The sequence below is a fragment of the Caloenas nicobarica genome, chromosome 5 (assembly GCF_036013445.1).
Source record: "Caloenas nicobarica isolate bCalNic1 chromosome 5, bCalNic1.hap1, whole genome shotgun sequence".
Classification (NCBI taxonomy): domain Eukaryota; kingdom Metazoa; phylum Chordata; class Aves; order Columbiformes; family Columbidae; genus Caloenas; species Caloenas nicobarica.
Window position 1 is genome coordinate 3,827,394 of NC_088249.1, and position 72,089 is coordinate 3,899,482.

Sequence of the window (72,089 nt, forward strand, 5' to 3'; positions counted from 1 at the left end):
CCTGCGGTCCACCCAGTAAACGAAAATGTTCCTTCAAGTGGGAAGTTGCAGGGATGTGTCTGGGTGAAGCCTCCCGGGGACGTCTGGCCCTGAGCTCGGTGGGAACGGACGCCCAGTCACTCGGAGCAGACTTTTTTGTGTGTCAGTTGCTGAAAAGCGCCTGGTATCTGCCTGCGCTGTTTCAAATGTAAGTCATTCAAAACATTCCCTGTGTTTTTTAGCTCATAAAACTGCTGAAGTACATCCTGTACGGTGAACAAATTACTCAGCTTTAAGCAGATATTTATGCTAATTATCCATGGGAAGCTGTTTCTGCCATTGTAGTTTTTCATCTGCTGGCATAATATTCGAAAGGTTTTATGTGGCGTTAACTATCAGCAGTAAAATCCCCTGAAAGTAACATGAGAAGGAAGAATCTGCTCTGCATACATTTATTTTCTTTAAATGTTCTTGATTTGCTGTCTATGAAATGAAAGTGTGTACACTTAGCACTCCCTCCCCATCACTACAGCAGCGTTCTCTCCCTGCCTGCTCTTCCTTCAGTTTATTTACCAAGGAATATTCATATTTTGTAAATCCCAGGTATTTATTTCCTTGATTATTTTGGCATGGTGCATCTTGAGGATGTTTGCTTTGTTTTAAGCAAATCCTTTTTCTGCCTTTGAAAATCAGAGCACTAGTAAAAACAAAGGCAACAGCAATATTTGTTAATGTAAGTCCACGCTCCTAAAATATTTATTCTTTTTTCATATGAAGAAGATTAAATGCTTGCAAAATTCTACAGACACATGCACATATTTGACCCAGAAGGACGTCTCCTGGGATTCGTAACAGCAAATGTGTCTTGAACAAAACGTCTTGGCCCTGTACAAACTTACTTTGTGTTCTAAAAGCCAAAAACTTCATTTTAGCATGACCTTAGAAGAATAGTGATACTTTTAGTATTTCCTGGTATTTGGTGCAAGGAATGTTTTTATTTGAATGCAGATGTCATTTGGTTTACAGGAAGGATTTGGTAACATGTCCATGCCAGTACTGCACTTATCCCAAATTTCCTGCTATGGAGGAAGAACATATGTCAAAGCTCACTGTTTGTTAAATTGAAAAGATTCAGTACACCAGAAGCTTCTCTTCTAAACATTGTGACTTTGTGCAATTTACAGAATGTTCTATCTCCATTAAACAATAAACCCTTGACCTCTGGAGCTGGCTTTCAGGATCCTGCTATTTGAGAAGGTAGACATAATGGATGGCAATAATAAATGAAAAGTTCAAGAGGTTAAGAAAAACTGTTTAATTATTTCTCTAGAGCGTGGGCTGCAGAAGAATTGCATATCTGCCTTCTCTCTTGTAGAAACCCTGCAAGGAATGACTCCAGCAGCACAGCTCGGGCAGGGTATAAGCAGGTTGCTGGCCCTCAGCTGTGTTTATGAACAAATAGTCTCTAGATACTCTTCCATCCCTGAACCTTTCAGTTTTCTGCGAGTTAACTCCCTGCCAGCAGCAAGCCTGTGCCAGCCCCACAAACCTCAGCATCTGTTTTGCAAGGAGCTTTTATTTGTTAGCATGTGAAAGCTAATGCCTGTGTGTGCTTCCCAGCTGTGGTGTGCTTGGGCTTGGTATCTTTAAAGAAATCTTAACCTTATTTGCTTGTTGAACCCAGACACACACAAGGCAGCGTGTCTTCCCCTCGTTACGTGAGCCTGTAACACAACCTCTGCTAACAGGTCACCGTTCCCTGCCTTTCCTCTATGGTAAAGCAAATCCAAGACAAACTTCATTATGACAAGAAAATCAGTAGGCTTTTCCTTCCTCCCCTTGAACAGACGTCCCTCTTTTTTACACCAGTTTGGTTTCTGTCGCATTGCTTTCTGCATTTAATTACTACGGGCTTTATCATGGGACCGAAAGCTCTGAGCTAAAATCATCATCCAGTTATGCAAGTCACTGTACGAACACCCAGCGAGAGGAAAGCTGCTCCAAAAACTTCCACGGCAGGACAAGGGGTGAGGGCAGAGATGGGGATCAGCAGTCGTGCTCAAGGTCACCAAAGCCCCAAATAGGAGCCTGATCTTGAAGTCCAACCCTTGGCCACCTGCTGATGAGTATTTTCTTCTCTTGGACATCCCATGCTCCCTGTTGTGGTGTCTCTTGGGAGATCTTCCACCTACATGGAGCCCGGCAGGGCACAGGTACAGGCTTGGACGTAGTGGTAGGTCCACCCAAGCAGGAGCTGGAGCATCTCTCTCATTGAGACACAGAGCCCTGTGCTGCAATGGGGGGACCACTCTGGTGAATCTCCTCCATCTGCTTCCAAGGGCAAGTGCTCTCCTTCGGGGTCACAGCTTGCCATGCAAGATGCCTGACCTCCTTTTTTTCTGCCTTGTGTGGCTCAAGCCCACCTCTGAGGGTGCTTTGGAAAGGGGAAGACATCATTCAAAGCTGGGGCCAGAAGTAGCAGACCCTCCTTTGGGGTAAATCAGCTTGTACGTGTGACCTCCAAGATGCTAGATCAGTCTATGCCGGCTAAAAAGCTGACCAAGGGTTTTTTACAACAGCTCTTGAAAGGGTTTTAAAAGCTTTTCACATTCACTTTCTCCTTCTAAATGCCTTGATCTGCAACTTATACCATCAAGAGCCATTTTCCCAAGATGGGCTGGGTGCAAGAAGCATGACTTGACTTTGAGAGCTATCCCTCTCTGCCCATTGTGTTGGATATGAAAGCATCCCAAGCACGAGCCTCCGGTCTCCCCACAGCACCATCAAGCGGGTGAGAAACGAGACGTCAGGTTGTGACCCTGATGGGACTCTCTCTGTTTAAATAAACAGTCCAGGTTTCATGTAATATTATACTCCATCACAAGCCCTGGAACAATAACAGTGTGGGAACCATTCACGTGACTTCTCTGGGATATATCAACAAACAGAGGAGCGGTGAGCATTGGTGGCTTGTACTGCAGGTTCAATGGTAGATGTTCTCAGTCTGCCACCAGATGAGCAAAACAGCTTTCCAGGGCCACCACTTCTAAAGCACAAAATAAAAAAGCTTGAGATGGAAGATTTTTTTGGCCCAAAGTTCTAAGAAAAAGTACACATGAACATGGTTTCCAAGTGCAGAAGTTAGGTAAAAAGGTCTAATATTTATTTGTGGCAATGGAAGGAGTCACCTCCCAAAATGCCTTTCCAAGCAATCTCCTTTTGCACCACTGAACTTGTGACACAGTCTCCTGCCCAGGTTTGTTTTCTTTCCACAGGGGAGCTGGTTTCGGTCCATTAGCTGTAGTGAGAGGCTTCCGCCATGAGCTGCAGGTGATGGGAAAAAAAAAAAAATCCGTGGAGGTTGGAGGTATTGTGAAGTGAAAACACAGTCTGTGTACGGGCCATGGGAGCTCATCCTGGCAAAATCACCGAAGCAGAGGGTTTTCTCCTCTCTGTCATAGTTCTGGAGTATGTGCCATTTTTCTCACACTTGCTACTTCTACACAGAAAAAGCCATGAGATTTTGAGCTTAGTCTTCCTTGGTAAATTCCCCATCAGATAATGACTAAAATAACGATTCCCCGCCCTGTCCCCTCCCTTCCCCTTGTGGGTGTGGTGAGGGAGCAGTCAAAACCTTTCATTTCCACTCAAGAAGGTGTAAGGAGGAGCTTTGGCTCATGGTAAAATCTGTCCCCACTTGACCTGGCTGTCGGAGGTATCTGGCCCTTCGGCCTGGGGAGGTTCAAGGAGATCAAATGGGATCATGGCCAGGTCACTCCCTCGGATGCTGCTGGCCACACGAGCTGGCAAGCTGCAGGCTGGGAAGCCTTCACCGCGTCCTTCTCTGGGCATGCTGAGTGCCTCTTGGCTCCACATCACCAGGGCAGCTCTCCATCCATCGGCATTTCGCCAGCACCCATCCCACCGCAGCACACAGTAGGCTTTGGGCCATGTTCAAACCACTCACTGCAGCCCCAGTGAGAGATTTAGGCACTTGGACTCGCAAATGACCCAAGATCCTCCCACCTTTCCTGTGGGTAATGTGTCCCATACCCTTGTTGCTCTTGCATCTCGAGTGCCCCCATCTTTTGTGGACCCAAAGCCCAGACGGTACTGCAGTGCTGGGGGGAGCCTGGGGGACCTGCCTGGCTTACAGACCTCATTCCTAATTACACTTTGTGATAGGATGTGTGCACTGGTGACTTTGCTCAGCTTGTGGTTGTTCCTTGTGTTTGCACAGTTGCAGATTATGTGCAGAACTATCTGCTTGTCTTGTATTGATTCAAGTCCAGTTTTTCAAGGCTCTTGTTGCACACAACGAACAAAAAGATTAAATGTGTGTTAAGAAGGACAGAGATGAGTTGATGCCTCAGACATCTGGGGATGCCTGCCACTCCATGAAATGCAAGGGGAGGATGAGTCAGTTGTGGAGGTCCACCTGACACATCTCCCAGAGTGTGGAGGGGCAGCACAGGCAGTGCTTCACACTGTCTAACACCTATGGTTCACTTTTACTGTCCACTGATTTTGTAGGAGCTGGGATAGCCCAATTCCTCATGTCCCTGTAGCCCCAGCAATATGGTCTTTACGCTCTTCCACCCCACAGAGGAGGTGATGGGAAAGAGGGTGTGCAGGTTCCCAGTCAGCCTTTCAAATGTCGATCATGGCCAAGCTGTCGCAGCCCCCTCTCTCTCTTTGCAAATTGTAGCTCATTTGGTCTCCAGCCAAACACAATCAGCTGATGTGAGGTTCCCCTTCCATCTAAACCCAAGACCTCAGCTGAAAAATATCCTTCCTCATGCCAAGGCCATCAACTGCAGGCTCTCTGCCTCCAGAGCTCCTCAAGCAGCTTTCCCATTGCCACAGGACAAGCAAAGCGAAGGCAGAAATTCGAGAAAGCTCTCAAGTCACTGGTCCATCGTGAAAGCAAATGGCACATGTTAAGCCTCCTTTCAGGAGGTTTTTCTATTACTATTAGTGATTGGGACCATATAGCTCACAAGAGCCATGGCTGGGGCAGGATATGAAAGGACAGGAGTTGTTTGCTTCCCACTATGTGTCAGCAACCATGTCTCCCTTCTACAAAGCCACCCTTCAGGCCAGCCAGATAGACCCACCATGCCCATGGCTTTCTCTTTTAGAGTGAATCAGGTATCACAGAGGGCTCCAGTCTTTAAGAAACAGGTGACACTTTATCTTAGCAATTTGAAAACAGAGCAAACCAACCATGATGGGAAATTTTCTGCTTCTGCAAGTGCATACAGAGGATGCTGTCATGGCCAGAGTGACCACCCCTGCCCAGGAACTCTCCCTTGTCATCTTCGCACAGCAGCATTAGGAGTGAGTTTTGGTGGCCTGCAGCTCTGACAGAAGAACCAGGAGGAAGTAGGTTGCTCAGGAGGTACAAACTTCCTAGGGACACCCTGGCCAGAGGAAAGCCAATGAAAATAATGACTCACTTGACCCCTCACAAGAAAGCCAGCATCCAAAGTTTTCCACGCAGTGTTCAAAAACACCACGCACTGGCCTCAAATCATGCCGGCCATGCCAAACTCCCACCTGTTTATGTGGAAAACTTTATGCACCCAAAGCATGAAGTTTTTCAGCATAATATGTTGAATGGATCAAGGTTTCCATGTGTTATAGTGCTGTCAAAAAATGGTGTCTTAGCCAACACAGGATGATTTGAGGAGGGCACAGAAAGTCTGGGTCTTTGGGAACTTATTTGCAGAGGCTCTCCTGTTCCTCAGGCACTTAGAGACCCCTCGCCTCCTGTCTTTTTGTACACAGAAGAGCTGCAGATTCAAGCCAGCTCTGGAAAATGAAAGAAAAACCCCACTCCTGTACTGCTTTGCAGCTGTGCCCTGCGGGAGAACTTCGACAGGTTCGAGGTTCAATTGGTTGAATTTTCCAACTGAAATGGAGACTACCATGGGTACGAAACTTGACATGTGACAAAACAGAGAGTTGACCTAGGCAAAATAGTGCAATATATAGGATCTAAAAGCAGAAGAGCAGGCGATTAGAGAGCCCAGTTAGGTAAGAAGGTATGTGGACCCTGCACAACGCATTTTGTGTCAAAGCATGAAATGCAAACATCCTCTCTGAGGAGAACTGCCCTTGTCCAGGAGCAGTGTCAGGGCTTGTGCTGACTGGCTTTAAGCTAGGATGAGAGGCTTTTCTGAAGAAACTGAGAAAACTACCTGAACAAAGGCAACAGCATTCCCAGATGCTCTGAAACCCATGAACATGATGCAAACTCCCAGCCAGCTCTTGGGCAAGGCCATTGGGTGTCCTGATCCCAAACTTCAGTCTTCCCTGCTGCCATTTGGACACCTGCCCTCCGAAACCACAGAGCATTTCCTTCCTCTTCATGGCAGCCTTTTATATATTTTTCCTTCAGCCACAGAACTGTAGAACTGTTCAAGCTGGGAGGGGCTCAGCAGGTCTGCAGCTTAAACAGGGCCAGCACTGAAGTCAGATCAGTTTGCTCAGGGCTTTTCCAGTCACATGTAGAAAACTTTCAGGGTTTCTCTCTCCAAATTCCTGACTGGTGTTAAATCCCCCTGTGAACTTTCTCTTGCCAGGCTGAACAAGACCTGATCCCTCTGCATCTCCCCGTAGGACATGCTCCAGCCCATCTTGGTGGCCATCTGCTAAAGTCAGTCCAGTTTATCAGCATTTCACTTGTACTGGGGACCCAAACCTACACAGTGCATCCCAGCTGAGGTCTAATGAGTGCCCGCTAAATGGGAATAATCACAACCTCTCATCTGCTTGCTGTGCTTCTGTTGTACATTTCTTCTCTTTTTACTTGTCACCATTTGCCATGGGTTCCACAGCAAACAATTAGAAGAGCTCCAGGCTCAAACAATTTCCAATAGCAGAATGCAGCTGCATTTCTCAAATCCAGAGCAAGAAATGATCAAATAGTAGTAATAAAAAATGATGCTATTTGACTGAAAAATACACGGCCCAATTACTACAAATTCTGGAGATGAGAAACCATGCTGCGAAAGGCTGGGTGTCCTGGGGACAGTCACACCAAAGCAATGCATTTCTTCTTTGAGACATTCTGTTCTTGGAGATTACTGAGTTGAACTCTAAGTTGATAGAGGTCCTGGGACCAGAGCAGTGAGTGACAGCTTTGTTAAGCTGTGATTGATGACTTTGCTACCAAATTCTGATTAATGTTTCCTTCCAAACCCTCCTTGCCCTTGCAATATGCTGTCCATTAGCCCCTGCCAATATCTGCCTAGAATAACCTTCTTGCTGTGGTAGGAGTTGTGCGATTATAGTTATCTAAATGTGTGAATAATTGGGAGGTTATGCCATATTACATGCTTCATCAAGTTCTCTATTCAAGTCTCAGGGAAACATTTGAAGTTCAACACTATGTCTCAATTATGCTTGAATTTCTGGCAAGGGAAAAAAAAAGTCACATTAACGAAGTTGTCAAAAACACATTCTGCTTTAAATTTCCTGGGACAATTGGACAATGAAACTTGCTCACACAGTGAAGAGCTGCCTTCTCTTCGCACTATTAACAGGCTCTTGAATTTATTGAATTTCTTTCTTGCTTAGGCTCTGAAACTAGATAAAAAGTAGTTGCACAGTAAATTAATAAGCTCTGTAAACAATAAATTCAGTACTGAAACATTTCTCTCCAGACAGTCTGTATGGAATCAATACATTTCTGTTGGGATACATAATGAGTTTGCACTATGGTGATATTTGTAAATTATAAAAGGAATAAAATAGGTGTCTTGTTGCAGCTCTAGTGCAAAATTCTCATTACTGAAAGTGAGACTTAATTCTTATGTGCACTCTGGACTGGGACTCTGCCCCAGGAAGCTTTGCACTTTGGACTTTCATGGGAGACTATCCATATTCTGACAAATTCCTTTGAAATTTCAGGAGCAAATTGCTGCTGTAGAGTTATAGATGTCAGCAGTGACTACCATTATGGGCTCTCTGAGGGAGAGATGGACTTCTAACAGGAAAGCCAGACCTCCAGCCAGTTTTTCACTCAGTGATCACAGCCCTGTGCCCTGCCAGGACAAGAGAAACTGGAACAAGCTGAGGCTCAGTGTGAGCAAATACCAACAGAGAGGTGGTTGGAGAAGTTCAAGGGATGTCCAAGAAGAAGTAGGAAGGGTAGGAGGCAATAGCCTTCGCCTCTTGGACTTGTTCCACTCTGATTTCCAGTGACAGACTGGTTTGGAACTGGGAAGTCATCATTCAGCTTGTTGCAGTAGAGGTAGACGTAGAAGACTCCATCAGACAAACCCCATTTCTTTATGAGGTAACACAGGGCTGGAACATCAGCGGTGCCAGAGTAGGAGCGATGGGGAATGCTTTATGCTCTCGTCCTATGTGTGCTGTGCAGGGGCCACCAGCCACGGCAGCTCCTCAGCCCATGGGTCTGGAGGGATGGCTGTGCAATACCAGGTCACCCGTGAGATGATGGAGGAGCCAGTCCCGAGTCTGCCCTGGGGCTTGCATCAAACAGCCATGCCACCAGGACTAGCATGACCAGGGTCGTCTCCTCGCATCCTCGGTGCCATGCTCTCATGGTGGGAGGGCAGGCAGGCAGGCTCAATGGCAAAGCGGGCAACCTCACTGTGTGCCAGAACATGAAATCACCTTTGACAGGGACAGTAGCCACACGGGTGGTAGATCTTCCCCACCTTCCCCCTCTTTGGGTCCTTCCTTTGCTTTCTTGGGGTGGTCCCTGCTGCAGATCCCACAGAGAACATCCCCTCTCCAGCAAGGGGTTGGCCATACTGCAGCCACACTGCTTCTTGCCATGCAGCGGTGGTGGGAAAGACAAGGGAGTGAAAGGCTGCAGAAAAATCTTAGCAAGGTGAATGAGTGAAGACAGGCCAAGTGTATTTATCTTTCCCGAAATATTGCAAAATACATCCAGGCTTGGCCTACAGTGAGAGTAAAAGCAGTGAAGAAATCTAAAGTGTGCAGATGTATTGCATACCAGCATGGAAAAGTGACAGCAAGACAGGGCCAAAACAGGCCAACCACACTCCTTAGGGAGTCTAGGAAATAAGTGAATCAAAGAGGGCTTGGGGCCAAAACAGGCCAAAAAAGGATCTCTCAGGAGTCCAGCAAATAAAATGAATCAAAGTGTGTTTGGGGCTGATACAGGCCAACCACAATCCCTCTGGAGTCCAGAAAATGAATTTAAGTGTTGTCTGGGCCAAGACAGGCTATTAAACTTTCCCCCACCACAGAACAAGTCAGCTGTGAACTGAAGAAAGTGGGGCCATTCTGCCTTAATAAGGACAAGACCCCAAAGCACATGTCACAGCCTCCTGTTCATCCAGTTCCCCTTCTGAAGTGCGGTGCCCCAGGATGCATGGCTGGTGCTTTGAGCTAGACCAACCTCCTGGCCTGGACCCTCCCTCTGTAAATTCTCTTTAACTTTCTTCAGTCCCTTAATGAGCTTCTCTGCCATCTTCCAGCATTGCCCTGGAGGGCCAGCTGCAGATGTCTAGGACCAAAACTTGTCCTGGCGTCTGTCTGCTTATGGCACTGTTGACCATGTTCACAGCAGCGCTGGCCATGCTTGCAACTGTCTTGCCCACATTTGTGGTGATGTTGGCCATGTTTGTGGCAAAGTTCATTTGTGAACCACAGTCTTTAAAGAGGAGCAGGAACAAGCTGCTTCCACCTTTTCTAAGCTGCCATAGAATCATAGAACAGTTTGGGTTGAAGGGCCCTTCCCAGCTCCCCCAGTGCCCCCCCTGCCATGAGCAGGGACATCTGCACCAGCGCAGGTTGCTCAGAGCCCCGTCCAGCCTGGCCTGGGATGTCTCCAGGGATGGTTCAGCCACCACCTCTCTGGCCAACCTGGGCCAGGCTCTCACCACCCTCGCTGTAAAAAATGTCTTCCTCATGTCTAGTCTGAATCTTCCCTCTTTTAGTTTAAAACCATCACCCCTTGCCCTGTCACAACAGGCCTTGCTAAAAAGTCTGTCCCCATCTGTCTTGTGGTTCTGGGCCCATGGATTCTGGTAGAGAATGAGATGTTCTCAGAGAGAGGGGAGATGGACATTTCCATGGGGAATTGCTGGAGTACCCCACCGACAGCGGCTGATGGCCCTGACTCCTTCATTATGCCTTTCTCTGGGTGTCCTGCATTTGGGCATCTCCATGTGAGGAATTTTTTTTTTTTTTTGGCAAACAGTCGAAACCACAAACCACGGGGGGCCTCAGCACCTTCTCTTGGAGGCTGTCACCGCTATCACTGAGGGGTCATGAAGGGAGTAAAACTAGCGACTGCTTCATTTTATTCATGAAGCAAATGGCGGGTAAATGGAGAATAAATCAGAGGAGGTACTGACAGTCTGCAGTCAGGCACGGGGATTTACTGCTGCAGAAGGTTTATTAATAGAGCTGTGGATATAGCAGCACTGTCTGTAAGGGGCTGTGGGATAATTTAATGACCAGCAAGGACAGAAAGCTGAGATAAGGATAACTGTAGCATCCATATTAGCAATCTTTCCTCTCTATGGTGTCCTAGCTCCCTCTGAAGGGCCAGGCAGAGATTAAGTAAATCATGGTTAGCCTCACCTTGGGTGTCCCTGTCTTCTGTCCCTCCATTAAGGTAAATTGCTATTTACTAGTGAGTAAAGTTGTAGATATCAGCACCCACCTGAGGACTGCAAGCAGTCAAGTGTCCCCTTAGGCTGAAGGGCAGAAAGGGACCATGGAGGTCCACCAGGACAAGCACCTCAGCATGGTCTTCAGAGGGAGAGATGCCACTAGCATGATGCTACAGATCTGGAGTGTAAACAGAGACAAATACTGCCTGTCAATACCTGAAATGGGATTTTTAAGTAAGTAAGTAAACTAATCTTAGTCACCCCTGAAAGCCATAAACAGCTCAGGCAAGGTCGTGAGGACTGTCCTATGAGATATCTGCTGCTAAAAATGCCACCATCACTCATGCCGCTTTTGGTGACCTCCAGTGCAAACAGGTTTATTTGCTTCATGACATGCTTTACCTCCTTAAAATGAACTGAGAACAAAATTTGGCACCTTTGAGGTTTCTGTCAGCCTTTTTGCTTTGGGTCAAATTGTGGCTGAAGAGGGGAATTTCTGTCATAGGAGGCAGAGATGGAGGCAGTGGCAGAAGTGGCCACTCTGTGTCCCAAACTAAGTTTATCAGTGATTTTTTCATGATGGACACACTGAAGCAAAGTGCCCGAGTCATTCCTCTGCCCGTCTCTGTGATACTGCAGTAAGTGAATTGACCTGGAGTTTATAACACAGGCTGTTAAAATGAGGTTTTGGAATTAAACTGAATTTCCTAGATTAAAAATGCAAACCTACCCAATGCAGCAAAATCAGTGCAAACTGCTTTTTATTTGGTTTAGTGGTGGATGCTCCCCAAAGTCTTCCCGCAGAAAGTCAAAAACTGTGTGTGTCTTATAATTAGATCTAAATGATTATGAAATTTTGGGAAATTGGTGTTTATGACACCTGCTGAGGTACACTTCCTCCTCCTGCTGAGAGACGACAACGCAGGAAAAAGACCAAGCCTAACTTGTCTGACCTCCTCCTGACCTATGACAAAATCACTCAAGACAATTTAACTTGAAAAAGTGATGGGCTCCCAGTTGTTTGTTGAACTGAAGAAAATCCATTTGACTTCCAAGTACTAATTTTCACTATTTTACGTCTTACTTAAGGGGAAAATTCTGAGTTTTTTTGAAACCACAGGTGATATGACCCATTAAATCTGGGATTTAAGCATCGGTTTTATGCAGCAGATGGATAAACTATCAGTCACTTGCCTGTAGGTGGAAAAATCTTTGCTTAAGCCATTAACGCTCCCTAGCGTAATACTACCTGTGTTAAGCAAAGGGAAATCTGTTTTCTTACTGCGATTTGATATCGGGAAATAACAGGAGGAGATAAGCTTTGTAACAGCACTGGAAATTTGACTGTGGTAATAAATGAGACACGCAACAAAACAGTCCTTGCTGCTCAGCCTACGTTGGCATGAGTCTGGCTACCCTGCTCTCCCACAAGTGATCTGGGGACAAGATGGTCTTGGGACAGGCTACAAGCAAAAGGAAGGAAAGAAGAAGAGCATTGTGACTCATCCTGTGGGCTTCCACCATCCCTCCTGCCATTTTCACCATGCTCTGTGGAGGGATGCCCCAATTAATGCAGCAACAGCAATTAGGCAACTGTGGCTGGTTGCGGTTTTTGCAGAGCACCCGGCGGCTGCGGTAGTCTCATGTCGCTATGGAGAGCGCTGCTTTACAGCAGAAATTTTGTCCTTAGCTGCTCTCGTTCATTTCCGCACGCTCTGAGCGTCCAGATCCAAGAGGGGGATGGCTTCCAAGGCGAGGAAGCACAGATGTTGGGAAATCCAGGAAGGAGGCTCATCTAAGTATTTAAATATGTAGCTGCTTAAGTATGTGTCTTACCCATGGAAACTTGTGCTTCCGATAGGCCCCATCCAACAGTCACTGAAGTCAATGAAAAGATGCCCCTAGAGTCAGAGGGGGTTAAGCTGCACTTGGAGAAACAAACGTTTATGCTGCCTTGAAATGCGTATACTTAAAAAGCCATAGCCCATCCATCCATCACATGGCCCTTGACTTCCACATTTCCCCCGAGTTATTGGTTTCCATGCTCCAAACACGTGCCTGTTTCAATGCTACTGGCTAATCTCACTGTTATTTGCTGGAAGGGATTTCTGTCTAGTAACTGAGGGAAGGTCGAGGGGAATCAGGGGGGGGAGGATGTTCAGCTTCTTATACCTTTTTTTCTTGTAGCTCTCCCTGAGTTGGTTCCCAAAGACTCCCACATGGATGCAAACAGCAAAAGTTGGCATGAATGATGATGATGAATTTGGCCAAGGTTTCAATCCTTCCCGCTGTATGAAAGCAAGCGCAGTGCTGCCCTGTACATTTTATCTTCTGGAATGTTCATTTGCTATTTTCTGTCTTATTCTCAATTAAGAAATGTAGAGCTCCTGTTTCTGCTTGCAAGACAAGGGCAGGGTAGAACACATAGCAATGTCTTTGTCATCTCTTGCTGCTTGACACATCTGTAGCAAAGACTGCGGAAGCCTGAGAATAGCTTCCCAGAGCACCACATAGTGATTATGAAACATAATCTTGCCCACCAGTCTAACAAGCTCCTTCTTCAAACTGCAGAGGAGCCTTTCGTTGCTGGTAACCCGCAAGAAAGTGATTCCAGCACTGTATCTTTACAGAAAGAGAGAGATGGGTTTCCAAGCCTCCTGTGGCAGTTTGACTGGTGGAAGCAGGACCAAACTTTTGAAGGATTCTTTCACCCGCAGAGGACAGAAGGTCTTTGGCACTCAAGGCGGCCCTGGTGTTCCTGGTGCTATTGTTGGAAAGGCCAGAGGTTAACCACCATAACAGAATGCCATTGCCTGTGGAAGGGTTCCGTTCATCCTTTCTTATGTGCCCACGTGGGCCCAAGCCTCTGCCCATCTCAGGCAGAATACCTCCCCAAGATACAACCCGTCACCTTGCGGCCAAGCCGACTGTGATTTTTGGGCCAAGGCATGGCTTTCTCATCTGTATGGAAACACGTTTTATTTTGCCCCACCATTGAATCCCTAGTCTTTTGGATATCTCCCCAGCCTTTGTGGCCACTCAGGTACATAAAAGTCTGACCCCAGGAACAGCTAGTGCAGACACGTACTTGCACTAATGGATATGTATTTCTAAAAAAGCAGTGTGTATTTTTGCATTTCCTCTCTTTCCCCCCACTTTTTTTTTTTGCAACCATGAAGGCCAAATCCACAACAGACACATTATAAATCAGACATATGGAGCTCAGTCCAGTTTGTCCCAGGTGAAGATCCTTGAGGGATCTAGGATCACCATATCCTGGTTATGCAGGTCCTCAAAGTTCCTGACACAAGAACATTTTCCCAGCTCTTTCTTGTGCAAGCCACGTGAATTCCCGCTCTGTTTTTCCCAGCAATCCCTCTCCACCAGCCCTCTCTCCAACACAACAAGCTGTTTATAAGGTGAGATGGGGACTGTACCAAACACCAAACATCTCATCTCAGTGTGACTTCCACACTGTGCCTCTTGGAGACCTTTCCTGAAACAGCCTACAAGTGCGAATGGTCTTTTCTCTATTTCTCCCCTTTCCTCTTTTCTTCCTCTGTTCCTGTTTTCAATCATGGACTGCCCGGGCAGCGTAGTGGTCAGGCTTAAAGACTTGCTAGAACTGGATTCAAGATTTATGAGAACTAGATGTAACCAGGCCTCTCCCAGAGGTTTGGGAAGAACAGCTGGAGTCTGGCACTTTCCATCATGACAAGGACTATTAAAAACTAAGAGTTGAACTGCAAAAGCAGGGGGAAAAAATGTTTAGGCTTAAAATGCAAAACAAGCGCCTGCAGTATCCAGGCTGTCTGCACAGGGGCCAATTCTGACAGCAAACGGATTTCACAGCTGCTGCTAACTTGGGCTTATTTTAGAAACCACTTTAGAAACAAGAGGTTAAAAGAAAAGAGGGAGGGAAGGGGGATTTCAGCATGAGGGCTGTCTGTGTGCGATCTCTGGATGCAAAGCGCTGACTGGAGCGCGCCGGCGGAGCGGTTCACGTCCTCCTGTGCTGTCTGGAGGATGTTTCGACCGGGCCACCCCACCCAGCACTGATGTAATGCACCCCGAACGGCTGTGTTTGTCGAGATCTCTAAGGCGTGCGTGTGTCCGGCCATCCCAAGCCAGGACGGCAAAGCTGCTCCGCGACGAGGAGGGAGGGGACGCCCACGATGCAGGGAAATTTGAAGGCTCTGAGATCCTGCTTGCATATTGCATGCCTTCAGCACTCCCACCTTGTCCTTGCCCGCCATGATCTCCATCCTTATTGGGCCACAGAATCACAGAATGTTTTGGATTGGAAGGGACCTTCCCAGCTCCCCCAGTGCCCCCCCTGCCATGGGCAGGGACATCTGCACCAGCTCAGGTTGCTCAGAGCCCCGTCCAGCCTGGCCTGGGATGTCTCCAGGGATGGTTCAGCCACCACCTCTCTGGCCAACCTGGGCCAATGTTTCACCCCCCTCAGTGGAAAAAATGTCTTCCTTTTATCTAGTCTGAATCTCCCTCCTTTTAGTTTAAAACCTTTACCCCTTCTCCTATCATTTCTTGATGTTTTTCCTCTTTAGTTCCTGCTCCATCCATGTGCAAGGAGCTGACATACCAAGGAGAAGCCTGCTGGTTCCTAAGGAAGAGCTCGAGTTCATTTTAAAGCCGCTGGTGTTGTAGGGACAGCAGACTCTTCCCATTGACTTCAGCAGGTTTTGAATAGCTGCCCAATGGTTGGGAGATTCAGTGACCACTGTCACTTGGCTTGCAACCAGGAGTGGAATGCAGGACATGGAAGGGAAACCAGAAACGGTGTCACTGTTGGAAAACTGTGAGGACCACTGGCGTCAAGTCTACTGGCCAGGTGGCTTGTGCCTTCACTGATGGAAAGGTGAGGGATGGTCAACACAGCCAGGCTGGTCGTGTTACTTTTTCCCTTCCTAATCAGCACAACACAGATGATCATTTCAGACCCGAATTGCCCACCAACTCAGGTGTTGGTGTTAATTCATAAGGGATCCCATACTCCTGACTCCTGACTTAAATACCTACAGCTTGATGGGATGATTCCATACCAGCATGCTAGCAAACAAGGCAATTTGGATATGCCTGGATTTTTATCCATCTTTGATCAAGGCTGCTCCATGCTGTAAAATAATACATTTCTAATTCACAAGGAAAAGAAACAATCCCCTTATATCTGCTTTGCCTGACCTGCTGTATAGCTTTATCTGATGAATAGTCACCAACATTGTGACAACTCAGTGTGGCCAAACTGAAGGGTTCTGTGTCTTCTTTTGCTCTGGGCACAGTGTCCCCCCATTTCGCTAGGAAATCTGGGTTTCTGGCTAGCCAAACACTCACCTTTATCCATTGGATTTTCTTCATGTCAAATCAAGTTTCAAAGCTCCCTGTTAGCCCTGGACAGCAGTCATAAAAAACCCAAAGACTTCACAGGCTGACCGCAACATCTGTCTGAGTATCCACACCTGGATATGCACATTGGTGGAGCACCTGCAACACTAATTGAGGCAACCCCACCACCACCCCTTTCCCGGACATACAGGTACCATGAAGTCCTTGACAGATTTGTGCTCCTGTAGGTGAGGAAATCTCTGCTAGAGAGATGTGCTGCACAAAGATCAAGTGCGTCACATTTCCAAGCACTCACTTGCAATGCAGCACCCTTCACATCACGCAGCACACATCATTCCTTCTGTCTGCTGAGGACAATCCAAGGGGAGGTTTTTATTCTCATGCAGCGTCCTGCATTCTGAGGTCCAAAATCAGCTAAGCAGGCAGTGGTACATTTAGGACTGCGTGTCCCCCTCTCCACTTGTGCAGGACCTGACATCTGGCGTGGCATACAGGTTGGTGGGGACATGAAGATCAAACCAAGTTCAAGTCAAGAGCCAAGGAAACCAACCACAGGTTGCGTGAAACAAAGGAAACACACTGACATGAAAAAGCATCAAAATGGTCCAAGAACAGTCATCATGCCAACCTCAGAAGCTTTTTCCAGATTTCCTGGCTAAGAAGAGATTTGTGGTGATTTGCTTTGGTGTCAGAAGCAGCTGGTAGCAAAAGAAATGTCCTAGTCCCTAGTTACTTCTCACATTGCTTCAAGCTCCACAGGCCTGGGCAGAAGCCCATTACCTCCTTCCAGTTTGCACAAGAAAAGCAATGCAGCCAAGATGCTACTTAAAAGGTAGCAGGAATACAAAAGCAAAAATAAATGGCCCAGAAATCACAGCTCCCGACCCTATCCTAAAAAAACAGGGAGAGTTGCACTGAAGACACCCTCAAACAGGGGTTGCATGGCAAAAGGGAATTCAGCCTTCATGCGGCAAATAAATTTAAAAGACAAATAAAACTGCCAGTCTCTAATGAGCTTGAAGACTGATTTCCAGATGGTCTCAACTGAAGCCAGGTTGGCTTGGGAAAGTCCTGTGTACTGGTGAACAAACAGTCTTTTGAGCACAAAGGCACTCGTTTGACCCAGCAAATGTCCAGACAGAGTGGTGGCACAGGCTGGTCATGGTGGTGGCACAGCAGCCTCTCAGCAGAGAGGTTATTTGGGATCCACACCTGGCAACACAGACTAGTCCAAGACAAGGTTTCTCCTCACCCTAAATTAAGCTGAACTTGTTCTAGTTGGTCTACCCAGGAAAGGTATGTCTGGTGAAAACCACTTTCTCACCTGTTGAGAAAACATCAGTTTAAGAATTTGAATTCCCTGCCTTTAATTGCTTCCATCATAGTGATGCTGGTCCCAGACACAGTAAGACTGTAACAGCATCTCCTGAAACAGAAAGAGAAAAATGTACAATATCGGTATTTCTGAGATGTATCTTTTTCCTTTAAGGAATATCCCTGATCTTGGACATTCTGCAATATCATTTCAACATAGCTTTGAAGGGGATCTAAAATAAGGCAAAGTCTAGCAAACAATGGGAACACAATTATTATCAACACTTTTCTAAAAATATTTGTTACTGGCTTTTTCTTGGGGGAGTGAGGGGACATTAAACAATCAGCATCTTTTCAATTTTTCATTGTCTCTTAGCAACTGAAGAGTTTTGGCTGCACACAGCCTTGAGTAAGGAGATAGGATGTGATTCGTAAAACATGACATTGCAAAAAGGCAACCTGCCTTCTGCTCCAAGTTTTCAGTTTGGGCAAATCTCTAGGGAAAAATTGCAGCCCAAACCAGCTCTAAACAAACTGTCCCCTAATGCTACAACATGCAGGCAACAACTTTCCATTAGAAACCTCAATGTATTTATTATTTCTCCTGTTCTTTGGGACTGCTGTCTGCTATGCACGGTGCAAATATGGAGTAAAGATAAGGTCTCCAAGAGCTTATAACATCTGCAGAAGAATGGGCATGAGCGTGTTACTGCTTCACACTTGTTGCTGCTCCATGCTCCACACACGGAGCCGAATCTGGCCCCATGGAGTTTCACAGAAGTGTGATGTTATTGTACCAGGATTGCAGGCTCATAACTCTGCCAAGACACAACAAAAAAAGAGCTGTTTCACTGTGGAGGAATATGAGGAGCACATGTTTGGTCAAGCTGGTGGTCAGCGTTGTTCCTCCACCTCCCAAGGCTGGCTGGATTCTGGTATGCCCATAAAAACACCACCCGCTTCCTCCTGTTGCTGTGCAGGCAACAGAAAACCTTGATTTCAGCTCATGCAATTAAAACAAGCGGTTGCCACATGTAAATATTTGTGTTGTTAGCCATCTCACTTCGTCCTGGGGCTCCTAAAAACAAACAGCAAAATGCAGCTCTGGCTATTACAGTAGGACCTGAGATGTGCTGCAGTCTGAGCTTCCTTGGTGCCTTCAGCAGCAGCCAAACCAGCAGGGCCAGGAGAGCAAGGGGAACCTGGTGGGACACTTGCTGGTCTTTGGATCAACACAATGCTCATGGAGTGGTGCTGACACTGTCTGCCCTTGGTGGTGGACTCTCTTCTCACAGCCTCCCCAGCTTCCTTGGGGTCCCATTGAGTGTGTGGCTGGGGGGACCATCACGCATGTCTGTAAAAACTCATGCTCCAGAGGTGGAAAACCCATGTCTGATCTCTGAACCACATCTGAACCGTCCTCCCCAGGGATGTGTCCAGAGCCTTGGTCCTCGACATGTGTCTACAGGGGTCTTCTCAGCTGAGGACAAATCTCTCATGTCTGCTGAGTACCAAAGAGTTTTGTCGCTCATCCATGCAGCTTGCACCCATAGGATTGGGTCCAGAGAAAGGAACAGTAGGGCTGAAAATGTCCCTGGATGCTTGTGCCTCTAACCTATGTGACACTTATGTATGAGCTTCTATATTATCCAGGTTTGGTTTAGCCCAGCACAAACATTACAAAATCAGGTCTTTACCGCGCTTGTCTCCAGGGTTCTGCCCTTTGGCATTGAGGAGTGAGGTGGATAATTATACAGGATTTTTTATTCCCCTGGGAAAAGACATGAAACCTGGATAATTTCTGGCTTTCCTTGGTGGCTGTCCAAGCAGAAGTTAAAGCTCTCACAGCAATTTCTAAAATCCCCTTCTAGATAACACAGCGGCTGGGTTTCAAGGTTATTCTCAAGGGTGCAATAGCAGTATTTCTTCTTCACTGAAATACCATGATCTAATGATCAGTTTCAAGAAGCTTTAGGACAACTTTAAAACTGGAAAGTGTTTTGCAAACCAAGGAAAAAAAAAAACAAAAACCAAAAAACAACACCCAAATCTCTCTGTTAATTCCATTCTGCTTGCTTTGCGTTGTTTTGAATAAATTAGAAAGCAAACTGGGAAAATTTAATTTACATCAGAAAAAAAATAGTGCTGTTCATTCAAGAGAAAAAAGTTCTACACTGATACTGTCCCATTTCAACAATTATTTGTAGCATATCCCATATATATGCATGGTGTATATATATATATACGTATATATATATGTAAATGTTTTTTCCCCAGGGTTTTCCTTTTAAAGATTTTTGCCTTTTCACATGTGAACTGTAAACAGACTGACAGATGGAATTCTTCTGTATAAACTGTTTCAGATACACTATTCTTCCATGCCTATGTCAGTTGTTTACAGTATCAAAAAGCCACAGATACGCCTAAAAGTAAGGAAAGTTGGAATTTCTGCCAAACATTTGGATACCACCCATCCTCAGAGGCTATACCCTCGCTGCACTGGGTGGTGCTGAGGAACTTCTCACTAGAGGCATCTCCACAAGATGGGAGATCTTCAAAGAAAGGGCTGTGGAGGGAAAAGAGGGGCAGTTTCGCAGACTGTGGGCCCCCAGATTTGCTGCTGCCAGTGTCTACACTTGCTAATGAGCATCTAATAGACTGGTGGTTGCTGGGCTGGTGATGGGAATGTCTGGAGCTCTCCATGTGGGTGGCGCATGGTCCCCATGGCTTATTTTTTTTTTCTTGTGTGTTTTTCCTCATTGTTTTCCTGCCCTAAATGCCAAGCAAAGAGTCTAACCTGAAGGGCGGTGATGTGCCAGTACTCAGGGATCTCCATGACTGTGACTCCTGGTATGTGAGTCTTTATCAACCTAGTTTGGGTCTTTAAAGTATGCAAAAAACCACAGCCTTCGAACTGCGTCATCTCAAGGAGTCCTCTTCTAGGGAGAGTCTGTTTCACTGGAGGCACTGATTTAAGCTGTTTCAGCTACCAAGCTTTTCAATCCTGTCACAGAAACAGCTGCACTGGGTGGTCCTCAGCCTCATGGCAAAGTCACATAGACAAACCTTTATTTTCCCTGAACTCCACTGTTGGCCCTTATGCTGAGAAGGTATTCACCTGCATGGTCTTCAGTCATCGAAAACATCTCGAAATCCTTTGTGTTGCTTCTTTTCTCTCCGAACCATGCCGTGGGCTTGCCTGGAAGAAGAGGAATGGTCACACATCTCCATTACCACCATGGGCCTGGGCTGGGTCGTGCCCCAGAATTAAATACCACCTTTTGTCCTGTGGATCACAAAGATTGGAAGTGCCCTCCGGGTCTGGTAGAGTGTTGCAAAAACCAGCTGCACGCATGCATTGCATCTCTGTGATAAGGATCCACAGAAGTCTGGCCATGTGGTGGAAGTAGATGAATGTCTGATGCTAGAGAGCCATCTGAGGGGAGACAGGAAAAAGGCTTACTGGGGTTGAAGGGGAAGGTAGTCAAGGATGCATGCAGGGTGGTCCATCAGGAGGACCACTGGGTCTTCAGGTCTGAGGGACTGGGAGAGACTGAAAAGGCCAAACAGCCTTCAGATGAAAAAGCCTCTCCCAACATGATAAAAAAGAGGCCCCATGACACAGAGGAAGGTTCCATGAGTTTTTGAGTTTAGGGAAATTGGAAAAAAGGGCCTCTGAATGGCAGTGTGTATGACTTGTCCCCATAAGGGTCCCCAGAAGCCGACTCCTTTCTTTCCCAGAAGATGTGGTTGGGCAAAACCTTCGATTCTTTTCACCAGGACATTTATTCATCCAAATTTGGAGGTCAAAAAGGTACCAGCACTAAACACTTCAGGAAAAATCTCCATAAAAAAAAAACAACGAACAAAACAAAGAAAACGGTCTCCGACTGGCCAACACATCCCATTCCCGTATTTGTCATCAGAAGCTGTTCAGTGTCAAGTCAAGCCCATAAACTCCATTGGAAGAAAATCAGTCAGGAGTCTGTCTGCATGAACACTGGTGATGCTTTGGCTGAGGAGTGTGGATGCAGCGTTGTCCTTTCCTGACTGGAAAGCCCCAGCTTGCTGGGCACCAGACCAGGCTGCCAGCCCAGAAGCAGCCAGACATGGTGGGATGTAGAGCTTGGTCTGCCTGGGCAATCAGGAAATCTGCCCTTGGCATTTACTTAGCAGATTCAATACCTTCTGCTAGCTGTTTCTTCATGTCACCATGTTAATATACAGCCACATTTCCACATTTCCAATGGCAATAATACATTGCGATATTGGGAATATGGTGGCAGGCAATGGGGATGTGATCCAGAAATGCATGAAAAATTCAACAGGCCTAAGAAGCTGCTGTTTAGGTCTCCACCCTGCAAGGGACTAAGTCTCTTCAGGCTTCCTCCACACCTTCCTCTGTACCACAAATGCTTCAGCATCCACTCATCCTTTGCAAAGCCTATATCTGTCCTCCTTTTCCATTCGAATCCTCAGCTGGGAGCCCATCTGACTGGTCTCAAAGATTGTCCACTGTGGACTGCTGGCAGGATGGTAGGATGCATCCTGAAGCATTCCTAGATCACAGTTGTGCTACCTTGGTGAGAGAACCTGGACAAGTCTGACTGCAAAGAGATTAATTAAGAGGATGCGGAGGGAGGAAAGGAAGCTCAATGAGTAATTGAGGGAAGTCCATTAATGAATCTGTGCTCTGCTGCAATGTGAAGGTGTGACTGTGCCAAGGTCATGATGGACACTGGAGCTGAGCAAGGACTCCATATGGTGGTCTCTCAAAGAGGATTCACCCTGACACTATGTGATTTCACCATGTCTTTGCAACACTGTGCAGAGCATTCGCACCTTTTCCATCTGCTGTTTGCAGGTGGGCAGATCAGCAGGTCCCATCCCTCCTCCTCTGCCCACTGCTGGTGAAGTTCTGAAGCAGGTGGCTCAGAGAACGTGCACACCCCAGCACCCTCCCCAAACACCTCTGAGGTATAAGCGAGGGATCTGTGGGTACACAGCATGCACTGCAGGAAGCACAAGGGCATCACAGAAATCCCAGCTGTGCAAAAGACCTTTTTGGAAGTGTATGTGGCTCTGAGGTGGAAAACACCAACACAAGGGTGTGCAAGGGCTTTGCTGGCTCTCCATGTGACACAAGCAGCACTCAGCTCCTTGCCCAGGCAAGCACAGGCTCCTCTGGATCAACGGGAAGAGGTTTGCTCTCCTCCGAGCACATGGGTTGGAGCTGTTGTTCCCGAGGTCTATGTAGCCATGGTGAGATCTGTGGTCATGTAAACATTACACAATCACGAGCCCCTGCTGTCTGAGGGCAGCGGAGGCACCACCGGACTCCTCCTCTTTGGATTGCTCTTCCTGGGGGAGTGCAGCACTTCGTGAAGTCGTGACAGCAAACTCCAGAGGTGCCGGCAAGCCCGCGGCATGCTCTGAATTATACTCACACATTGCTGAGAGGATCGGTCACATTTCTGGGAATCCACCCCGACCTCCTCTGGTGATGCTCTGGGCTCCTGAGGATGGAGAGATGGAACAAATAGATGCTTCTTGCCCAGCCTTCAGTTCCACTTGAGGAACCTTACAACTGTGGGTGATTAACAAGCTCCTGAATAGTTGCAAATGGGGCTTGGCCTGGTGGACAGGCCTGGAGGTATGGTGAGGACAAGGTGATGGCGTGGGCAACGCAGCCTGGAGGCAATGGGGCAGGCAGAAGGAGGAGAAAGCACTCCGGATCTTCCCCATCACTCCTGAAGGGCTACCTCTTGGTGACAGCAGGACACCGTCTCCAGCACAAGTCCTTGGTCTGCTCCTTGACTCAGGGGCAACGTGGTTTGCAGGTAAGACCACAGCCTTGTCTGTGATGGAGATAAGCCTATGGAAACCTTATTTTCTGCACTAAATCATCTCTTCTGCTTGGAGAAAGATGGAATCCTGTCCCACAGCTAAATTTAAGACAGATCTGCGGATGCTCCCTAAACTATTTTGCCACTTACAGGTACTAAGTTACCAATTTGTGCACTGCAGGTTTTCTTTTGAATTTCAGTTCAGAACATGCAGGAAGAAAAAAAAATGTACATGGGCAGCTTTAGCCCTTCCCAAGGAGATGTTGGCTGCTCTGGTGGGAAACTCATAGGAGATGCAAAGCAAGATGAAAACAACTTGATTTGTCCATCTTCATCCCCAGCAGCTCCCTGAAGCAGCAGGAAAGGGCAAGCCACAGGTGGAGCCATGGCTGGATAGGTCGAGAGGGGCAGAGCATCACGTTGAAGCCCTGACCCGTTCCACAACCTGGTCCTGGGCCAACTCTGGGCCTCCCAGACCCAGCACAGCTCTGCAGATGGTCGGACAAATGCAAAATGTCCTGTGAGACTCTGCCAGTGTGCTGCCGTGAAGAGCTTTTTATGAAACAGGAGTACGATGAGCAGACCTTTCACCGCCTATTGGAAACAGATTTTTTTCTTGACACACAAGCGCAGAAACGATTTCTCTGGAATGAGAGCCCTGACCAAGGCTGGGTGACAGAAAAGGGTTTCCAGTGAATTGCGGGGAGGAAAGAAATCTGCCCATTGGATGGACGATATTGTCTTTTGTTTTATTTTGTAGAGCTGATTGTTGAATGCTTTTTGATTTCACAAGATTTCTGGGTTTTGTAAACTTCCTTCAGAGATTTTTCTGGGAAAAATGGAAACTGTGTTCAGAGTTCTCCTTTTCCAAACAAACTACTCAACATTTTCATTCAAATCTATTACTATGCATAGTAATGCATATTTCTCAACCAGTGTCAAAAACGTAGTAGGCACTGCATTACCATCTAGATAATATTTGTCTTCCAGCAGCAGGAACTCAGGTAAGAACCCTCTTCTCATGGACCTTGTGTAGTAAGAGACAACCTTGCTCTGAGGACTTCATAATCAGAATAAAAAAGACAAAGGGTGAGATAAAAGAGAAAAATACTATAAATACACTTTAACAGATGGGGCGCCGAGGTGGCAGAAGATGAAGTGATTCATTTGACGTCATGATGGTAGGAAAGCTAAGCCAAAAAGAAGAACTAAATCCATCCCGCTTGGAAGGCTCAGCACGTATCTTTAACCACAGCCCATCCTTTCCCTCTGGTGCTGTTGACTTTTGGTTGAGCCTTTGCTCTTCAGTAGGGGATGGCATTTAGTACAGCACTATTCGCTGAGGATCAGACCCTTATTGGGACATTTCTTGGCTGAGTCATTGAGTTCACCACCTGGCACGTGGGCATGATACATGATTCCTGCCTGTCCCCATCGGTCCCTCCTGGAGAGACGCAGAGCCCTGGTGAAGCTTTGCCTCATGGTGTTGAGTGTAGGCAATGCTGACATCGGAGATCTTAGGCTTTGCTACTGCTTTGACAATAATATTAACAAAAACAACACCAGCACCAGACTTGGATCTCGGTGGCTTTCCCTGGCTGCCTGGCACCTGCAGCCATGATCCTGCAAGGTGAGCAGAGCACCCACGGCAGTGTCCCCTCTGTGGGGACAGCAGGAGAACAAGAGGTTTATTCATCAGCTGGGAACTGGGGAAGACAGTTAGGGCTAGGTTTCGTCACACCTGGCATGTTGGTGGAACCCTGGCAGCACTCCTTTGACCATAATGGAAAGCATATACAACGCGTGACCAAAATCTGGAGATTCACACCCACTTTGCTTCCTGTGACAGCACAGATCTTAGAGTGGCCAAGGGAGCTGACCCTGTTATATGCCTCTTGCAGCTGATGGACAGCTTTCACAGGCCAAATACGTGGTCCGGTGATGGGGACAAGCCGCTGGTTGCTGACCCCACGAGCAGCTGACGCTTGGGGACGGGAAGGGCTTGGTGGTGGGGGGGCACGTTGCCGAGCTCTGCTGGGGCTGGCGTGTGGAGCGGGCTGGGATTAGGGCTGGAACTTGCAGCATTTGGGCCGTTGTGCAATGCCGGGCAGCTGGAGGGTTTCACTTTTCAGAGAGGAAAAGAAAATACGAAAAACTAGAACCAGAAAAACTCTTTTCTTCCCTCCTTTTTTTTTGGACCTATCCCGAGCTTTCCACAATGCTAGTGATTTAAACCAGGCCTGGAATATGAATGCAGCTCTAATATTTCTACCTTACTCAGTTACATTGATGAGTCAAGGAGCTGGCTGAGGCTGAAATGCAGCAATGTATATGCACAGGCTACAGCTGAAATCTCCCCTTGCATAGACACCTTGTCAGCTAGGGCTGGATCCCGAAGGTTAATAATGTTTTGTCCTTTTGGCTAATTCTGCGAGCATGGGGAAGAGAATATGAATTTAATTTAAAATCTAGACATTCCTTCAGCCTTGGGACAGAGAAGACAAAGCTAATTTCACAGGCGGGTGGAGAGAGATGGAAGGGGGGCACATCCTGAGCATCCAGGCTAAATCTGGCCTTAGAGCCAATTTCTTTGGGCATTCCGTGGGTAAAAGAGAGTGGTGGCATTTATTGGAGAGGAATGAGGTTGCACTCCAGCACGGAGGCTGAGAAGGGGAGCAGGTGCTTGGGGTGCAGGTCAAGCCCCTCAAGTGTGGGTACCCCTCGCTGTCTGGACTTGGAGGCAGCTGCCTGTGTCTCTTCACAGGGATCACGGGATGGATGCGGTCTCAGGATCAGACCTAAGCAAGGAGCAAACGAGTCCCACAGCCAAACATCTGCCCAGTGCTGGGAGCGGGTGCTGGGCTCTGCTCTCTGCAGCCCAGCCAGAAACCCTTAAAATGGCCTCCTCTCCCTTTTCATCCCTCATCCATATCTTCAGCCTCCCCTCCTCCATCCCCTGTGCCAAATAAATCTCCTTAGAGTTTAAATAAATGCTGTAGTGTCCTAAAAGTCTTGCAGCCTTGGAGAAAGGAAAAAAAAAAAAAAAAGAAAAGAAAAGGAATTAAATCTGAAAGAGAAATAGTAGATGTGCATCTTCTTCCCTTTGGTCTCTCTGAAGGCTATTAAGTGATGCAGGGTGACTGTGGACAGGTACATGCAAATAATAGGATCAAGGCAGCAGTACAAAGGTTTGTCTCCCAATCTTAATGCAGGTGTGGGAGACACAAACCAGGTGGCTAAAAGGCTCCTTTGTTTGAAGCTGTCAGGAGGAGAAGCTGATAATCTCATGCCTCATCCCTAAACTCTCTTTCAGCCTTGTCAAAGCATCTCCTCACATCAGGAAGTCTGCAATGACATGGCTATGTGCTAAGCTCAGTTAATGTGGTCCGAGGTTTAAACACTTCAGGTTGAAAGTGGATAATTGGTGGTAGTGGATTTTAAAAGCTCACACAGGTGCCTTTGAAAAGGGGTCAGGAGTCAAGTGCATCTCTCCTATGAGAAATGGTGAGCCTTTCCTACGGAGATCAAAATTCTTCCACAGAGAGCCCCAGGGCCTTGTAGGAACTGTTATTAATTTAGTCCTGTATGTTCCAAATAATGGAAAAACGATACCACATGTGTACACGCCTAGAAACGGAGGCACATTCGCCCTGGATAGATAGGCTTTCACCTGGCACCCCTGGATTGTTAATTAAGTAATTCTCTCTCAGCCCAAGCAGGAGCAGCAGAGGAGCTGCTGTCGGTGGGGGTTCTCAGAGCCGGGACACCTGAGGAAGAGGAGGCACTGGGTGTCAAGTGAAGCGGGGGACTTTGTGACTTCAGCACAAATGACACCCTTGGGGGCAAGAGCAGACCCCCAGCAAGCATCTCCCTGGGGCTCTGGAGGGCTGTGATATCTCTCGCTCAGGATTTCCAAGCAGCCAAGGGATTTGGGCACCTGGGGTGTATCCTTGCTCCCATGGAATCATAGAATCACAAAATAGTTTGGGTTGGAAGGGACCTCCAAAGCCCATCCAGTGCCCCCCCTGCCATGAGCAGGGACATCTGCACCAGCTCAGGTTGCTCAGAGCCCCGTCCAGCCTGGCCTGGGATGTCTCCAGGGATGCTTCAGCCACCACCTCTCTGGCCAACCTGGGACAGGCTCTCACCAATCTCAGTATCAAAAATTTCTTCCTCGTGTCTAGCCTGATGCTAGGGATGCTGTGGTCCTGGTGCTGCCAACTCAACCCACAAACTGTCCATTTTCAGGACCACACTGCGGGTGTCACACACAAACACAGCCCAGCGGCTGAGACCTCTCTGCCACAGTCACAGCCTTTTCTTAGCAAAGCAAACACCGCAAGTACCTAAGTACACCTTTAAAAGCTGCCTGTTCTCTCTTGTTGCTGTGTCATTTTCTCAAATTGTCCTTAATTAAGGGCAAGCTGGAGGAAATTAACATCCAATTATTTTCTTATGGTGTATTCTTTTTTTTTGTGTCGGCTGCAAGACAGAAACTTGCCTGAACACGCAGCACATGAAAGCGGCTTTTGCCCATGGCATATCAGGTTGCAAAGGCCCCGCGCTTGCACCGAGCTCTCCCCAGCACAGCCTTGCACCTGCCCGGAGCTGCGGGGAATTTAACAGGGCTCAGTGTGGAGCAAAGACAGCTGAGCGGATCAGGGCCAGAAGAAGCTGCTTTTGTCCCATGTTCACTGTGTGTTTGAATTTGCAATCTGAGCACCCCCGGGGTGACATGTGCTAATAAAGCTGAAAATAGCGTTGTTATTATTCATATTTGCATTCAAAGTGCAATTTGGCCTGCTTTGGTAAGAGGTGCTATTATTAGCTCCTAACCCCACTGTCCCGGATGCCTCTAGATTTACCTATGCAAACAGCTCCTTTGCTTTGAAGACCATTTTATTTGCTCTTTCAATGTGTGCAGCCCAAATATGCACAGAGAGAAGGCATCACATGAGAACAAGCTTATTTCAATTATGACAGAGAGCAAGGAATGGAAACACTGAGATGAATTTGTTGATATTTTTTGAATGGGATATGGCATTTTTAGTGATAACACACCTACTGGTCCTGGTGGCTGGATGGTTTGTGAGCAGGTGCTCATTTTGTCAACAAAGTCTTTTGGATAAAATAGCTGTTCTCATCTGTCCTCCTTAAATCTTTGTTGCTATTTATGGCTGGGGACAATTTGGGAAAGATTCCCACTGGTGAAAAGGTGTTATGTATTTGTTATTGTTACTTGCTGTAAAATTATTTGTCTCACAGTAGCACATCAGAGACTCTGAACAGGCACAGAGCACAAAATACGGTTCCTGCTTCCGAAGCTTTAAACTACCATGGTGACTCAGAGCTTATCCATTTCTTTTCGGTTTTATACAGCATATTTTGAAACTGAAAATTGCTGAGAAGCAAAACCAAATGAAACCATCACCTGTGCAGCATGGACCATGGGAATTATTGAAATGCTTCTTTTTTATTTAGTTTCTTACCTGAGAAGTGATGAAACCAATGCTTTCTTGCAGAAGGTTTCACTTTTGACAAAGTGATCTTTCCTGACAGGACGAATATCTCATTCAAAGACGTTTCCCAAGCTCTGGTTTTAAGGAACTTAAGAGCAGCACTTTCCCTTTTTTTATTAATATTGTTTGTTGGCGAAATGGCTTAATGGCTTCAGGGTCAGTTGACAGATAGGAGGTAACATTGTTCTTCTCCTTCAGCGAATGTAGTGTTTGGCATGACTTCAAAATAACCCTATTGTTTGTCATCTTCTCAAAATACACTATAAAACCCCTGTTAAAAGGAAAGATAACGTTTTCTAAGCATAAGTCAAGTGCCGGTTGCCTTTTTTAAAGCTGCTTGATGAGAATTAATGGTGTTGGATCTCCTGTTTTAAACACATTTGGCCAGGTTTTCTGGAGGCACCTAATTTATCTTGAGGCTCTTTCATCTATTATCTAACTGTGAGCTTGTTCGTAGCTCATCAGCCATCCTGGTTTTGACAGGGAGCCTTGTGATGAGTAGCCAACAGCGTACAGCATCGGGGCCATGCGTATCTCTGGCAGGAAGGTGATGGGAAAAGGCTAACCTTCTGCCACTCCTCCCACCACCCACCGAAAACAAAAATAGAGTCTTAGATCACCGTGCATCCCATGAAACCCTTCAACATTGTTCCTGCATCCCAGCATCGAAGCAGATCTTGGCCGGATCAGGTCCATTTAATGGGCAAATGGTGCCCTCATCACCTTGTGAGAGCTTGGGGACATGTGTGGGGAAACTTCATCCTGTTAAAGGGATGGTCCACGACAGCAAATTGGTTTGGCCAAGGCACAGCCAGTGTCCATGGAGCCATCAGTAAAGAGTAGAAAGCAGCAGAAATTTCGCAAAAAAACCACCAAAACCTGTATCTATTAAAGGGGGGAAATAAAGAGCTTATGTAAAAGGTTTTGAAATTAAGAGTAATTTTTCCACAGTTTGGACCCAAACAAGAATTATCTGGTACATGATTCAGGACCATTGCAGATGTGTAGATTTTGGGCGTGAGCTCTAGAGCCATTCTGGAATCAGCTGGAGAAGTTTTGAAAAATAAGGACATCGCATTCTTTTTTTCTGTTTTCAGCATCCATGTATGTAAGCACTTGGAGTAGCAGCTACGAAGCTGCTGGAAAGTTTGTCACCATAACAGTGGCTGTTTATACTTTGTGTGGATGAAAGAACAGCTTTCTTCAATTAGGCTTTGTACTTCAGCTGGCAGGCAAGTGCCGATTGTCTAAAACTCCACCTCTCCGCACAGCTTGTCTTGGGGAACGATGGAAGCTGCGCACGTCAATGCGCCTGAATGTGCTGCTGATCCATTCTGCTCATGATGTGACAAAATGGGACACATCCAACCAGCAATGGCGACCACTTGGCTTCAGTTGCATTGACTCCTCTGGCCTGGTGAAACTTTAGAATCATAGAATCACAGAAGGGTTTGGGTTGGAAGGGACCTTCCAAGCTCATCCAGTGCCCCCCCTGCCATGAGCAGGGACATCTGCACCAGCTCAGGTTGCTCAGAGCCCCGTCCAGCCTGGCCTGGGATGTCTCCAGGGATGGGGCATCCACCACTGTTCTGGGCAAGCCGGGCCGCTGTTTCATCACATTCATTAGAAAAAATTTCTTCCTTCTATCTAGTCTGAATCTCCCCCCTTTTAGTTAAAAACTATCACCCCTTGTCCTATACTTTCTTGATATTTTTCCTCTTTAGTCCCTGCTCCATCCATGTGCAAGGAGCTGACATACCAAGAAGTCTGCTGGTTCTTAATGAAGAGCTCAAGCTCATTTTGAAGCCAGTGGTGTTGTAGGGACAGCAGACTCTTTCCATTGACTTCAGCAAGTTTTGAATAAGTTGCCTGGATACCTAGCTATGTAACACAGCATGTGTGATCAGCCGATAGATATCTATTTAATAAGAAACAGTGCATGGGGAGGGAACTGCCTCGATACCAGTGTGGGTTTATAAGACACTGATTGCACTTTGTCATGCCATTTTGCAGATTGAGGGAATTCGGGGTTGGGGAGTGGGGGGGTTATGGTTTACCAGAAGCTGATAGCAAGTCATGGCAAAAAATCAAAATGTGACACCCATGGCAGACCTTCACAGGGAAAACTGCCTTATAAATTAGGATCTAGAGAAATTTGTGATTTTGCCTTGGAATTCCTTTTGAGTGAAATATGTTGCCTAGGTCAAGCTGTAACAGAGAAAAAATTTTGCAGAGACTCCGTGATGAATGAACGACAGCTTATAACAATTGAAAACAAATGTACGTCTTTGTGCCCAAGGAGGTACACACATAGAATCACAGAATCATAGAATAGTTTGGACTGGAAGGGGCCCTCAAAGGTCATCCAGACCAGCCCCGCTGCAGTGAACAGGGACATCTCCTGCTAATAGCTCTCTGTTATTTGTCGGCCCTCCTTTTCTGTTTGTACCTTTTACCATAGTCAGCCTACAGAAGAAGGGATTACAGGAGATGCTGTTACCTGTCCCACCTCCTTGCCAGGGGTTCAGAAGCCTGCAGAGATACGATGAGACCTTGGGCACTCACACGGCTGATAATCCCCTGCTGAAGCCAGACGTGCTCAGTGGCTGTTTGCATATGCCAAACACAAACTCATCCAGAGAGGATGGATGAATACCCCCAGGAAACGTCGCCATATGTGTGCTTTGGTCTTTCTGGCGAGACTTCTACATATCCCTGACCCATCCCTGCAGGACATGGTATAGGGGACCATAGAGCTGGGGTGCAGTGGCATCACCTGTTGCACTCACAGCTTCCAACATTAGGATTACTGCCCAGCCTAAGATACATCTTCAGGAGGGATGGTTGGGACTGTGCCCAGACTTAACCAGTTGCCCAGGCTGCCACATCCTCACTGGGATGCATCAGGACCTGCCAAGTCTGAGTTGAGAGCCCATGGGAAGAGAGGCATGAGGAAAAGCAAGGAGGAATAAGAGAGGAAGCCTCACCTGGGGAAAATGTCTTGTTGCTCTTAATTAAAGAGAAAATAGGCTATTTTCTTTCCTGCACATCTCCTGTGCTGACCCTCTCAGCAGGACTTTCCCCAGATCAGAGCATGCCTGAGAGGTCTGGGGTGGTTGAGTACTGAGTGGTGTTGGTACATGGGGAGGCAGGAAAACCGTGACTCAGAAAGGAGCAAGATGTCTTCATGGCACTTGGAGGTTTATTTGTAAATTGTTTCCCTGGGAATAAACATAAGGGCCAGTACTGGAAGACCCTGCTTGGCCTCAGGAGAAGGAACTGGTCTTAGAATCATAGAATCACAGAATAGTTTGGGTGGGAAGGGACCTTCCCAGCTCCCCCAGTGCCCCCCCTGCCATGAGCAGGGACATCTGCACCAGCTCAGCTTGCTCAGAGCCCCGTCCAGCCTGGCCTGGGATGTCTCCAGGGATGGTTCAGCCACCACCTCTCTGGGCAACCTGGGCCAGGCTCTCACCACCCTCAGGGCCAACAATTTCTTCCTCATGTCCAGCCTGAATCTCCCCTCCTTTAGTTTAAAACCATCACTTCTTGTCTTGTTGTAACAGGCCCTGCTAAAAAGTCCATCCCCAGCCTTTGCGCTCTGAATTCAGAGTCTGATTATTTTTTTATTTCCTTCAGGCTCAAAATATTTCTTAATAATAATCAAGGGAAAAACAATGGCCCATGCAGGGGTACGTTCAGCTCTTCCTTGTCTGAGGTCCAAATGGGCATTGCTACTGAGAACCACACTAACCCAAGGCTTTGCAGACCCAGGTGCAACACCCCTCTCTCCTGGGGATTTCCAGCCTAACCCTGAGCCAGGTAATTGGGCAGCTAAATCCCTTTTAAAAGTCTGGGCCTTTTCCTCAGTTCCCTAACCGTAATTCCTCCCCTCACAGGTGGGTTGTGAGATTAAACACATGAAAGACTTGGAGGCACCAAATGCCGCCGTGATGAGACCCATCTGACAGAGAGATCAGCTAACCGCCGCGGAGCGGAGGGCAGCCTGAGCTGGAAAATGCCTTAGATTTTTCTACCTGACAGCAGAATGGCCTTGTGGATAATTGATTTCCCCCTCGCAAGGCTTGAAGTATATTTTTAGGAAATGCAAACATTTTTATTTTCACTGTCTGTTTTTCTTTCCTTCTCTAATAAATGGCTTTTCCTGTACACGGGTTGGCCAACTGCTCTGAAAATTCAAGAAAAAAAAATCTCATTAACTTTCCCAAAGCCTTAATTGTGCCATTTATTTCAAGGCAGTAGGAAAGCCCATCTTTCAGTGGCTCCCTTGCTCTGCTAACAACTCACCATAATCCTTTTCATAATCCCCAGGAATGCTGATCACTGTGGTGGAGTTTGATTCTCTGTGCAGATGAATTGCAGGGTATTTTATATCCTCTTGTCACAAAACCGTTCTTCTGCCTTTACTCTTTCAGCAAGGAAAGTCACTTTTATGTTACCCATCAGGCCTTCCCCCACCATCAGCGACCTTTTTCTCTTAGGTACACAAAAGCAAATGTTCTGGAAGGTCTTTAAAATACCTGAGCAACTGGTAGTAAATGAGCCATTTCCTGTTGTTCTAACCTTTTTTTTTTTTTTTTCAGCTGAGTAGTTATCTTAGCTCAGTCTGTTAAGATAGTTGCATGATCTTCTGTGTTTGTGTGGATAAACATCTCATTCCTGAGCTGATCAAGCCGATTTTATAAACATAGTGGGAAAAGGTTGAGCTTCCTTTCCTTTCTTTTCTTTTCCTTTCCTTTCCTTTCCTTTCCTTTCCTTTCCTTTCCTTTCCTTTCCTTTCCTTTCCTTTCCTTTCCTTTCCTTTCCTTTCCTTTCCTTTCCCTTCCTTCCTATGAATTTTCTAGGCTGAAGTTTGGCAGGGGTTGGCATGTGGGAAAACTACTGTATGCGTATTTGCATTGCAGTAACTGCGAATCTGTCCATTTCAATCTTTTTTGAGTTAGCATACTGGGCAAACTAGGTGCTTTTGGAATGACCTCATTCCAGGATCTCGGCAGAAAACAGCCCGCGTACATAGCTGAGTCTGTAATGCGAGCGGGACCTCATTCATAAACTTCCTTACCATCCCTTTACACTCAAAGGCAGGAATAAAAATCAGCCAAAACAAGCAAAAACAGTGTTCCGGAGTTAACCAAATGGGAAAATATATAGATGCACTTTTAAAAATATTATTGTATTATTGAATCATGATACATTTAACCATCTGTAGGAGACTTTTTGTGGTAATACATTCATGGTCTCTCTTGGATTAGACTAGAAACTTTATTAAGCATTTTTCTTTTCTTTTTTTTAAAAAAGTTATTTTTGTGATAACACCTCCATTTTCTACCACCTGCCTTGTTTCACTGAAAATATAGAGCTTGAAAACAGCATTATAATCAGAGGGTGGTATGAAAAGACTATAGCTCAGAGAAGAGGCCTTAATATAATTATGGGGAGGTTTAATTAAAGCTGTTAAATAGCAGAGGGCAGAAATCAATTAATTTTTGCACTTTTTCTGAACAAAAGCACCTAAGGACTTCATCCTAAGACAGGGAGACAGCTTATATGGCAGCTGTGAGGGATAAGTATATACACATGAGGTTGTCCTGCAGTGCTGGACTGAGGATGAAATTCTGCCTGCAAAATCTGGCTTGGAAACTCCTTCCCTCTCCACCTGCTCCCTGGTGGCACTGGCTGGAGGTCCTTGAACAAGGCACTGGCAAACCTGGGATCCTCAGACATTTCCCCACTGGGATGCAGTATTATTTGGGCACATTTGGAGCCTCAGCCAGATGTGAGCTCCACCATGCTTAGGCAATGGTTTCACTGCTTTTAAGTCCCTCTTGTCAGCTCTGCAATAAAAATTGGGCTGGATGATTATTGCAGTCACTGGAAGAATTTTCTGTGGTCTAATATAAGTGCAACCAAGGAACTCTGGCATGTGCCCCCAGCAACTTGGATTTGCAAGCGGTCTTACTTTTCATTGCTGGACATTCCCAGGAGGAACTTCATTTCCAAGAGAAGATGACAGTGGGTGTATTCAGTCCAACACAGCTGTAGGTATGGTACAAACACACAATTAGAGACAGTTCCTGCCCTGGAGAGCTTGGAGCCTAAATAGACAAACAGATCATCTCCAGATGGTAGGGGCTTAGGTTGAGTTGGTGGGAGAGTGAGCAAGCGCATGGCATTTCTGCTGGATGCAGACAGATGGTCAAAAGGCAAGGGGAGAGAGAAGCGCCTTAGCCCTCAGGTAAAAAAGAGGGGCTTAGATTTCCTGCAAACAGCCCCCAGGGGTGGGGTGACTGCGTGGTGATGGCTGTAGGGCTCCTCATTGCAAGTGGTGGGAAGAGCTGGAGGAGGAAATCAAGGGGAGAAGGAAGAATATCCACTGATGGCAGCTTCCTCTGAAATGCAGGGGGGGTGCCAACTCAAGTTGATGCCTGGTGGTGAAGAATGGGTGTGATTTAACTTTATTAGACACATAGGAATGCGTTGTGGAAAGGAAGATTGATGGAGAGGGTGTGAATTTTAGCCAATTTGTAAATGAATAGTGCAATGGTGAAGAGCTTTTTCACCTTTCACCATCACCAACATGGAGTGTAGGACCGATGGGATACTGATGGATGGGGTACTAGGAGATCACAGGGACATGTCCATGGAACAGAAATGCACCAAGAGGAAATACAGGTGGTCACATCTGGCGCAGAAAGTCCCTGATCTCCAAATGTCTGGGAGCTGAGTAGATTTGTCACTGGAAATATGCAAGACCAGGCTGGACAGGGCTCTGAGCAACCTGAGCTGGTGCAGATGTCCCTGCTCATGGCAGGGGTGGCACTGGATGAGCTTTGAAGGTCCCTTCCAACCCAAAGTATTCTATGGTTCTATGGTTCTTAGGGGAGGTCACATGAATCTCACACTCTTCCTCGGGCCTGCTGAGGTTCTGTTCACTTCCAGAGACAGGACATTGGACCAGTGAGACCTATGGTCTGACCCACTGGATTGCTCTTATGCTCCTGCTCGCTGTCATTTGGTCTGCCTTGGTCATCTCAGCCTCCGTTTTGAGGGAATGCAACTGAAGTGAAGAAACCACTGGTTGCCTGGGGAAACTTCTGGCTATTTATTTCAGACCACAAACACTGTAGGTGCCTCTAAGGTTTGGGAGGATGTATATGAGAAGGATTTGTGGGAAAGTATTGAATTTCCAGTGGCCAGAACAATAAAGAATAATAAGCAAGAGGCACCTCTCCAAGTAGACACAGGGCTTCACCAGAGTGGGACAATGATCAAAGCGTCTACCAGCAGCCAAATGCCACATGCCCCTGTGCTAATTGCAGGAGTTTACCAGCAAACATGGCAAAGCTGTAGTATTTAACTTGGCAAGAGGTGAGGTGATTTAACTGGTATAGCAGAGATGTGGTTGGGCAGTATAAATCAATGGGCCACAAATTACACAGGAAATTTGGGTCTAGCTTTCAGGGTTGAGGAAGATGGGAAGATGAAGGAATTAAAACCTGATACCATTAAAATATTACTTCAGGGTAGAGATGACCTTGCTGTAATGCTTCTTGGGTTTCAAGATTCCATATAAAAAGTGCAGGAATACATGGCAAGTCACCCTTTTCCAGGAGCTAAGAGCAAATTTGGAGCATGCAGGATGATGGGACTTGCATATCGAAAGAGATGGGAGTAATCCCAGTTCTTTGGATGAAAATAAACTTATACTGAGTTATAGTGATTTGGATATGATGAGGTCATCTAGCCCATCACCTGCTCTGTAGCTGGGCTAAATTTCTAACAGAAGTATTAATTGGGTGAGGGCTTTCACAAGCTACAGGTGGAGTGAGACCCATCAATATGTTCACCTGACAAAGTAACTGGCTCAACTCATGGACCATGTCAAGGTACATTCAGTCTCTTCTGTATACACTTGGTTGCTATCAGGAAAACATTGATCTATTAGAAACAGGAACTTTACCTGTTTCTAAAATTGGACTCACTGTCTTCAGACTTCTGTAAGTTCATCATTTTAGGCTGAGAAGGAATCACTACGATTTTGCAAAGCAGAGGTTGTAAAGGTCAGCATGCAGGTGTAGAGTATCTCCTCTGGAAAGACATGCAGTTTCACTTAAAGACCCTGCATATCTGAAAACATTTCACTTTAGACAAATGGAAAAAATGCATACCTAGATTCTGGTCAATATTTCTTTAACTGCATTTTCCAGCTAGTGGAGCTTCTTTCTTTCTTTGTTTGTTTCTTTGTTTTTCTTCTAGTATACTTAGCTTTCCATCTAGTCTGTAAACCTATTCCGTCTAGTCTAGATTAAATTTCCAACTGCCTTGTGATTTGATTAAGTTCAGCTAATTCTCATCAGATGATTCGAAACAATCTGGTCCAACTTCTTCAGGTATCTTGGCAGTTGCAAACTGATCCCTACCTATTTGCAACTGCCTAGGATGCCTTCTCTTAATTCAGATCATCTGTGATGCCTTCAAGGACTGATCCAAATTCTGCCAAACCAGCATAAAGGCTCTCCTTGATCTAATAGGCTTTGGACCAGCCTTCAATCTCTCCAAAACAGCAGGTCATATATCTGACTAAAGGTAAAATATTTGGATAAGTGCCTACAAAGTGCATTGTAATACAAGCTGGAGATAATCAGAAGACAAATTTTGTGTATACACGGAGTATTAGTACCCTTAATGATAAAATGTGCAGGCTTGACATGATTTTTGGATGGGGCTTGAAAACAGCAGGCTCCAGCTACCTTTCACATGGGAATACCTTGCAGGCAGTAAAGTGCAGATGGAAAAGATCAGCATAAAGAGAATGAAGTGCTCTTCATGCTACAAAACCCAGGATCTGTGGCTGTAAGCTACTACCACTTTGTTATTAACTGTTTTCACCTAAATAAGTATCCTCGCAACACAGGAAAAGTTTTTCCTATGGGGAGAGGCCATGCTGAGAAGAACATATTCAGTTGTCAGCAGAACTCATGTACAGGGAGCATCTCTGGGCAATCTGCTGGTCCTCCCTCTGGAGATGCTCCATTCCCTTTTGTCCCTGAAAACCAGCACAAAGCCAAGGACAAGGGAGCAGTACGGTCCATTCAGCTGTGCAGCAGGACACAGTGAAGGCAACTGGGTACCTGCTGATGTCTAAGGGAGATCATTCTCCCACCAGCTTTGGCAAGGTCCAGATCAAACTAGAGGCATCAAGCAGGGTGTCTCACCTCAGCTCCTGCTGCAGCACAGCTCAGTACAGCACCCAGCTTTGGCCTGGGAAGGGTTCCCCTTAACCAGGTCTCAGCTGCAGGCATCCCTGAACAAGTCTGATGAGGAGCAGCTGAGGGACCTGGGGAGGTTCATCCTGGAGGAGGCTGAGAGGAAACCTTCTTGCTCTCTACAACTACCTGAAAGGAGGTTGTAGTGAGGTGGGTCTTGGTCTTTTCTCCTAAGTAACAAGCGATAGGAAGAGAGGAAATAGCCTTAAGTTGCAGCAGGGGAGGTTTAGATTTAGAGGTTTAGATACCAAGGAAAGCCAAGATCAAGAAGGATGAGGTGACTCACCTTGGATTGCTCCAGGGCTTGAGAGAAAACATCTCCGAACTTCTGCATCCTTCGCCTACAGGGCCTTTCTCTTGGACCAGTCCTGGAGCAATCTCATCTCCCAGGAATGCAACATCCTCCTTAGAAGCACAATATGGGTAAGCCACCAACAACAGGCTGCTTGGGAGAACAAGGAGACCAGGGAGTTCTCAGTTGTCAGTTGTCAGCAAAATTGGAACAGCCAGTGTTTCACAGTGATGTTATTCTCCCCTTTAGCATGTTTACTGATTTTTTTGTTGTTGTTGTTAAAAAAAAAGTCTATTTTTTTATCCTGGGCTTGCATCTTCTTATCTAACACTGCAAGCTTTCAGCTTTGTGCTCTTTCTGATCACCCAGTCATCTCCACATGCTCCTGGAGGAACAGCCACATTGGGACTGTGCACCAGTCCTTCACCCACAGTGTCATATCTTTAGTGGTGACTTCTACTATGAATGCACATAATAAAGCAAAGAGGTCAACAAAATCTGCATGACAAGATTCCAATAAATATATTGTGAAGACCTGGTACTTTTGGAGAAACAGGAAGCAATTCACAGGCAAGCAGATGGGCTGAATTCACAAGCCAAGATAAACCTAGTGCAGAAGTTGACCTGCCTTGATCACAACCTAAGGAAGACTTTTATCAGATGCGTTTAAACAAATCCCTTTTGCTATTTCTGACTTGTGTCAAGGGAAAAATATATTTTGCCCCTGAAAGAAAAACCTTACACTTTCTTCTAAACTCACTAGTAAATCAAGAAGAGCCAGAGACCTCAGCTTGGCAGCCGCTAACCCTCATTCTCTTGGCTAAGCTTTGGGGGAGCTTGTGCTTGTGCAAAGCAGCAAGGCCAGTGCTGAATGTGGGCCAGACAATGCAAAGGCACTTTGAGGAGGCAGACTGGCTCTTACTGAGGTCCTGAAGTGGTGGCGTGCCCAGGAGCATGACACCCTCAGATCCTGGCATGGAGCTGGCAGGGGCTGGACCAGTTGCAGAGCTAGCCCCACACCACAACAGAAGTTCTCTCAAATCAAAGAGCCCAAAAGATCAATCAAGATACAAAACCCAGACCTAAACCCCCTGTTACTTCTTGTCTTTCTCAGTGGAGACTCACTCAGTAGAGTGCAGGGGAGATGGAATGGAAGGGAATCATCTTTGCAGATCTGGTGGCTGCAAAGAGGTTTTCAGATATAATCACTTGAAATGATCACCAACGAAGAGCAGAAGTGGAAGAGCAACAGCACAGTCCTGCCTTGTATTAGCACAAAGTCATGACCACGGTCACAACCATGTGCCCGTACCTCAGGTAGGCAAAGGCCACATCCATCCCACCCTCTGCCATTCAGAGAATGTGACCATGGACATAATGCTCTAGCCCTTAGGCAGGACTGCATCTTCCCAAGGTTATCCCAAACTCCTGTTTTCCCACCCCGCGCCACTCATCCCCTGCTAGGCACATTCAGACTGATTTTATAAGAGTCAGGCACTACACTTAAGCAACCCTTCATTGCCTCTGTCTTGAGTTCACAGCTATAAATAGGGTCTTTCATAAGGTGGTGCCTGCAGAAGAAGTTCTGGCACAAACAGTTTTTAACATTTTGAATGAGTGAGGTTGGATGGGAAGCCCGCTGCCTGCCTGGCTTGGCAAACTCCACAAACCTGTTTGGGTTTAAACATACAGATATCCAGCAGAATGAACTATTAGCCTGGCTGAGACCATTTCAGCTTATTTCGTAAGTGACTTAGGCAGATGTTTAAAGGATTTATATAAGGTTGGCTGAAGTCAAACACAGGTGTAAGAGATGAAAGGGGAATGGGAAAAATGCACTGTGATGATCATTTTTCCATTTCTGTATTTTTTTTCCCCTGGCTGTTGATTCTAGTGCCCTTTCCATGCAATGTCTGTGCTATGAGTCACTGAGGAAAAAAAAAAAAAAGAAAAAAGCCAAACTATTTTTATTTACTACCAGTAAGGAATGAGGTTTTACACAAAGCTCTGCTGTAGCTGTGCTCTCTTCTCCTGTTTCAGCTAACCAGTTTATTTTTGCTCTATTTCAGCTGCTTTTTGCTCACAAGATGTGCTGAGCAGACATTGCCACTCTGAGGAAGGGGAGAAAATGAAAGGTGTAAAAACTCACTGCGGCCTGCTCATTATTTGCCTTTCCCAGCATGTAATACATGAGTTCCATGCACGCCCGTGCCAGCCTGACTTCTGGATGTCTCCAGTGGTTTCAACATATGCCCTCTCATCTTGTCATGTGGTTCTGGTGGGTCAACACTGAGCAGCCATGTTGTGGTCCTTTAGGAGCCTTCACGCATCCCTTACAACCTTCTCCAGGGCTCTACATGTGAGTTTTGCCCACAGGGAAAAAGCCCCACCTCGCACCAGGTCCTCTGTTCCAACCCCAAACACTTGGCGCCCACCACCAGGAAGCTTTGGTGCAGAAGGACAGAGGAAAGAGCTGTTTGGGACCTGGAGAGGACCGAAGTGGGTGCCCTGGAGCATCTCTCTCCCAGGCAGGGTGCATCCTCATGCTGATGGAGCCTGTTCAAGCAGCGGCTGTAAAATAAACACAGCCCAGCCCACCGCTTTTCCAAACAACGTGCCGTATCTCATCGCAGCCTGTTAACGGCCACCCGAGTCAACAGAAGGACTCTCTGTTGACTCTAAAGTTGCCTTGGGATTAGACCTTAAAATAGCACCCACAAATACCCTGTAAGCATCCGTGATCCCCTCCGAAAAACAATTACTCCCTCTGGGCTCTTTGGGTGCGTGAGTCAGTGCTCCTCGGCATGTTTCAGACACATCCTGGGCACAGTTCAGGTCTATAGCCCTGAAGTGGTGATGGATATTTCTTGGGGATATTTTGGCGTCTCCTCTGTCAAACCATAACCAGAAGGCAAAGGCAAACTTCTGGATACACCCTTCCCCAGGTGAGCCACTGAAATGTCTTAGTTGGGAGAACTCAGAGGGTGTCTTTAGCCCTGGATGTCCGAGGGATGGTAGATGCATTGTTGCAGCCCCCGTTCATGTACCTCCCCTTTACATTCTGCGTTTGCACCTTTACAGAAAAACCCTTTCTGTGATGGTGCAATGCACAAGGAGGGAGAAGGAGAGGACGTCGATCCTCGAAATGCTTGCAGGAAAAGTGAGGGGGAAGAAAACATTGCTTGCAAGCAGATCTCCAGTAATCATAGAATCATAGAATCATTCTGGTTGGAAGAGACCATTAAGATCGTTGAGTCAACCATAACCTAAATCTAGCACTAAACCACGTCCCCGAGAGCCTCGTCTATAGGGTTAGGTAATTAGGGTTAGTAATCATTCCCCCTCGTAAATTACGAAGTCGTTACCTGCCTGAAACCTGCAGGTAAAGGCAGGGCAGCCCCATCCAGCCCAGCTGGCGGGGAGGGACGCGAGGCATCGGCCAAGGCTCAGCCGCCCGTTGAATGTCGGTGGTGGAGGTGGCGGCAGAGCCAGGAGCTGAGCTCACATCTCCCAGCTCCCCAGCCAGTCCCCGACCCACGGGGCCATTTTTTCCTCTCCGTTCTGCCTCATTAGCACCAGTAAGCACTTCTGTCATCAGGGACACGCACACTCTGGTGGGGAGTGTAACAGAAATGCCTATTAATAAATGATATAATACTTTCCAGTTTGCAAGACTCGCTGTGGCGGCTGCTCAGCAGCCCTGGCTGAGTCAGGCTCTTTTATTTACACTCTCAGCCCTGCCAAACCTGTTGTTTGCCATTGCTTGGGCTTGTCCAGAGGCATACCCGGCTGCCGAGGGATTACCTTGAGCTGGCCACAGCCCCAGATGGGGACCAGGGAGCCAGCGATGCAGGTGGTGTGGATGGAGGCGGAGTTGGTGGGGAAGGGACCCTGGGCTTTGTTGTTTGGCATTGGATGGGACGAGAGGGGCAGCTTTATAACAAATGTTTTGTATTAGCCCTGAAAGCCTCCAGCCCCGGGCTGGGGATCCATCTGCAAGCACGGAGCTGGAGCGGGCACTCGCCCGGCATGTCTCAGAGTTATTGCTTCATTCTCCTCACAACAATACCGCACAACGGGACGTGTTTTATGGGGACATTAATCCACACAGCAATGGCCTTAATGCATCTCACCACCCGAGGTGTGTATTAGCTGCCTCTATAACGTATACCCCAGTGGGTTTTATTGCTATTGCAGCATAAATCCTGGGGTTTAGAGCCTTTTAAAACTCTCTTGTTAAGCTCTGCCCTTCCAGGTCCCAATCCAGAGGATGGTGGAAAAAACCCAAACCCTACCCTTATCCCATCTCTCAGTTGACATGTAGGTTAGCTGGGGCTTTGGAGACATCAGACCTGTTCTCCGGTGTTTCCCATAGGAAAACAGTGATAACGAAGGGATTAATTATGTTATTCCTTCTTCTCTATTCATGCTACAGCTATGCAGATATTCAGCGCAATTAGTTTATGTTGTGTGCAAGGACACCTAGTGCTACATCTAAGACCTCTCTGCCACCAACACCTGAGTTGCTGTCACCTTCTGCAGCCCTGGAAGTCAGCTGGGAGCTGCTCCCCTCTGTGGTCCTTGCTGAAGCTATTCCTACAAGTAGAGGGGTAAGCAGGGAGGGAAAGAGTGCTTTGCTCTTAGGAGGTATTTATATTGTTGAGTCGGAAGAAAAAAAAAAAGGCAAAAACCCCAAAGCAAATATTCTGCCTGTTGAAACAGTGATGAAAATCATCAGGGACTCTCACCGGGCCTGTGCGGCATCTGTGGTGTCACTGTGCCACCCTGCCATAGCACAGGGGTTCAAGCCACAACTCTGCTTTTTAGCTGCAAATCCAAAAGTCCACCTGAGAATTGCCTCCCCCACCTGTTTCTAATCCTTTCATTTTTCACCCGCCTCCTCCATCCACTGCCTGAGGACCAGATAGACCCAGGTGTTTTCCATCAAAGGGTCTCTGGGGTTTTTTTCCCCATGGGAAGGCAACACACTATGGCCATAGGAGACTGTTCCAGCTCCCTTGCACTCTTCCCATGCTTGCCCCACACACCCAGGTCCATCCCCCTCCTTGCAGAAGGAACAACCCAAGGCATTCCTCACACTGGAGACCTCCCCACTGAAAAGTAATTTCCTTGCCAAGGACCAAATTGCATTAACTCATTAAGCCTGCACATCTTGACCCAGCTGCCACTCTTGAAAAGGTCCCCACTTAGCATTGGTCAGGAATGTCAGCAATTCGGACAGTTAATGAAACCAGGGAAGTGCTTGTCACTCCAACCACACTAACAGCTGAACGCCCTGTCCCTCTGCACCCCGGCCGGTGCCACCAGGCTGGATGCTGCTCTGGCAAAGGCTAATTTGGAGATATGGGTAAAAGACTTGGCGTTAAGATGGTGGTTTTGGAGGATTTGACCAGTGGGACTCATTCTGCCCTGGACTCCCCAGATGAGCAGGACAGCCTTTTTGGATCATACCATAATGCTAACACTAACAACAGTGCTAACGGAGATGATAACAATTTGCTTTGACTTGTCTACAAGGAACACTGGCATTAGTTCTTTGCAATTCTTTGTCACGCTGAAGTAAAGCTATAAGAAACAAAATGGTTACCCATTAAACAAATCACCTGGCAAGCCTGACAGCAGAGGCTTCTGCCTGAGACAGGCATTAACTCTTATCCTAATATTTACCTTTAGGCTTGTGGCCACTTGGCTCAGAGAGGCCAACTCAAATTGTCAGAAAGCCATAAGTTTTAGGACGATCTGTTTTTCGTGTTTATGAGAACACCACATCCCCAGCTTAAATCTCTCTTGGGCAATGTCCACAGGGGGATATGGTTTTCTTCCTAGGACTTTCCGTCCTGGAAGGACTGGGATTTCGTGTCCACACACAGGTTCTCCAGTAGACTGGCTTTTGGGGGAGGTGGCTAGCAGCCCAGCTGGGGGGTTACATTTTGTACCACCAGCCCCACTACTGGTGACCACTGCTAAAGTGGTGGCAGAAGATCCCAAGAAAGGACATTTTGGACTAGGAGCAAGAGGTGAGACAAACTCACTAGTTCTGGCTTGGATGGCTGAGTAAGGAGAGCAGGAGAAATTCCACTGTCATTTTACCAGAGACGTCTCCTACCTTAATACAAACACCGTTTCTCTACATGGACACTTACTGGATTTGTCACAACCAGTTCAGGGGAAGATTTCTTGAGCATGGAAACTAGAGTCAACCAAACAACACCACTTAGCTGTGCCCATCAGTTTTAAGCGATGTTGTTGAGGGCCCCATCACACAGAGAGAATGTGAAATATATCTGATGTCTGAAAGCTATCATCAGGGTTTCCTCCAGATGCCAGTAAGCCTGGGTCTGTATTTAACTCTTATTTACAGTACTCCTGTGGAGATGAGTAGCACAGATCTTTTCCCATCCATTCTTGTATGGAGTGTAATTGTCAGCATCATGGAGAGATGTCCCACCAGCTTATGAGTACATGCTACAGAGGGAACATCAGTACAATAATATTCAAGGAATGAGAACATTTCTCCCACTGCTGCCCCTTGGGATACAGAGGAGTCACCATACTAAATGCAATTCTTTTCTGGCTGGAAAAAAAATCCTGAGCAACTGCAAGACAATAGACCGACAGACCTCGTTGTCTCTCCTCGCTTTCAGGAGACATGTGCGATAGATATGTGAGGCTTTTCTTGCTGCACACTGAACTGGCAGTGTCACAAAGAGCTGATTTCTCCTCTGCTTTGTGTCCAAAGATGATTTTAGAAGCTGAAATCTCACTTTAGCCATGAACAAAAACAACTCTTGAAGGCCAACTTGCTGTATTCCTGGGTTACGGGAGATATGTTTGCTTATCTGTTTTGGTTATCGGAGTGACATAGTTTCTCCATCTGTCATGGAAAACTCATTGACAAAGCGGGAAGGAAAGGAAGCTGCAGTTGACCGATGAAGTGCTTTGCATGTCTTTGCTTCCCGCTGTTTCAGTCTTGGTCCTTGACCTTGCACAATAACTGGGAAGACGAAACTGTCCTGGCATTCAGATACAGTCTCACACGAGCCGTGTCAGCTGGGTGCCTACTTGCATCCCACTCTCAAATGGCCACGCCATGCATGTTGCCCTTCAGTATTTTGCCAAGTTTGCTTAATACAAGGCAGAAAAACAGCAGAGAAAAATAGCTCCAAAGAGCCTGCTCCTCCTCAGAAAGTGTTTTCTCCTGTTTCTGATGTCAAAAAAAAAAAAACACCACCCCCCAAAAAAACCAACCAACCAATCAAACAAAACCACCGCCAAGAAGCCAAGAAGCAGGATAAAATTAGGAGAGACGTACTTATAAAATCTGGACAAAAAGAAACTTTAGGCTTTGAGGTACAACAAAAGCTGTTGCGGCACCTTTAACAGGGAGCAGATTTGTGGAAGAAGAGCACCAGCACCAGGGATGTAGGACTGAGAGTTAGGTTTATTTTTGCAGAAAACTGTTCCAGCTGATCTCCTCATCATTACACCACCTACTGTGCTCAATGAAGAGGACACCACAGTTCAGTTGGTTGCCTTGGATAAATCCTCCTCCAGGCCATGAACAGTGGAAAAAACAAGGATATATCTGAATTAAGGAAGTTTCTAATCTGCTGCTGCAGGGGGAAGGTCCCATCCTCACCCTCGCAGAGCAAATGGTGTCACGTCAGCAAACTCACCTAACTACCCCACTGGGAAGTGGAGGAAGGAAGGTCACACAAGAGATGTGGTACCAGTGGGCATGCTCAGGTCTGGTAGTGATGGGGTGTAATGAGACCTGGAACCACACAGAACCTAAATCTTAATAAAAGAGAGGAAGCAGGTGGTTAAATACAGAGATGGCTGCTGTTGTGAAAGGCCAACCTGTTAACAGATCCCAAGACTTCCAGGGTTTTCCAGCATGGCCCAAGCCAAAGGTCATCCCAACACCTCATCAAAGAACTTTGGTGCAGAGGTCCAAGGAGGGTGGAATCACCCTTTCCTCATTATTAGCAGGTTTTTACCACTTGCCAAAGCCTGGCTTGGTATCGGGGAGATGAGCCAGGGGATATTTTGGTTCAGGACTGGTTGTGACTGAAGCTTTAGGTCAAGCCACTCTGGTCAGAGCTCAGCATCATTCAAAGCCCAGGTTTGGCTGGGCTGGGGTTCAAGAGAAAAAGTCACTGCTCCAATGCATTGTGCTCACACAGGTCATGGGATTGCATGGGATGCAGAAGTGGATTTTTGGGGCACTTGTCTGTGAAGGAAGGACTGTGCAGTTTTTGTTTAGTCTAGTTATAAATGTCATACGTTATATATCCTTCACCATTTCCTTGTAAGACCACTTCGCTAATGAATATCTGCACCAGGAAACTTTTGTGGCTAGACAGCCAAAATTTTACCTTCTTCACTTTCAGCCTTTCCTTATAACTCTGTAATTCCTCAGGATTTATGTCATTCCAATGTTTGTTTCATTCTCCCCCAGTTGCTGCTAGCCAAGCCAGTGATATTTCATTTATTTTAATCTTTCTTCCAGAACTTCCATTTTTCCAAGCTGAATCTTGGTGCCTTTTTTTTCCCTCTGATGTTCATCTCATTTGCCAAGGAAAGGTTAAGGCAATATTGCATTATATCCAAAGCGAAAATTATTTCATTAGACTAGCCAACTGGGCTAAAAGAATAACTTGTCTTAACCGGAGCTGATCATCTGCTTTGTCTTTTAACTTTTGTAAAAATGGCAGTGAAAGAAACCTAAGTCACTAACTTAAACTGCTGGCACTGTCTCACTTCTGGATTTAAAAAAATAAAAAGAAAATTAAATTGAGACTTTTGGGGTTTTTTGGTATTGCTGAAACTACTCATATATAAGCACCAGCAGTGTCATGTAACACAGACAAATTACTATTTTGTGTGGAATAACTAGAAGGTATCTTTTTCAGGGACACTTAGATCAGTTACGTGTAATCTCTAATCTTTACCATTTATAATTTTGTGTACAAGGAATTTAAACTCTGAGTTTTGATGCCCTGTACAGAGAGGAGCACTTGGCTGAATTAATCTGAGAAACTGTTACATCAGGCCCGCAGCAGGCAGTTGCTAAATATTGAAGAAAATTGCTTCATACATTAGCCAACACATCATGTTATAATTATTTTAACATTAAAAGGAGAAAAATCAGTCTGGATAGGTGCGCAGCCATTTAAACAAATTATTTTTGGATGCTTCCTACTCCATTTGCACGAGCCTTTCTTCAGGGCATAAGTCTTCTCTCTGAATTTTTGCTGAAGTATTGGCCAACAGACCTATGCTTGCAAAATATTTGACTAGTGAAAAAGAATGAAAAAGTCAGATGATGGTTATGCTCTTCAGTTTGCATTTTTAAAAACACACCAAGTCATTTGCAGAATTTGAAGAAATACAGAGTTTGCTAACCTCTCCATAAAATTATGATTTTCTTTGTATGGCTAATTTTCCTCACTGGAAGCTATGTTTTCTGCAACATATAATTTTTTCTTTAAACAAAATATTCCAACCTAATCTTCACAGTGTTGGGGAAACATATAAAACAGTGCAATGTATGTCTCTTTTAAGCCAGAAAAAATGTTTTCTAACCCTTTTAAAAAACATTTTCCTTTTTTTTTTTTTTTTTTTGTTTTTTTTTTTTGGAAAGAGAGATCAGTCAGGAAAGTTCACATGGTGTTTTTTAGAAATTGACTCAGCTTACCGGATAGACACAAGAAAGTACATCAATTACCTTTACCTATCCATAACATTAATTAAATGCTTTCCCCCTCTCTTCTGTATATAAGATGCAACTTGGAGGCTCATACCTGAGCATAGTGTCATCAGACTGTGATGAATATACCTAGTAAGGAAAAAGACCTAATGTTTTCACAGCAGGCAAAGGACATGCCTTGGCAGAGAGGTTCTTGGTTTCTAGTGCACAGCTGTGGTTGAGCTGTGACAAGGAACCTCAGAATTTCATCTGGTGGTGGCTCGAGGTGTGGAAAAGGTAGAGAGGGACTTTTTACAAGGTCCTGTAGTGATAGGACAAGAGGTAATGGCTTTAAAGGGAAAGAGGGGAGATTTAGATTATATATTGGGGAGAAATTCTTCCCCATGAGGGTGCTGAGGCCCTGGGACAGGCTGCCCAGAGAAGCTGTGGATGCCCCATCCCTGGAAGTGCTCAAGCCCAGGCTGGACGGGGCTCTGAGCAACCTGGTCTAGTGGAAGGTGTCCCTGCTCATGGCACGGGGTTGGACCAGAAGATCTTTAAGGTCCCTTCCAACCCAAACCATTCTATGATTCTATATGTCTCCACGGCTCCCTAGCGCTGATTTCTGCGTCTGCCCAAAGCCATGCGTATGATTTTCCGCCTCTTTCACCCTTGGGAACAGAGCCGTTTAACGTTTTGCTGCAGAAGGCTCCACAGTCCTTCCCTCCTGATGAAGGAGCCCTACACACACCCCCTGCTCGGGCCTTGCAAACTTGCCTTGGCCTGTTACCCCAGACCACGATTTCCCCCATCATCCTTCTCATCAACCCAGCAGCCGCCTTCCCTCCTCACAGCTCCGTTCCCTTTCATCTCCCATTTCTCCTCCCTAACTCATGGGCTACCTTTGATTTTCAAATGCTCATATTCCAGTCCCTCCTTCTCTGGTGGAAACTTTAACAAATGCACCAACATCTGCTATAGTTAGTCATCGCACTTAATGTACAGGTTATTCCAGCTGGCTTCACTCTCCTTTTATTATGTATTGGAAAGAGGTTTCATCTGCGCTCCTCTGGCTTGGCCAGACACACACCCAGACTCACCTCCACGTGGTGTGGATGCAGCTGGGGTGCCATGGGGTGACCCTTGGCCGCACGCCCATGGCATCCCCCAGTCCAGCACCCACCCCTCTGCACCTCAGTTGCTCTCATGTTTGCCCATACAGCCAACATGGGACATGCCTGGGATGTAGGGTCCTTCTTTGAGGAGATGTGATGTTCTGTGAAGGCAGCCCGAGTTTTAGCGGCTGGTAGATAGACAGGTACCTACTGCTCAAGCGTTTTCAGATGACTGGAGACATGATCCCTTGCCCTCGATACCTACAACATAGCTGCAAATCACTAGCCTGCACAGCAAGACCTCTGGGCTTGTGGTTGGGTGTGCAAGTATCTGATGCCTGCAGGGTTTGCAGGCAAAACATTAAAAGCTCATGCTTGCAGCAGATTAGCACTTTTCCAAATCTGAGGGCAGAGCAACCACCCTCTATCCTTGACCCCAGGGAAGGTGCTCAGCTCCTTGGCAGAAGGGAGCTGAAACAATAGAAACCCTAGCCCAAAGCCCTCATCTCATGGAAAACGTGAGCCAGAATGACCTTAAACACCATTGCATGGGCTTCCTCCGCAGCAGATCAAAAATGTGAAGGTTGCACAACCGCGTCATTTGGAGCTGGGGTTGTCTAAGCACCAGGCATTGAGGACAGCTGAGAGGAGAGGACAAAGCACTGAGTATGGTCCTGGAGGGAAGGAGAAGCAGCCCCAAAAGAATAAATAAATATATTCTATTAAAACAAACAAACAATCACAAACAAACAAACAAAAACAACCAAAAAAACCACACCAAAAAACCAAAACCAAAACCAAACTGGTGTTTGGATGCAAAAATACTTGCTCTTCTTTTTTTTCCAGCAAGAGTTCCTCATTTTTCAGCTGATCAGGTGCAGTCACTGAATGGTACAGGAGAGAGTGAATTTGGTTCAGAAAGATGGGCTACACGAAGGAGCTATCTGATTGCACAAAGCAAAAGTTAAAAAGTAAAAAAAAAAGGACTGAGGATTTAAAGACTTCAAGGTGCACATATTGACATGGGGTCCTGGCTGGAGAGCGAGCAACTGCAGAGCATTGGAAGCATGTTAGTCCCATCAGGTGTGCGGTGAAAAAAACCCACAACGGAAACATACTGAGACCATGAATATCCCGAAACAGGGCTTGCGGCTGACTTCACACATGATCTGCGTCCTCGGGAGTTTCCATTTAATTCCCTTTGCGAGACAAGTGGTTTATTTGCTTTCCTAGATAAATATGGACCCACGTCATGCACTTGTTCCCCCGACAACACTTTACAAAGGAGCATTTTTCTCAAGCGTTTGATCGTCTTCAGAAAAGAAATAGCAGATGGTTAACACAGTTGTCAGTCTTCTCTAATTGTAGTTGAAACTCCCCAGTCAGAAGAATTTCCAGCTGCTAACGTATTTTCCTCATTCTGGTGCGAAATCAGTAAACATAGAAACCGAACTTCTAAACTCTGAGACGTTTATGTGCCTCAATTTGGGGTCTTTTGGTAAATGTTATTCTGGGTAAATCAAGGTTGCCCTAGGACAGCTGCATGTTTTTCAGTAGATTTTATGGCAAATATGTAAATCCCTTCTAAAATTCTTTTTCCTTTTTTTCTTTTCCCTTTCATTTCCCAAGAATTTGCCATCTTCAGAGACCAGCAGGTTTCACATTAAAGACCAAAGACAAGGATGATCTGCAAATAGTGTGTTTACCTACCAGACGCAATGAAACCTGTTGCAAACCGAGCAGATGAGATGTGTTGTGGGGTCTGTGTGAGGACTGGGCTCATGTTCTGGATCCATGCTGGGATTTGGGGAGCAACGGAGGGGCACGCAGGAGTGGGTTCTAGGCTGAGGCTCAATGTGAGCTGTGCAAAAAGGACCAGGAGGAAAGTCAGTTTGGTTATTTCAGAAGGCTGAGACTGTGGGATAACAAAATGCTGGAGCTTATGTGACCAATGCCAAAGAAATCCAAGTGGAACCCATTTAAGGTTAAGTTTGGTACTTTGAATTTGACATATTGACAATAAGTAGAGGAGTCATTCCCTTTAAAGAGTGACATCATCACAAATGGAGCTAGTGATGTGCTTCATAAATTACCCTGGAGTTACTGCAGGTGACAATGTCTTCTAGGAAATAGAGGATGTTCAAGGAAGCAATAAATAACTCCTGTGCTGCTATAACCACGAAATTTGACATGACAAAATATAAAAGAATCCAGATAAATTTGTTGTGAAATGGCTGATTTACCCGTAAAGAATACTAGATACTCTTTCGAAAGAGTAGATCTTGGAAGTGTTTGAAACACAATGTCAGAGCAGATCTTCCAGTACATTACAGGAAATTCAAAAAGTGGGATTAATTTCCATGTGGCTAAAAAGATATGGGAAAATAAAGAGAACCCCACCAAAGAAAATATTCATCCTTTCCTGAACTCATTGGCTATTGTGAGCATTATCTGGCACTTTAAATTTAGCAAGTGTTCAACAATCATCCAATTTATTTTGGGAAATTCAGGAAATTAATAATTCAGATGCTCTGATAGTGGCGCCCTAGACGCTTCGCTTCAGACACTGACTGCTTTATTTTAGTGCTGGTATCTGCAAGCAAATGCAAGGAGAGCTTTATTTTTACTTAATTGCATGCTTGAAAATAGGTTGCTGTCTAAATGCCATGTAGCAGAAGTGGATGTATTTCTAAAAAATAATCTCAGTATGCTTAGTCTGAGTACCATTTCACTGCGTAAACTCCGGTATATGGTAAAGCAAACCCCAAATATATGAAAACTTGCAGTGGGTACCTCCTAAAAAACCCATGAAATTGATAAAATTTGTGATAAGTGTTGACATGAACCTGCTAAAATGTATGTTGTATTTAGTCTTGCTCCTCTCTTAAGAGAAATGTTAAATCTTACATATGAGGAAGCCATGCTTATTTATATTAAAGAAAAAAAAATGTGCCATACTTAGTGATCTATCGTAAATTTCTTCTTTTATTAAAAACCATCCATTGAGGCCTGTAATAGTGACAAACCCATGTAGGTTCAGGGGGGCAGCAGCTGAAACGCGCTCAGTCTCTCTCTGATGTAAATCGATGCAGCTGATCTGCACCAGCTCCTGCCTCCTTCCTGCGCTGCCATTGTTTGAATGGACACGCTGTAATTTAATCCAGCATGTTACTGTAATTAAAAAAATACACAAATGACAGAATTTGACTGAAAACCCACCATCCTTCATGGTTTACATTTCCTACAAAGGGAGTTAACTGGTAAGATGTACATGTTTATTGGTTTCCTTCTTTGTGCTTTTACAAGTATTTTTCTCTTTGATGATCTAAACCATATGTTAAGGTACTTTGGAGGATTATTTTATCAGTTCCTCTGCAGTATGAGAGAAATACCAGGGCAGAGCCCATAGGTTTGCACACATACACGCCACTAAATCATCCCTTGTTCCTGAGCAGCCAAGCTGCCATATTGATAAATAGTCCGTGTCACATTAATTTAATTCTGAATCACTCTGAGACATCGTTTTGTTACAAATATAAATTTTGTGGTGTAATGGAATGTGTTAAGCCTTTAACAAATGAACATTTAATGGCCACTCATGGAAAAACATAAATAATCAGAAATAAAATTAGCAGGATGGGTAATGAGCGTATGAAGCAACGTGACATGGCCCCACTTCCCCAGGGCCGGGGACAGGTGGGAGCAGAATCTGTGTTTTCTCCTTCCCTTCGGTGGCTTTAACCAGGATATAAATGCCTGAACTTGTCATACAAAGTGTTAGTCCTTTTTTTTTAATAAACCGAAACTTAAAATATAATCTGTTGGATCATTTTTAGTAATAACATTGAAAACACCTGTCCTTCCCTCAGTCCCTTTCTACCTTTATTATTATTTCCATGTTGCCTTTCATTTATTCCCTTCCACTACTAACTGAACTCCACCAATGTCCCATACTCAGAAAAAAACCTTCATTTTCTCATCACTAGCTCTTTAGTAGCTCGTGCCTCTGCTGTCTGTCAACATTTGCACAGTGTCAGAAACATCCAGCAGATACATATATTCTTTTTTTCTGTTTTTTCCATTGAACCACGTACATCTATATATAGATATATATTTTATTGAACTCCTGCAGCCAGTACCTGTTAGAGGCAGCAGCTTCTCAGGCTGTTCCGGCCTCACTGGACTGATCCACACACCATTTTTTTGGGGGAAGCCACAACCTCAGCACACAGGAATGGGGATCCGTTAGTCCCTGGGTCAACCCAAGGGCAAGATGTTAAGCACAAAAGTGTTGCATGATTAGTGGCAGTCACTGGAAAGAAGTTTTAGTATCTGTGACTATAGGCAGCTTGTGGACTTCAGCCAAAATGCTCTCTTTAAATATCAGAAAGTATCCCTAAAATTGCAAGCCTTTGGAGACCACGGCACTCTGCAAACTGCCAAGAAAAACAACACATAGCGCATAAATCTGAAACAATCACTCCTTCCAGCTACGAAGGGACCAAACGACAGCACACTTACCTAAATGCTTTTTGTTTGTATTAAGGTTTATTCAGAAATGATCTGACAGTCTCGGTCGCTTTGCCTTGACGTGTGTATGTGCTAAGTGTTCGTGCACAGCTCCGCATGGGAATTCCCAACTCTGGGGAGTTAATCAGACTCATTGCTTCTGGGGACATGAAAAATGGGACATAAAAGGGGACATAAAGCCACCCCATGTGCCCCTCAGTTTCTCTCTGCCACTTCTCCTTCCTGTGCACCAGGTCTGGCAATTTGCGTGTGGCTAAAACTTTTCTCTTGCCTGAACATCTGAACGCAGAGGGAACCCCTCCTGGTTTTTAATTTATAACAGATAAAATTAACTTCTGTGTTTTGGTTGGAAATCACCCGCATTCTGCTTCCAGCATCGGTGTGTATGATACCGTCCTCCTCTTCATCAACCTGGCCAGAAAGGTGGTCCTGGTCCTGGTAAATAACTCCAGCTCCTGCTCTGTGTTTTCCTTACCTGAGGCATGGGATGGTGATATGTTCTCAAGATCCACTGTAAATCAGCGAATCTCTCTCACTAGGATTTGCTCACGATTTGAAAATCTGACTTGAAACAATCGCCTTTCCCCTAGAGCACCATATGCAACTTCAATATATTAGTGGCGAAGGAAAATATGCTGTGCTTGGCATTTACAATTCCCACTCTAATTTACCAGACAGGTGTTTTTGAAGAACAGCTCATCTGGCAAGAAGAAGGAGGGTCACTGGGTTGGGGCTTTTTTTCCTCCCTTTTATTTTCGTTAAGGGGGTGGACTTTCAAACAGCTGGCAGGAGGAATTGCTTGGGGGAACCTTGTCCCCCCCCATTAACAGCTGCAGGGAGAGAGTCAGGAGAAGATAGCCATGCTTGTCCAGAAAGGGTCCAGCTAAAAATCCCTGATTTTGTGTGAAACATTGTCAAAGGTGAGTGGTGAGCCGGACTGCCAAGACCCTGGCTCCAGAGGGCACCAGGATCTTGCCCTTCCCCTGAAAACCAGACTTTTTCTGAGACTTTCTCCAGGATGAGTGTCAACTTCACTGGTCCTGAAACTTGTGGCTTGCATTCCTGCCAGCCAGCAAGACATTTCTTCCTTACAGAGAAAAAAAAAAATAGAAAATAAGAAGGAAAAAAATAAGCTAAACTAAATTAATCCTGTTCTGAGAGCTAAATATGGTCAGGACATCTGTGACCTCCCCCGACTTCACTCTGGCTGAGCGGGAACAATAGCTGCCATGTGCCACCCTTTGTTGTTGAGCCTGGAAAAGATTTCTAATCCCAGAACAACACACACATGCACCCATGCACGTAGGCACACACACACATACATGAGTGCTGCTAAACTTGCATTTCACGTCCAAAAGGGAAGAGTTGGCAGCAGGGCTGCCCTCGCAGTGTTGGAGGGATGAAAGAGCACCCCCCTCTTGCTTCATAAAATCCGTGTGTACACAAGGGTTTTTCTTTCGTCTACAGATGTCCATTTCTAGTGTTACAAGGTGTAAATTCCGAGGTTCGGCAGACGCTGGAAGCTGTGTTCTCGTGTTGAAATGCCGGTATGTGGTCCGCGTGTCTCTGATCTCCAGAGTTTCCTAGCATGACATCTTTCATCATCATCATCAAGTCGGAGGACGTAGATACATGTGGCCACCAGATTCCCTTCCAGCATGAAGACGCATCCTTTAACTCCCCTCTTCCCCCTGTTACGGGCAATGCTTTAAAGTCGCTCTTGCCCGGCTTTGCGGGATGCCTGGCCTCGCAGCGCCGAGCCAAAAAAATCCTGTAAAAAGGGGCACATGCCGAAAGGAGACGGTTGGGGCCCTGGCTCCTGCCAGCAATGCTTTAACCTCTCCCTGCCCCTTTTTGAAGGGGACTGGGGAGGGTCACCCCAAGAGACCCCACTGCTCGGCTCGTCTTGCCCAACATCAGGAAACCGTGGCCTTTTTCTTTACTTTTTTGGAAGGGAGTGGTTAACTCTTCCTTCACTGTCTTATGGTGTAATTCATTTGCCAGTGCACTCTTCAATCAAGCGCAAATGAGACTGAAGATCAGGTTTGCTGTGGAGAATGGCCATGATGGCCACAGCACAAGACACCCCACCCTAGGCACTCCCTGGTAAAGTCATCTCTGCCACCCCACTGCTCCTGGTCCCACAGGTTCTCCATGTGGGAGATCTCCCGCAAGGGCCATCACTTGCGTTTCGTGGATGTTTTTGATTCACATCAAAGTGGAAGCTGCAGCAAGTGCGCATTAAGTCAGATTTGGCATGTTTTGTGGCCCTCCCTTTATTTTTTTTTTCTTTTATTTTTTTCCCCTTCCTTTTTCTTGTTGCTGTTCAGCCCTGCAGAATGTAATTAGATAATGAGCCATTTATAAAATAAATGTTTCCGGGAGAAACTCCCCTGAACACCCGTGTCATAAAATTATTGAACTCAGCATCTGAGAGCGTTCAGGATCCAAAATCTCCTCGGGGCTCACCCCTATCCATTATTCTGTCACTGCTTCAGCTGGGCAGTGACATTTTACTGGCGACACCCTGCTCCCCTCCAAAAGAAGTGGCCTTCTGGCTGTTCTGTTAAAAACCAACATGTCGCTCCCTTGCTGTCCTGCATCTGTAAAACTGTGGTGGGGATGTAGTGATCCTGGGGCTGCCCAGCTCATCTTCTGGGCTGGGCTTTGCTCTCACTCCCCTTCCCAGCACATCCAAGGGGACAGAAAAGGGTGACGGTCCCGCATCCCACATACCAGCAGCATTTTCAGGGCTGAGCAAAGCAGTGTGGTTTCCAGAGCTGGGATGCCCCTCCTTCTAGAAATGCTCATAGCTTTTGCTCAAGGTAAACATTTTTGACTGGAACGTCCTGTATTTCACCCTCCACTGGGATCGGTTTTGCCCAACGACTCAGTTCCCACTGGAGCACCATATAACTCGCCAGACTTTCCAACGCACTCAGAACCTACAAAGTGCTTTGAGATCCCTGCCAGCTCCCTCTCTGGTCTTCTGGCACAGCACAAGAGGCAGATATTAATCTTAACAGCTATATGCTGGCCTGGCCCTGGTTGCCTAAGAGATTCTCCCTGAATTTATTTATTTGGATTTACACAAAAGAGCATAAAAAGGAACACTCCTCCCAGACTCCAGGCTCACCAGCCATAAATCACAAAAACAACTACAATGAAGCCACCCACAGTACGTCCTGCCCCCGACACAACTGTTTTCTTCCAACACCCAGCTCCGCAGCAGCAATGTCCAGCTTCTCTGTATGCCTCGGTGTTCCCATGGGGAGCCAGAGACTGCAGACAGCCCAAGGGTTGGGGCTTTGGGAAGCCCTGTCCTCGCTTCTTCTTCAGAGCTGCTGGGGTAGCACTTGCCTGAGAAGCGGAAGAAGCGGTGGATGTGATTTCCAGCAGGCAGGATGACCCCTTAGCACTTTGAAAAGTCCGCACGGACAAAGCTAGAGTAGCTCAGCTTGTGAATTCACATGGGACATGGGTGGCCAGAGAGACCTCAAGAGGTCTTTTCACCCACCTAGTCTGCCCCAACACGTAGCTAAATAACTTTTTCTTGAAATCCTCCGGTGATGGAGTTTCTACCACGTCCCACACAAGGAATCCCAGTTCTCGCACTCGGAAAATGTTTCCTAAAGTCTGACCTCAGTCACCCTTGCCCTTAGACTAATCACTTTATATACCAGCTCCAGCAGACACAGAGGTCTGCTTCCTATCTCCCATCCAGTGGGGAAATTCAAAATACTTGAAGGCTGTTATCATGTTTTCCCTCAGTTTTCTCCTCTCTAGACTAAACAATCCCAATTTTTTCAGTGTCTTCTTGCAGGTCATGTTTTCTAGAGCTCTGTTCCTCTTTGTTCTTCTCCTCTGGACCTTCTCCAAGGAATCCACATCTTTTCTCAAGTGTAGTGCCAAAAGCTGGATTCAATATTCAGCCGAGGTCTTCCTGGGGCTGTGCGGAGCAGATGTATAACTTTGCATGTCTTCTGCGTAGCGCTGCAGGTCTGATGTCTGTTTTGCTCGCAAAAGGCAGAGCCCTGCTGACCCCTTTTCAGCCTATGATACCCTGTGCCCTCCCTAAAAGCACTAGAGCCCCAGACAGGATCTCTCCTCATCAGCAGAGTCCTCTCTGATTGAAGGTTTTTTGGCTTCGCTTTACAACTCTTTTTTGCTGCTCGTGCTGAGTTTTGGCAATTTTAGCAACGTAGAAGCAATCTCTTGAGGTTTGAGTGGCCCTGGGTTGTGTTCCTGCTGAGGGAAGGAAGACAGCCTAGAGCTCTTTAAACATGTTGTCAAGAATTCACACTCACACCCTCTCTTTGCTTCAGAGCCTGAAAGGTTTTGTCCCAAGAAGGTAGGATGTGTCCCAGGACTAGTTTCCTTCCCTGGTACAGCTGTACCCTAATCCCAGAAAGATGCTGACTCGATTTTTGAGGTCGTGCTCACCCAGCCCAAGGCTTCTATAACATGCCAACACATCTTAAGAGCTACCTTCTGCCCTGGGATGTGAAGAGCCCTTAGAGCCTACCTTGTTCTTCCTTGCAGGCCCCTCCTTGTCTTAGACAGCAGTGAAGAGTTGAAGAAGAATAGAGAGAGAAGAAGCAATGGGATGGACACCAATGGATCTCCAGGCCCAAATACCACGCAAGTTCCCAGCACATGGACCAGGAGACAAGATGAGGTTCATGCACTCCCTGTGCCAGACTGCATCACATCTAGGGACCATGCTGAAGGTGTGACAGGGTGCATCAGCTGTAAGTGACCACATGGTCTAGAAAATTACCTGGAAAGAACAAATGCTATATGATAACAGGGCAGCTCAGGCTGGAAGGATCATCAGGAGGTCCCTAATCCAACCTCTGAGCTCAGTCCAGGTTTCTGAGCTTCATCCAGTTCAGCCTTGAAAACCTCCAAGGATGGAGACTGCAGAACATCTTTGGGTCACCTGCTCCAATGGTTGTCTGTCCTCATTATGAAAATGTTTTTCTTTGTCTCTGGAAACTATACTCATGAATTACACTTGATACTTTCTCTCTGTGCATTTGTCCCAACCCTAAGACCTAGGCACAGACCTAAAACAATTCTAAGATCTTAGTCACAATTTTACTGACAGCTTCTGCTGCCCCTTTTGTCTACAGCATAGTCACAAATTGGGATTTAGTGACAAACTGGAGAGTAAATAGTGCAGTAGTATCCAAGTCACTGTTTTAGCAGGAGAATGAAGAAAACAGAGTACGCTGAAGGCAACAGGTGAATCTCATGGGACCTCTCCCTTGAATGCAGCCTCCTGCCTTTTGAGCTGAAGCCACCTCACTGGAAGGTGTTGGTGCAAGTTCTTGCACAATGGGGTCTGATCCTGGAGGGGATCTTCAGTTATTACTGCAATTTCAAAAACTACGCAGTCTCAAACAGACATTCAGGCTGAAGTGGAGGCTGCAGGTGGAGTAACACCATTACAGAGACGTTGGACTCATCCCAAGCCCCAGGAGCTAAGGTCAGAAAATTCAGAGCTAAATTGAAATGGGAAAGAAATCAAAACCAGTCCAGGGTGTGTTCATTCAGGATATTCTTTCTTTAACTCTGCCCTAGAGTCAAGAAATAATGACGCAGTTATAATTCAAGCATGGTTATGTTTGTAGCCCTTGATTAGATTCAGCTAATTAGATTCAGCAAAGATTTTTCTTTCTTTCTTCTGTTTTCCTTTATGCCCTTTAGAGTGACGGTGTCATTTTGGGTGGGTGAAGGTTACCAAACAGCGAACAAACTAGCTACCAAGTTGTCAGAAAGACTGTCTTATGCTGCCATGTGTTGTTCCCAGCACACTGAGAAGGTGTTGCAGGGGCAGAAGCAGCATTCAGCTTGCTATCAGCATTGCCCAGCCCCCAGGACTAGATCTGGGCTTAACTACAGACCTAGGAAAACCACGCTTATGACAGTGCAGGAGAGATGGTGAATCTCTTGGTTTTGTTGCTTTTTTGGGTTTTTTTGGTTTTTTTCAGTAATGTGCTTCTATGTTATGTTATATTATGTTATAATAATTTTTTTTTTTTTTATGCTGGAGTCCAAGAAGTATGGAGGTAGAAATCCCACTCCCTGTGGATCCAAAGGCAGAAACCACCTGGCTCTGCCAGCCCAAGATTTCACCCTGGTGTGAATTAACAGACAAAAGATAGGAAGGAAAGTCCCAAGAATGCCTCTTAAACAAGTGTGGCTGCAATCTGTATCCAGGACAAAAGCAAAGGTCAGAAGAAAATAAAAACACCTAAGTGCTTTGCCTTGGCTGATGAAAGACTTCTGGGAGCACAATGCATAGCTTTAGAAGAAAACCCAGCAAGTTACTGCCACACAAATTTAAAAAAATAAATTAAAAAAAAAAATAAAAAGAAGATTAATGCAGAGCAACTTTCTTGGCCTTGTAGATGGCCAGGAAACTACAGAAGAGCAGAGAGTAGGGAAGGGATCCATCCTGGGGTGTTCATATCCATGACTGACTCCAACAAAGCCACAAATCTGATCACAAACTGCACCGGCACAGAGGGAGAATCCAAATGCCAACAGAACACCAGAGACCCCGTGGGAACTGGTAGTTTGCTTTATAGACTGAACACTATAGCAATAGCCATTCAGCGTGGATGGTGGTCGTCAATTTTAAGATAAATTAATTACAGGAGGCAGGAAGAAGTTGAAGCTACATAAATTGAGCTTCTTGGTCTCACTGAAAGGTGCAATGGCCATGAGGTTTCATCTGAGGACTGATGGGAAAAATCTCTAGATTTGCTGGAAGGTCAGTTGAATTATTGGAGAATGGAGCCCATCAAGACCTCCAGAGGTAATGAAGATGTCAGAGACGGGCTGGAAGGATGCAGCCAGCAGGGAGAAGAAAGGGAAGAGAAACCAGCCTTGCCGAGGAAATTCCAGGAGCGGTGATGGCAACAGCAGCATTGGCTCCAGCTCCCTCAGCTACTGCTTTCAGACGAGAAAGGAGGAAAACAGAGGAGAGATGTATCTCTGACCTGCATCTGTGATGGTCCTCACGAGCTCCCTTTATAACCATCAGGGAGAAATGGGCAAATTGAAGGCGTCCTTTTCCCCTTTTGCAGCAGAAGGGGTTGGGTGGATAAGGCCCTGGGATGACCCTATTTCTGCCCACCAGCTCCATAGGGAGCCTGAGGAAACTGGATCATCTAGGGGCTCCTAAAGGGTGGTGAGATGCAGCCAGACCTTCATGGTGGATGGTGTACCACATCCAGGAGCAGAAGCAAGATGTGCTACAGAGGACGCCTAGGCTTGATGCAGTGCTGCAGGTCTCAGGGTGGCAAATATTGACCTTCCTGGAGCTCTTCCTCTCCTACAAGTGAGAGGAACCCATGTCGAGTGGTAAGAGAAAAGTTATGGGCAGGAAAAACCCAACAGAGTCTCTCTCCCTAGAGGCGGTCTTTCATGCTCTTGCTACACGGCAGCCCTTGTTGCCCTCTTGCCGCAGATGTTACCTTGCTAGTAAAATTACACTTTCTCAGCATAACCTACCACATTTAAAATCAAGTCCAGCTTCCTTAAACGATGACATTTGCTCAAACCCCAATATTTTTTAAAAGCCCATTTTCTGCTTTTTATATTTTCTGAGTCTTTAAGGTGATCCCACGTTTCACACCTTATTTGAGAAAAATTTTAAACAGATACTGAAATTCTCATGTAGTCACATGACTCAAATGCAACAGAGCTTGTAATAAAATCCTGTGAGCTGGCAGCTCTGCCCATCTCTAGGCTTTCCTCAAACCAATCCAGTTCAGATCTGCAGATCCCAAAAATACCCGAAAAATCAACGTACTTCTCAAGTGCCCTGAGCCAGAGCAGGAAAGTGCTTCATCTCTCTACAAAATAAGGACAAGACAGCCCATGCTTCCTCCAGCCTTTGCTCCTCTGCAGGAAAACACTCTCTGCCAAGGCAGCAGTTGGTACATCAGCATCAGCAATACCTCCAGCAAGGACCTTGTGCCAACTTGTGCATCTTATGCTGAGAAAATGGTCCTGAAGGGAAATCTGGCAGAGAGGTGAGTTCATTGTCCTGGGTTATGTCTGACACAGGTGGGCTTTGAGACCACCTTGATCCCCCTAGGTCGTTATATGTCTCATGGTCAGATTAATTAAGCTGCGATGAATTCAGTTGCTCGCTCAAGGCCAAAATGTGTGAATGTATCCACACTCAGCCTTATACCAAGCATGGCATGTTGGGACAGGAGGGTCATAGTCCCTGACTGACAGTGGGCAGGAAGGGATGGAGCTGATGTTGATTAACTGAGCTGATTTTCCCAGAAAAAGCAGCAAGGGGGATCTCTCAGCCAGGACCAGCCACAGGGGGGACCCATGGGTGCTGGCTGGATGTCTCATGGACGGCATGTGAACACAAGCGAGAGGCGTCACGCATTCTTCTGTGCATCCCTCACCTACAGCTGGGCTCGAGGAACAGGTGGCCAGCTCGCCGCTGAAGGGAAGGGTTTGTTAGTGCAGCATCCCAGCTCCCACATGAGCCACCCTGGAGCCAAACTACTGTTTGATTAATCAATCGTTCGGTCCAGCTCCCTGCCTCCGTCCACATGCGACGAGCATGAGCCGAACAGCCTGCACTTGTGGTCTTGAAGAGCTGGCTTAGGCAGCTCCTGATAGTGCTGTTTATACAGCTTCCCGATGGAAACAATGTGGATTTTATTAAACGATCCCATTAATGTTTCTCCATGTTGTCATTGCAGACTTCAAACGATGATTTATGTTGGCTCGTAGGTCTTTGTCCTCGCAGCCGCGCCGCGAGCAGCATCCAAGGACAAAGTGTTCTGGGATGGGACGGTGGGAGCCCTGCTGCTCCGGCTGTGTGGCCATGCCGAGGTCTGCTCCCCCAGTGCCACACACCGGGGAACAAAGGGGACCGCCGGCCAGCCAAGGACAGCAACACAAGCCACACAGACACCTGGGACCATCCCTCGTGCTGCGGTGTGGTGTTGGTCTCCCACGTCAGTGGCTTAAAGGACGAGTTGCACAGCACTGTGCTGCAAGGGAGCCTGCACAACCGCGGGCAACTTTTTTGCACTATTTGAAGTGGCACAGCTCATTTTAACCCAGAAAAATTCCACCTGTTTGTCCCACGCTGGTTTTTAGCCCTAAGAATTACATTCATACTGCCAGACTGTTTTCTCCCTATTTTTCCCATTTTTCTACCCCATCATTCCCCAGCTGATTTTACCACAAAACCAATTTTGCCTCCTTGTCCATTTTGCATATATTCCGGTTTTCACCTCAGGAGTAAACCAAATAATCCACTCAGGAGAGAAAACCCAGCTATGGAGTCGAGGACTGTGCTCTTTGGGACCAAAAAGCTGCAGACAGACATTCTTGGGCAAGGTAAGATGTGGCAATGCCTGGTGTGACTGAGCAGTGATGATGAAGCCAGGAGAGGTATATTCTAGACATAAGGAAAATATTTTTTACAATGAGGGTGGTAAAATACTGGACCAGGTTGCCCAGAGAGGTGGTAGACACCCCATCCCCGTACTCCAAAGGCTTGAAAGCTCCATTTTAGGATAGTATGTGTTTTAGTGACCACTCCACCCAGAGCATTCATCTCATTCGATGCTCTTGAGGCAGTTTGCAGGAGGGCTGTGAGCTCTTTGCACACTAGCAGGAAGACTGAGCAACCAAAATAATCTGGAGGATGTTCAGGGTGAGCTTTGAAAGTGAAGACCTTGTGCACACACACAAAATTAGTGCCTGCCAGCAAAAACCCTGGGATTTTTTGAATGACAAGGTGTGTCTCAGGAATGCCTCCTTCCCACAACCTGAGTGCTGCACCCAGATCAGACCCAGCATGGACCAGAGCAATGCAGGTGAGTACTTTGAAACGAATGGACCTTGCGGCATTTTTCATGCCTCCCAAAGCACATAGAGAGAATGGCTTGGGGTATACAGAATCACAGAACTATAGCATAGTTTGGATTGGAAGAGACCTTCCCAGCTCCCCCAGTGCCCCCCCTGCCATGAGCAGGGACATCTGCACCAGCTCAGGTTGCTCAGAGCCCTGTCCAGCCTGGCCTGGGATGTCTCCAGGGATGGTTCAGCCACCACCTCTCTGGCCAACCTGGGCCAGGCTCTCACCACCCTCAGGGCCAACAATTCCTTCCTCATGTCCAGCCTGAATCTCCCTCCTTTAGTTTAAAACCATCACCCCTTGTCCTATCACAACAGGCCCTGCTAAAAAGTTTGTCCCCATCTTTCTTATCGGCCCCTTTTAAGTACAGAAAGGCCACACTAAGGTCTCCCCAGAGCTTCTCTTCTCCAGCTGAACAGCCCAGCTCTCTCAGCCTGTCCTCCCAGCAGAGCTGTTCCAGCCTCGATCATTTCTGGGGCTCCTCTGGCCCCTCTCCAGCAGGTCCGTGTGTGTCCTGTGCTGAGGCCCCGGAGCTGGACACGGTGCTCCAGCATAAAGGCTGCCTATATTACTATGGCCTAGTGAAAACCCTAAAAAAGTAAAATACAGCTGAAGGGAAGAATATATTGGGAAGGGAATCATATGGCTGGCTGGGAAACGCTGGGCTTTGAACGGGGATGGGGCGGGACAGGAAGAACATTCCTTTCTCACTACAAACACCTCGAGCCGCTTGGGAAACATCCGACCAGGCCGCCCGCTCGCACCCCGGGGCGGGCAGCGAGGGTCCTGCTCGCCGGCAGATGCTGCACCGCGGAGCTGCGGGCTCGTCCCAGACCACCACCATCGACGGAGAGGGATGGGGTGCCCGGAGAGAGGCAGCCTGAGCCCCAGATGCTCTGGCTGGAAACCGCCGCCTGCTCCGGGCACAGGTGGCTGCACGCAGCAGGGTCACCTCGTCTGCGGCCACCGGTGCGGCTGGGAGCTGCGTGCATGGGAAAGGAGGGAGAGGCAAGCCTGCCGCCGCGGGGATGTGTTTTGCAGCTCCGTGTGGTGCTTGCAGCTGGACGCCTTCCCTCTTTCCTGGGAAGAAGTGTGGTTGCTTTGTGCTTTGACCACAAACAGGGCTTTACAGACCTTTCTCCACCTGGCTGTGGGGCACGGAGGACTGGGACCATCTACAAGGCAGGTCGTCTTTCTGCTATCTTGTTCCTCATCCCCCACCCCTTCTTCTTTTCTGTCCCACTATTTAATAGGGTTGCCTATTCTTCCCCAAATTTCTGAATTACTGTCAAAAGCAGTGTTTCTAGATACATGGAATTGAAGAATTAAACCCCCGCTCTGTATCTCCACGCTGACAAAGCCATCACTTGGGACACCAAGGCCACCCTAAATGAACAGATGAGAACAACGACTGCTGAGCTAGCCCCAGGCTCTCTCTGTCCCCATGTAAGCAGCACAACCCCTTACATTGACTTCTACAGACATCCAAGAAAGGGGACCCAGTCTTGCCCCCCGACTGCTGCATGCAATGCCACCAAAACCAGAGTCAGAAGCCAAATCTTTCAATGGGCTTTTTTTCTGCCCCCCTTATTTACAAAGGGCTAGCGTTTTCCTTTTGATAATTATCAACCATGCTGATGTGCTTTTGTTCCCTTTGAAGTCATTTGTGTCTCCACACATGCTTGCTGCTGCTTTGAGACATGTTCTTGTCCCAAATTTCTGAGGACACCCATGAAGAGTCTCCTTTCTAGCACAAAACTGCTTGGGAAGGTCTCTTCTCCTTCCTAAATACCCTGTTTCCCCAAAAATAAGACAGGGTCTTATATTAATTTTTGCTCTAAAGCTTATTACTTTTTTACATGTATAGCTGCCTGGACACTAGTTAAATTTACTTTTTTTTTAATGAACTGTAACTAGGGCTTATTTTTGAGTAGGGCTTATATTTCAGGCATCCTCAAAAATCCTGAAAAATCATGCTAGGGTTTATTTTCAGAGTAGGTCTTATTTTCAGGGAAACGGGGTAGGTACTAGTTTTCCAACAAGTGCCAACAGTGCTTGTCTCCTGCAGATATTGAGTGAGCCCTTCCTTTAGAGAAGCCCGTAATGTCAGTCTTTCCCTCCTATCAGCTGGCTGATGGCATGGTGTTTGACATTTTGAAATTTGATATCCTGGCTGCATTTCACTTTGCAAGACTGATGCAGTGCAGAGGATGCAGCCAGCAAACCATGTCCTCACACCATCCCGGTGACACGCAGCAGCACGTGGCATGGTAGGAGCACAAGGAGACCCTGAGGGGAGCAAAAGCCTGACTGGAGCAAAGTTTCTCAAATCAGCACAACCCGGGTCCAGCATCCCCAGAGCTCAGCCTTTCCCATGCCTGGAAACAGCCCCTGCAGAAGCTGCAACAGCAGCTGATGGGGATGCAGGCAGAGGACATCTCCCCCTTGGAAGGCAGCAGGTAGAGAGAAGAATTTCCCCTTTTATTTTCTTATTCTGACCAGAAAGGAAGATTTTTGGAGCTGGTGGGAGAGGCGCGACAGTTTAAATCAACAGTTTGCTGTTAGCACTGAAGAAGCCTGCTCTGCACGTTAGTCGGTAAACAAACTGTGCTCTGAGAAAGAAAGGCCTGTTTATAAAAACTCTTCTTGACATTCACCTCCTCAAACATAGCAAAACATGTGCTAGAAATAGATGCATGAATGATCGAGTCTGTTTTGAGTCTCCTCTCTTCAACAACCAAGGAAATCCCTATGTACAAACATTTAAACTGTAACATCTGGAGCGCAGTAATTTTATCTTGAAGATCCACATCAAACAAACCTGCAGCTCAGCCCAAGAAGATATACAAATACTTCCCCAAGGAGACCCCAGTCTTACAACTTGGGTACCAGGAGAGTTGTGATTTAAAAGAAAGATAATTCAGCATCTCTTTATCCACGCCTGACAAGTATGCCTTCGGAGGGCATTAGTGTGAAATTATCGCTTTTAATCAAACCCAAAATAAAACAGATTTGTCCCAATTATTTGACACAGGCCTCGAAATACCCATTTTAAAATTTATAACCCAAGAAACTCTATGTATCAGTTGCAGCCAGAACTTTGCCCAAGAAATTTCACTTTGGTTACACTTTTTCTGTACAGCTGAATTGCTAAAATAAGCACCCAGCCATATATAGCACAGTACGTTGGCACTCACAGCGGTGGGGAATGACTGGATTCAATTTTCCATGGAAGATGACAATTAAAATTGCTTTCTTTGGTATATCCCATCTTTTCTGTTGTTTTTCTGTGCTGCCCAAGTGCAGAGTAAATTTAGGATGCCGAGCTCCTTTTCCCTCAAAATCTCACTTCCAGTTTCCATCTTATTAAAGACATGACTTAACTTTAATGTGTGTAACATAAACGGTATCATAAAGAGGAAGAATTAAAACAGCATGGGAACATTTGTAGTTTCAAGAGGGGGAAATGGCACAGCATATTTCCTTTTTGATTGTTGTTGTTTATCCAGTGGATAAACCTTGGCGTTCCCTCTCCTACCGAATACTTCGCCTGCCTTGCAATAATTGGGAATTCCACGTTTCACAAAGTTATTATATTATATCCACAAATAATCCATCTTGTCAAGTCCATCTCGTACGTTGAAGATAAAGTTGGAGCTGAGTCACTGCAGACATCTGGAGAAGGTTCATTACTTGTAATTGCGAGCCCCTCTGTTAATGCACCCCATGAGAAAGGAGCTGACAGGCTGCATATTTCTGCAAACTGTTCCCAGAAAGAACCAATTTCCTGACTTCCATGTGGTGTCAATAATATAGGCATGAGATGGAGCAGTGCTTATGAAATATTAAATCTGCTTACAGGACCCAGCTATAAGCAAATTCAGACCACCTGGGAGATGGAGGCTTGCACCGGGTATGTAGAGTTTGGCACTCACCTGGTATATGAGACTGATGGGCTCTAATCTATGCATTTTATCTCATTTGCCACAAAACTTCCTGACAGTAGTAGAGGCAGGGAAAAAAAGGCAGAGAGTGGAGGGGGTAAAACACATTTCTTCACGTTTAGGACTCAAACCTTTCAAATAACTGACATTATTAAATTTACTATCACAAGCAGCCGGAGATCTTATTATTCATTGGTGAAAAAAAAAAAGGCTGATATTTCATGGCTTTTGAGTTAGATCATTTTGGTTCATGCCAATGAAAACAAAGTATTAGTGTTTTGATGTTTTAATATAATGATTTAATTCTCTCATTGATATTAGAACCCAGAAACACAACAAACACGAAGACCCCTTCAAAATCCTTGAGTAGGAGCAAAGGCTCTTAAATCACTTCGGCACTCCGACCTCCCGTTTCACAGTGTATATTTTATGTCAGGGACTTTGCAAAGAAGGGGTCCTTACCATTGCAAACGTGCAGTTGCACAGTGTTAACCTGCATTCGGTGGAGCTTGCCTGCCTAAATTGAGAAACATCTGGGCTCTTTTTTGCTGGCAAAAGCAGCAGTTCCTTGACCACAGAGCAGATCCGTCAACTTGGGCTCCAATGAAGCCTTTTTACCAGTTTGCCTCCAATTTTCCATTCTTTTTTGCGCTGCTCCCCAGGAGGTGACCCAGCACCCCTGGGCTGGAAGTGGATGGAGACATGGAGCTATGGGCATGGGGAGAAAGCAATTTTAATGGCATTAGGCCACCAGCTATGTTTTATTCCCCAGTGCTCAGGGCTGGGGATGAGGAGTTGTCTCCATTTTCCCTAGCTCTTTCCTCCAAGAAAGATCAAGGGAGGAAGCAGGAGACAAAAGGCTTTCAGTAGAGCAAGATGCCAGCAAGCCTAATGGGGACATTTTGCTCGGTGCTGCATAGAAAATAGAGGTAAATCATTGCATGAGACTTATTAGAAACACCTTCCAGGGGGAGAAGTTGTCTGAGATGATGGGGACAGTCCTCAGAGGTGGTGGAAGATGGGAGATGCTCATGGTACTGCAGACAAAGAGTTGGCCTACACCAAGCTGGGACATGTTATTCAGGCTGGACAGGAGGAAGAAATTGTTGGCCCTGAGGGTGGTGAGAGCCTGTCCCAGGTTGGCCAGAGAGGTGGTGGCTGAACCATCCCTGGAGACATCCCAGGCCAGGCTGGACGGGGCTCTGAGCAACCTGAGCTGGTGCAGATGTCCCTGCTCATGGCAGGGGGGGCACTGGATCAGCTGGGAAGGTCCCTTCCCACCCAAACCATTCCATGATTCTATATGGTACAGAGATACAGGATCAAGCCAGGCTGGCACCTTTGCACCAGCCGTGCCAGATCCACCCCACTCCTGGGGGGCAGGGGAGGTGCACCCCAGCTTCCCAACGCTGAGCTTCTCTGCTGGGGCACCACACAGCACAGGACGTGGAGATTTGGGTGCACCTACGCCTTCCCATCTATTTATTTCTTGTGTGCGCGACAGGGCTATTTTTGGTTTACAGCCTCTTTGTTGCAGCCAGTGTCTGTCAGCAGGACATGACGTACGGCGCTGTGTGACGGCTCTGCTCCCTGCGCTCCCCCCCACATGGAAGGAATGCCTCTTGTTCTTTTCTCCTCTGGACCACATTGGAGCTGAGAGCATCCAGCCAGGAAGGCTTGAGGTGCAGGCAAATCAGGCAGCTGCCCAAAGCAGCCTGGACCTCCCTGCCTGTGCCAGAGGACTGCAAGACCGATGCGCTCCTGACACCAAGGGAGAGCTGGGGAGGTCCATGCATGGCCATCTGCACCAGCAGCAACCAGAGCAGCACATCAAGATCTTCTCCCACTCCCCATTCTTGCCCTGACTCTCACCTTGAGGACCCATGGGCACAGGTGGAGAAGCTCTGAGCTGGATTTGTCCCTTGCCACACTGTTTAGACCTAAAGGTGTGATGCTGCGAGGTGCTTTTTGGGATTGTCTCCTGTGTCCATGTCCTGCATCCTCCATCCATACAGCACTTCTGGATGCAAAGCCTACAGCCTCTACAAAGACAGGTAACTGGCCATCATGTGCTTGTGATGATCCAAGTTAAAATCTCTCCCACATCACACAGGCTGAGCCTGGAATTTGACTGTATTTTTGGCTGTCCATGCATAGCCCAATAAGTTATCATAAGCTCAGCTGGCCAAAGGAACACCTTGCAGTTAGGTGGGGCCTGGCCAGCTTCCAGGACACTTGCCAGTCTCAGGAGATTCATTTCACACCTTCTCCCAGCAAAGACCAAACACCACAACATTCATGGGGTCATCAGCCATGGAGGGTTACCAGGACCTATGACGGGACTAGGAGTTTTATGAAAGGATGAAGGACTGTGTCTCTGATACTCCTGTAGTAAAGGGCAAAGGGGTTAAGAAAGCAGCCCTGGCTCATGGAAGATGCAAGGTTTTGTGCCTGACGTGATCCCTGAGGATCCAAAGAAGCTCAGCCCAGGGTAGGACCTCTCCTCTGAAGATACTCTACTCTTTAGTGACCAATGACAGAACCTGAGACAATGGTGGGAAGGTGTGCCAGGGGAGGTTTAGGTTGAACATTGGGAAAAGGTTCTTCACCCAGAGGGTGCTGGACACTGGAACAGGGTCCCCAGGGAGGTGTCACAGCCCCAAGCCTGACAGTGTTCAGGAAGAGACTGGACAACGTCCTCAGACACACGGTGTGAACTGTGGGGTTGTCCTGTGCAGGGACAGGAGTTGAACTCAATGATGCTTGTGGGTCCCTTCCAACTCAGGACATTCTATGATTCTATACACCGCCCTGAGCACTGTGGCATCCCATCAATATCAGTACATTCACAGTGCGGCTCAGTAGCCCCTTCTTGCATTAATGGAGAAGGGCTGCAGGTTGGAAAAGGGTTTGCGACACCTCCAGATGGTCTGCCTGGCTGTCCATCTCAGCTCCAGCTCTGAGACCCCAAATCCCTCCATTCTGGCCCAATCTTGCCTGGCACTGAGCATAGAAGATGTGCAGACAAAAGCATAAAATCCCACCAGTCGTTTATCACCTGAGCAAGAAGACCTTGTTAACAGGCTGTTATCTTTAGCAGCAAGAAGCAGCAGAAAGGAGACACCAGGACTAGTTCACCAACCTCAGGTCACCTCCCTGGCTGGTGCTGTTATCAGTTGTCAGTGCCTGCAGCTCTCCAGGTGCTCAGGGAACAGAGATACTCTTCACCACTCCTGGATCATCTTACCCACTCATCAAAAACCAGAGTCAGCTGCATACTGCTGCCCATCATCACATGCCAAGGCTTTCGCCAGCCAAGGTTTGAGCTGGGATGTGAGCCCCTTCCCTGAACCATGCTGATTTACCCCAAAACAAGGGTAAATCTTACGGGCCTATAAGAAAGATGGGGCCTGTTGGGATAGGACGAGGGGTGATAGTTTTAAACTAAAAGAGAGGAGATTCAGGCTAAACATGAGGAACAAATTTTTGACACTGAGAGTGGTGAGAGCCTGTCCCAGGTTGGCCAGAGAGGTGGTGGCTGAACCATCCCCGGAGACATCCCAGGCCAGGCTGGACGGGGCTCTGAGCAACCTGAGCTGGTGCAGATGTCCCTGCTCATGGCAGGGGGGGCACTGGGGGAGCTGGGAAGGGCCCTTCAACCCAAACCATTCTGTGATTCTATGAAAACTGGTCTGCCCCCTGTCCACTCTTCCAGTGCAGCAAACATGCTACATCACCCCCAGCCTTCCCCTCTGGTTGTTTCTGATGGATCGTGGTGACCTTTTCAACATATTTCCTGAAGTATTATAAAGTGTTATCTGACTGGCCCTCTTGCAAAAAAACAGCATAAACCAAAGAAATTTGGGTAATGATGGCCTTTTGGTCTGGTTTATCCTGCACCAAACTCCATAGATGGCAGCTATGAAAGTTTCCCAGACCTTCACAGTAGACCTTGGAACTGTCTTTCTGATTTATCAGTTGTTTCACAACACATGCATTTCTCCTACATAATCCTAGTGTTTTGGTTATAAGCCATATTATAACTGGGAATCAGTCTTCTTTATTTGAACATTTAGGACAGATTCACACATCATTTTACAATTAATTAGAATAGACTCAGCCTTGCAGAGATTTCAGGTTTCAAGCTTGACTGTGGTGTTTCAGTTCATTGCTGCTGCTTGTGTTATATGAAAAAAAAAATCACAGACTTCGGGGTTTTCTGTTGTGGCTTGAAGAACACAGGTTGTTTCATCACTGGTTGTGAGACATGTGTTACCTGGCTCATTAATTCCCAACAGTTCTTGTTTTCTCTGCCTTTTAAATGCTGATCTGATACATTTGTGAAGTCCGTGGTTGTACTGCAAGTGATTAATGCTGCAGTAAAGTCTAATAAACTGAGATTCCAACAAAAAGTGTGAAAAATGTAATCTCTAATGTTCTGAAAGCTCACATATGACAAAACTCATAAATCACCCCAAAAGTAGTCATTATGGTGAGTTACTAACTAGATTATACAGCTGCATTTGTCATAATTTCCCATTACGTAGAGAATAAACCTATCAGTCTGATTTATGGCAGAGGGCTTCACAATATGGGAACTGAGACCTGTGGTGTTCCATGGCAAATGAAGAGAAATGTTATGTCTACTCAAG